The 72,089-nt window shown below is 47.5% G+C and overlaps 1 pseudogene; it reads right to left on the reverse strand.

Moving 5' to 3' along the window:
* Positions 1 to 41,023: 41,023 nt before the first annotated feature.
* On the reverse strand, positions 41,024 to 41,142 carry LOC134897348 (5S ribosomal RNA; annotated as a pseudogene).
* Between the last annotated feature and the right edge of the window lie 30,947 nt (positions 41,143 to 72,089).

Genomic DNA, 72,089 nt, shown 5'->3' on the forward strand with positions numbered 1-72,089 from the left:
TTCATCCGGAAGTGTTTCAACTCCTAGTGGACATGTGGGGCCCACCAGATGTAGACCTGATGGCGTCACGACACAATCACAAAGTTCCGGTCTTTGGATCAAGGACCAGGGATCCTCAAGCAGCGTTCGTGGACGCACTAGCCATTCCATGGAACTTTCAGCTGCCCACTCCTGCCCAGGGTCCTGCGGAAGTTCAAGCAAGAAGGAGGAATACTACTTCTAGTCGCTCCAGCGTGGCCCAGGCGGCATTGGTTCTCAGACCTGCAGGGTCTATTGACAGAGCTTCCTCTTCTACTTCCTCAACACCCAGACCTCCTCGTACATGGCCCGTGTCTCTATCCAGACCTGGCCAGACTGGCTTTGACGGTGTAGCTCTTGAAGCATCACTCCTGAGGACTAAAGGCGGTCATCCAAACTATGTTGAAAGCCCATAAGCCGGCATCTGCCCGGATTTATTACAGGGTCTGGAATTCTTACTTCACCTGGTGTGCTGATAAGAATTATGATGCCTATAGATTAAAAACTTCCAGAATCTTGGCTTTGCTACAACAAGGCCTGGATTTAAGCCTTTGGCTAGCCTCCCTCAAGGTTCATATATCTGCCTTGTCGGTATGGTTTCAGAGAAAGATTGCGTCTATACCTGACATTCATACATTCACTCAGGGTGTCTGATTCAGCCTCCCTATGTCCCTCCTGTGGCTCCATGGGAGATGTCTGTCTGTTCTGAATGCCCTGCAAGAGTCTCCATTTGAACTTCCTGAGACGGTGGACCTAAAATGGCTCACGGCCAAGGTCCTGTTTCTATTGGCTATTGCCTCTGCTAGAAGAGTGTCGGACTTAGGCGCATTGTCCGGTCATCCGCCCTTTTTGATATTTCACTCTGACCGGGCAGTTCTTAAAACTTGCCCTGGTTATTTACCTAAGGTGGTGTCATCCTTTCACCTTAATCAAGAGATTGTGGTCCCGGCCTTTATCTCTTCTGAGTTATCTCCCAAAGTGCGGTCTTTGGATGTGGTAAGGGCTCTCCGTACATATGGCTCTATCAGGAAGTCAGATACACTTTTTGTACTATATGGTTTCACAAACGTGGCTGGCCTGTGAATAAGCAAACCTTGGCCAGATGGATTAGAATGGTGATTGCGCAAGCCTATGTACAGGCTGAACTCCCAGCTCCTGTTAACATTAAAGCCCATTCTACTCGGTCTGTAGGACTTTCGTGGGCGACTCACCACAGAACAATTGTGCAAGGCGGCTACATGGTCCTCAGTGAAATTGTACATTAGGTTTTATGCCTTTGATTCTTCCGCCTCCCAAGATGCTTCCTTTGGATGCCGGGTTCTCATACCCGCTAAGGCGCGTCCCCTCCCTTGAGGAACTGCTTTAGGACATCACCTGTTTTCTCTGTGGAACACAGTGTACCCTGCTGCAGAAAAGGAGAGTTATAGTAGACTTACCATGGTTAAATCTCTTTCTGTGAGGTACACTGGGTTCCACAGGGCGCCCACCCTAACGCACCTAGCTTCTATGAGTTTGTATGGTATTAGCCGCTAGTCCATTCTCCTGTCGTGAGAATGTGGTTCTATGTGACTAATATCTGCCTTCTCTCTTATCTGCTCCTACATTGGACTGGTTAACGAAACTGAGCTCACAGTGCCTAAGGGTTATAGAGGAGGCCCCAATGCATCTTGAGACAGCCTAAAGCTTTAGCCTGTTGGTGCCTCTCTGGATCAAGATTCACTCTACACCCAATGTTTTCCCTGTGGAACCCAGTATACATCGCAGAAAGAGAGTTAACCATGGTAAGTCTACCATAACTCTTCTTTTTTTTGGACCTTCTGGGGTATTTACTCCAAGACAAATTCATGGAAATTAACCAAAGGTAACTGAACACTGCTTGTAAAATTGCCAGCCGGCACTAAGAAGACTGTATTGTCTCAATGGATCTCTCCTGATCCTATCTCTGTAACCTTATACCCCAGAATTTATTCCTTGTTTCTTATGGACTGGACTGATGTATCCTTGCCAAAACAAAAATGGTGGCAAAATTCTTCTATATATGGCTTCCTTATGTTCACACTTTGTAGTGTTCAGAGAAGCGCTGAGAAAATGTTTCCAATCTACGTCATAGTATAACCTAGAGCAGGCATATCCAAACTGCGGCCCTCCAGCTGTTGTGAAACTACATATCCCAGCATGCCCTGACACAGTTTTTCTGTCAGAATGCTAAAGCTGTGTCAGGACATGCTGAGATGTGTAGTTTCTCAACAGCTGGAGGGCCGCAGTTTGGACATGCCTGACCTAGAGGTACTTAGCTCTGGCGTACCATTATAATGTATGTATGAGTTATATTCCATGCTTCTTTCCCTTGTACTTATTACTGTTTTATATGTAATTACAAGACCAGAATTGTTACATCTTTTTGAATTGCCCAATGTTATGGTACTGGGGATACTGTAAATGTCTGTATCTTCCTTTCTTATACATAACTTTTCTTCTGTGTTATTGTCAAGATTGTTGCTATATTCTTGTTACTCAGATGTCTATTTTTTGTTTCTCTGACGTCCTAGTGGATGCTGGGAACTCCGAAAGGACCATGGGGAATAGCGGCTCCGCAGGAGACTGGGCACAACTAAAGAGCTTTTAGGTCACCTGGTGTGCACTGGCTCCTCCCACTATGACCCTCTTCCAAGCCTCAGTTAGATTTTGTGCCCGGCCGAGGTTGGATGCACACTAGGGGCTCTCCTGAGCTTCTAGAAAGAAAGTATATAATTAGGTTTTTTATTTTACAGTGAGACCTGCTGGCAACAGGCTCACTGCAGCGAGGGACTAAGGGGAGAAGAAGCGAACCTACCTGCTTGCAGCTAGCTTGGGCTTCTTAGGCTACTGGACACCATTAGCTCCAGAGGGATCGACCGCATGGAACTGGCCTTGGTGTTCGGTCCCGGAGCCGCGCCGCCGTCCCCCTTACAGAGCCAGAAGCAAGAAGAGGTCCGGAAAATCGGCGGCAGAAGACATCAGTCTTCACCAAGGTAGCGCACAGCACTGCAGCTTTGCGCCATTGCTCCTCATACACACTTCACACTCCGGTCACTGAGGGTGCAGGGCGCTGGGGGGGGGGGCGCCCTGAGCAGCAATAAAAACGCCTTGGCTGGCAAAAATACCACAATATATAGCCCTAGAGGCTATATATGTGATAATTACCCCTGCCAGAATCCATAAAAAAGCGGGAGAATAGTCCGCAAAAAAGGGGCGGAGCTATCTCCTTCAGCACACTGGCGCCATTTCTCCCTCACAGCTCCGCTGGAAGGAAGCTCCCTGGCTCTCCCCTGCAGTCTACACTACAGAAAAGGGTAAAAAAGAGGGGGGGGCACTAAATGTAGGCGCAGTATATATAACAGCAGCTATAGGGGACATAATTCAGTTAGTCCCTGCATTATATAGCGCTCTGGTGTGTGCTGGCATACTCTCACTCTGTCTCCCCAAAGGGCTTTGGTGGGTCCTGTCCTCTGTTAGAGCATTCCCTGTGTGTGTGCAGTGTGTCGGTACGGCTGTGTCGACATGTTTGATGAGGATAATGATGTGGAGCCGGAGCAGATGCCTATAGAAGGGATGTCACCCCCTGCGGGGCAGACACCTGAGTGGATGGACTTATGGAAGGAATTGCGTGCACGTGTCGACTCCTTACACAAAAAATTTGACGACATGCCAAATGCGGGACAGCCGGCTTCTCAGCTCGTGCCTGTCCAGGCGTCTCAAAGACCATCGGGGGCTCTAAAACGCCCGCTACCTCAGATGGCAGACGCAGATGTCGACACGGATACTGACACCAGTGTCGACGACGATGAGTCTAGTCTAATGTCCACTAAGGCCATTTGTTGCATGATTGAAGCAATGAAAGAGGTGTTACAAATTTCTGATATAAACCCAGGTACCACTAAAAAGGGTATTATGTTTGGGGAGAAAAAACTACCCGTAGTTTTTCCCCCATCAGAAGAATTAAATGAAGTGTGTGAAGAACCGTGGGCTTTCCCTGATAAAAGATTGGTAATCTCTAAGAAGTTACTAATGGCGTTCCCTTTCCCGCCAGAGGATAGGTCACGTTGGGAGACACCCCCTAGGGTGGATAAAGCGATCACACGTTTGTCTAAAACGGTGGCACTACCGTCTCCGGATACGGCCCTCAAGGAACCTGCTGATAGAAAGCAGGAGGCGATCCTGAAGTCTGTATATACACACTCAGGCATTATACTTAGACCAGCTATTGCGTCAGCATGGATGTGCAGTGCTGCCGCTGCGTGGTCAGATTCCCTGTCAGAAAATATTGACACCCTAGACAGGGACGCTATTCTGCTAACCATAGAGCATATAAAAGACTCAGTCTTATACATGAGAGATGCACAGAGGGAGATCTGCCGGCTGGCATCTAAAATAAGTGCATTGTCCATTTCTGCTAGGAGAGGCTTATGGACTCGCCAGTGGACAGGGGATGCAGATTCAAAAAGGCACATGGAAGTTTTGCCTTATAAGGGTGAGGAGTTATTCGGGGATGGTCTCTCGGACCTAGTTTCCACAGCAACTGCTGGGAAGTCAGCATTTTTACCCCATGTTCCCTCACAGCCTAAAAAGGCGCCGTTTTATCAGGTACAGTCCTTTCGGACTCAGAAAAACAGGCGTGGAAAAGGCGGGTCCTTTCTGTCCAGAGGCAGAGGTAGGGGAAAAAGGCTGCAACAAACAGCAGGTTCCTAGGAGCAAAAATAGGATTTTGGTACTTACCAGGTAAATCCTTTTCTTTGAATCCATAGGGGGCACTGGAGTACTCTTGGGATATGGACGGCTTCCACAGGAAGTAGGCACTGAATAAATTAATTTTGAAACTACACCTCCCCTCCATATCCCTGAGTACCTCAGTGTTTTTTACTGAGCCGAACAGGAGCGATAGAGAGGTTGACAGTGTAGAATTACATATAACATAACGGACAACAATAAAGTTGACACAACATTACTGACAATGCTAAATTCCTTTGTCGTATAAACAACCCTTTATGAAGCTAAGAACACTGTACGCTGTTTACTTAAGAAGTACCGTAATGGTACGCTAGTTGCGTAACGATCGCTCAGCCGTAGGCGAGACGCTCAAGCGTCACGTTCGCTCACGGCCCAGGGATCACAGGACACGTTATTGGCTATGACTAGAGTAATGATTCGCTATGGCGTAGCTTACGCTCGAGACCACGAGGAGGTCACCAGCGGCGCAGACGCTCACAACGCTATACCTTAATGTTTAAACCTTATACCAAAGAAATACAAAGAATACCTTAATGTGAGTACAGGGTGTAAGTGCAACCTTGTGTAACCTGACTAACTACAAAGCTGCTTGAGCGTCACCGACGCTCAAGTGAACACAACACTATAGGAAATACACAGATGCTGGTTTAGGTTCCAAAGCCTATTAACTGTATTATATCTAATATACTTGTAAAAGGGGATAACAGTACAAATGATACACTACAATATAACAGAGACTTCCTAACCACAGAACTAAACAATAAATACAAAAAGACAATACTACACTGACCTAAATGCAATACAATACAATACTATCTAATACAATACAATACTAGCCTAGTCTAGGGGAGATATGAGAGAACAGAACAGAGAGAGAGAGAGAGAGATGAGATGAGAGAAATTGGCTCACAGAAAGACAATGATTACGGAGAGAAACTTACGCACAAAGGGTATGATCGCCTGCGCCTCGATATCCAGCTCCCGGCTATCAGCAGATAACCGTTGATGAGAGAGTGAGAGCTGGATGTGGTCGGCCTGCCTATTTATGCCCCACACACAATGCAATCTCCTGGTCCTACAATCCCATTGTCCATTGGCCGAAGGAATTCGGCCCTGCATCATAACAAAAGGTCATAGGGTGATTCATACAGGTGGGCTGTGACGATTTCCAACAGCTCAGGTGGGTGGGAAACTGGGTTTCCCGCCGCATACCTGAGTATGTGTAAATAATAGAAATGGACATAAACTTCTTATGTCCATAACTATTCGCACGAGCGATTAATACGCTCCAAACCAACACCGGAATATTGCTAATTAAATACTCTTCCGATGGGTACCAAACACTGCTGTATGATTCCTGTTAGACCCTTCGTACGATATAAAGAGGGATTCCTCAGCTCTGGGACATTGTATTTTAACCAAACTTTCAGAATCTATCAAAGGGACCATGATCTATAAACTACATTAATTGTGAAAATATGTAACGAATGAGTCGCACGCTACGACTATATAAACTCTACCGTAAATACGCATACCGCGCCTGCGAGTGCACGCTATTGCGGGTATGCGCCTCCACGGGAGAGCGTACGCACGCGCAGCGCGGACCAGTGTGCGGTGCAAATATGGCAACGTGCATTGAGACATTTTTCTGACTTTGACAGTCCACCCTTTGGCAGTCAATAATAACTGCCACAAAACATTTAAGGAGAAAAATGCAAGTCAGGGGTTAATTGATTTCCATGGTTGGGTAAGGGAGGAGAGAGGAGAAGGTGTGAAGAGGGTATGACCTAGTGAGATAGCAGAAGCATGTGTGTATGAATCCATGTTTGGGGGGTCATGTATCATCGTGCCGTACGTGTTGTAAATCAAGCTTCGAGGTATTGCGAAGTATACATTTGAATTCCTTCTTATCCTGTGGTACAGGTCTGTGGATGGGCTGTCAAACTTTACCGAGCTCTTTTCGGATTTTGAACAAAATGGGGAGCACATTTTAGTTGATGATACATGAATGGGGGAGGTATGTGGTTGCTGATATCTGTGCCTGTATTCCCTATCGTCTATGTGTGTCATTACCTGAGGGTTGTAGAGATGAAGATAAAGAACACTTATGGAAAATGCGATGATATTCTATGTCAGGGAAATGTACATCTGTCGTCGAAGTTGTGTTCGGTATCTGTTGAGAGTCGTCTTCTTTGCGCTGTATTGCTCCTTGGGCATGAGCAAATAGCTTTGTCTGAGCCATCAGATTTACAAAAAATGTTGGGCTAGCGTGAGTTTAAAAGTACTAGGGAAACTGGGGATCCATGGCAAAGTTCATCAAGTGTCCATATTTAAAGTTGTCAAATCTTCTTCTTTGGTCAATCCGTTGTCTGTATACATCTCGTCTCGTCAGCTTCCTCGTCCAAGGGGGTCTTTGTATCTTGGAGAAAAGCAGAAAAACAGGTGAAAGAAACGGACCGTATAATCGCATTTTCATCACATCCTGGTTTCTATCATTGGGTCATAAATCAAATCCAGGTTAATTACGGTTTCCTCACTCCTCAAGCTCATCACTTTTGTACTTTGTTTGCACCTCATTAAAGCCTGCCCGCATCTAAATATCAATCCAATCGATATAATGACACCCAAGATACATAGTAGAAACTTTCCAACATCCATTATGACTCCTTGAGCCCAGTCTCCCAAACCGGAGAACCAATTTCGCGGGTTCAACCATGACACCCAACCAGTCAGCTCATTACCTACAGCAGCAAGGGTGAGATTGTGTTTTCGACGAAATTCCCACTTTAATTGCAGAATATCGTCCATCTTTTGGTCTATGACCTCTACCGGATCCTCGGTGCTATTTGTGATATACGTGCAACACTTTATGCCGTACTGTGTTGCCAATGTAACACAATATCCGCCTGTTACTGCTGTAAGATAATTAAGAACCATCCTATGCTGAACTAGTTCTGTTTTGTAAGCTTGAAGTTCTCTTCCAGTGTATCTAAACGTGTCATCATACATTTCAGTGATATTATCTAACAAATTGGCGAGTGCGGAAATGTATCTATAATTCATCACTCCTCGAGCGGTACGAGTGAAATCTAACGCTACCAGAACCTGAATCCCGGTGGATTCATGGATAAGATCAGAGGCCGGATGCTCTAACCTTTCTGACAGTTGTCTTTTAACTCGGTGCTCGTAATGAGTGTGAGTATAAGGAGCTTGGGCACCACGGTGTATGTCCTTCATTTTGTCATGTGTAACAGTCATCACTTCAGGCAATACTTTTCCAATATAACACAATCCTTCAGAGTTTGGGGCAAGCCACTTGTACGCCTTTCTCCCGCATATGAAATATGCATCATCTGGGAGAACATAAGGGACGGAGAAGGACATGACCATGTTACAAACCTTCCAGGTGAAATCTCCTGACCCTAATTCTTCCATCTGCCTAATGCACGTATCGGTTTGTACGATATGTGCACAGTATCCTGGTGATACCTCTCCAACTCTAGTAATCCTATTTCCTAAGGTATACCTATACCGGAAAGATTTTCCTCTACTGGCTATGTGGCGTACGAGCTCTGTATCTGTAGGCATTCTATCTGCTCTATGCGAAAAGGTCATGACACTTCCCAATTTCCCGGTTTTCTGGGATTGGAGATGTTAAAACATAAGAGGGACCTATCCACATGGTATTGGTGGAGCTTCAAACTAGGAGGGCTGGAGATGTTAAACCTCCGGTCCACCGGTCTCCCACCACTTAGCTCAAGTACCTCCCCTAACGTTAAAGGAAATGGTACTAGCCCTGATTTACTGTGACCCTGAGGTACTTGAGAGCATACCCAACAATCTGTTTGGTTTAACACGTTACCCACTAAGGAGTGATAGTCACTCAATGGATGCCGGTCCATATGGATATTAAAACTAGATTGGCATTTCTTTATGCATCCATCTTCAACCAGATTATCACAGAGCCTACAGATACAATTTTCTTCAGCTAACAATCCATCACAATTTCTTCTATCGGATCGTTTTCTGATACTCGCCTTTGCTTGTTGGTTTGGTTGATCTTGGAAAACTACGCCTCCATCATAATCGGAACCCATTCCAGAACCTCTCTCGACCTCTATGGTACTCTCGCCGGAACAGACTGCTCTGGTCAACATCATGGTTAACATCAAAATCCGGATCACAGTCTCTTGGGGCAAGTCCATCTTTGAGGAAAAAAAAATAGAGAAGAATGAGAAGGGGGAAAAAGAAATCTTAAGGGAGAGGGGCTGGGAAGTGGAGAAAAACAATAAAAGGGAGAAGGGAGTCGACAACTGCTTTCGGTCTTCAAGGCTCAGGTGCCGCCTCAGTCCTCCTGGAACAGACACTCCAGTGATACAACCTCTACCGTCTGTTCCTTATCACGGGACTTCTCTGGATCGGCAACCTTTTTGCAGTGGGCTGAATGGACCCAAGTCTCTCTCTCAGCAACCTTCAATGCTGTGGTGCTAGTCAATAAGACCTGGTATGGTCCTTCCCATCTATCAATAAGACAACCTGAGCGTAGAAAATTTCGTATCATTACATAATCCCCAGGTTCAATGTCATGACAATTACTATCTGGTAAATCAGGAATCACCAACTTCAGATTATCATTTTGATTCCTCAACTGTTTACTCATGTTAATCAAGTATTTTACAGTTACTTCATTGTTACATTTCAAATCATCCTGAGGGTTAATCATGACATGCGGTTGTCGACCAAACAGAATTTCAAAAGGGGACAGGTTAAGAGGGGACCTGGGAGTGGTTCTGATGCTATACAAAACAATGGGTAAAGCTTCTGGCCACGTCAATCCTGTCTCTGCCATTACTTTACTCAATTTATTTTTAATAGTGCTGTTCACTCTTTCGACCTTCGCACTCGCCTGTGGACGGTACGGAGTGTGCAGCTTGCTATCAATTCCCATCAATTTACACATTCCTTGAAAGACATCACCGGTAAAATGGGTACCCCTATCACTTTCAATGATTCTAGGGATACCATATCTACATACAAATTCCTGCACAATTTTCTTAGCTGTAAACATAGCGGTATTTGTAGCTGCTGGAAAAGCTTCGACCCAATTCGAGAAAACATCTATACAGACAAGTACATATTTCAAATTTCTACATGGGGGTAATTGAATGAAGTCAATTTGTATTACCTGGAAAGGGCCGCCGGCAGGTGGGATATGGGATGGTTCTGTAGGTATTGCTTTTCCAATATTCTTTCTCAGACAGGTAAGGCATGACATTGCTCTTTTACCCGCATGAGAGGAGAATCCTGGGGCGCACCAGTATGCTCTTACCAATTTGCACATCCCCTCCTTGCCTAGATGAGTCAGCCCGTGAGCTGCTTCAGCCAGACATGGAAGGTATGCCCTGGGGGCCACCGGTTTACCATGTCCATCCGTCCAGAGCCCTGAGGACTCCTGGCCATATCCCTTTGCCTTCCAAACTGCTCTTTCCTGTGTGGAACACAAATTCTGCATCTCACACAACTTCTGTGTGTTGATGGTATTAAATACCATCAGTTGTGTGGTGTCTGTCTGTATGGGGGTAGCAGCTGCAAGCTTTGCGGCTTCGTCTGCTCGGCTGTTACCAAGGGATACTGGGTCTTGGCTATATGTATGTGCTTTACATTTGATAACAGCCACTCTATCGGGTTCCTGTATCGCTGTTAGAAGCCTTTTTATGTGAGCTGCATGCGCTATCGGTGTACCAGCTGCCGTCATGAAATTTCTGAGACGCCATAGCGCTCCGAAATCATGTACTACCCCGAACGCGTATCTAGAATCGGTGTAGATATTGGCAGACTTACCCTTAGCCAATTCACATGCTCTGGTTAGGGCGACCAGTTCAGCAACCTGGGCTGAGTGAGGTGGGCCTAGCGGTTCCGCTTCTATGGTGTCTTGGTCATCTACGACTGCGTATCCAGTACACAAGTCTCCCGAGTCTGACTGTCTGTGACAACTACCGTCCGTGTAGAACGTGAGTTCTGCATCTTCCAGTGGATTGTCACTGATGTCAGGCCTTGCGGTAAAATTTTGGGTCAAATATTCCATACAATCATGTGTATCTTCCTTTGCATTAAATCCTCCTTCCCCATCACTCTCACCTTCCACCCTTTGTGTCTGACCAGGCACACCTGGGAGAAATGTTGCAGGGTTTAATGCACTGCATCTCCTTATGGTGATGTTTACTGGGGCCATTAATGCCAATTCCCATCTCGTAAACCTTGCTGATGAGACGTGTCTGGTTTGGGCAGAATTCAATAAGGCAGATACCGCATGCGGTGTATGGATTGTGAGGTTGTGGCCTAGCACGACATCTTCGCTTTTTGTCACTAGCAATGCTATCGCCGCAACGCTACGCAAGCATGTGGGGAGGGATCGCGCTACCGTATCTAGCTGAGCGCTGTAGTATGCAATTGGCCTGCTGGCATCACCGTGTTTTTTGTGTTAGTACACCTGCTGCGCACCCAGCACTTTCTGTTCCGTATAGTTCAAAGGGTTTCCCATAGTCTGGCATACCTAGTGCTGGTGCCTGCGTTAGGCACTGTTTGAGTCTCTCAAATGCTGTTTCGGATTCGTCTGTATGCGAAATCCGATCAGGTTTGTTTGAAGAGACCATTTCCTGCAAAGGTAGCGCCAATATGGAAAACCCTGGGATCCAATTACGGCAATACCCACACATTCCTAAAAACGTCCTGATCTGTTGCTGGGTTTGTGGCAGTGTCATGTCTCTAATGGCTTGGATTCTATCAGCGGTCAGGTGTCTCAGTCCTTGTGTTAGACAGTGTCCCAAATATTTTACCTTAGCTTGGCATAATTGCAACTTGTCTTTGGAAACCTTGTGACCTGTGTCTGAAAGATGAAACAGGAGCTGTTTCGTATCCTTCAGGGATGCCTCCAATGAATCAGAACACAGTAGTAGATCATCCACGTACTGTATCAACACTGATCCACTCTCCGGTTGGAAAGACTGTAAACAATCATGCAAAGCCTGAGAAAATATACTTGGACTGTCTATGAAACCTTGGGGTAACCGAGTCCACGTGTATTGGACTCCTCTGTATGTGAATGCAAACAAATATTGGCTGTCAGGGTGCAGAGGTACCGAAAAGAAAGCGGAGCAGAGGTCAATAACAGTGAAAAATTTGGCAGTGGGAGGAATTTGCATTAGGATGACAGCTGGATTAGGCACTACGGGGAACTGACTCTCAACTATTTTGTTAATCCCCCTTAGATCCTGCACTAGCCTGTAACCCCTCCCCCCACTCTTTTTAACAGGGAAGATGGGACTATTTGCGGTGCTGGACGTTCTTACTAGAATGCCCTGTTGTAGCAAGCGCTCTATTACTGGGAAAACTCCTAACTCCACCTCTGGCTTCAGAGGATACTGTGGGATTTTTGGAGCTATCCTACCATCTTTTACTTGTACAACTACTGGAGCTACGTTTGCCATTAATCCAGTGTCCTGTCCATCTTTTGTCCAAAGCGACTCTGGTATCTGAGATGTCATCTCTTCTACTTGGGATGGATTCCTATTTGTCATAATGGAATGTGACATTAATTTTGATGGGGAGTCTAGCATGTCTCGTACTTCCTGAGCGTGATTCTCAGGAATGTCCAAGAATACACCTTCAGGAGTACAATAAATGACGCAACCCATTTTACATAGTAAGTCTCTTCCCAGGAGATTAGTTGGTGCAGATGCAGCCAGCAAAAAGGAATGCTTGGTATGCAAAGGCCCTATTGTAATCTCGGCTGGTTTGCTAACAAGGTAGTGCTGGACTACTCCTGTTACTCCCATGGCTGGAATTGTCCTACCAGTGGTTCTCATGCCCACTGTCGAATTTATCACTGACTTGGCCGCCCCTGTGTCTACAAGAAAGTTTAAAGTTTTACCAGCTACATTGATTGCAATTTCTGGTTCGCTTCCAAGACTAGCAATCAATTTAACTGGCTGCAGATTACAGGTGTGGCCACACCCCTATTGGGTATGCTGACCTCCCTGAATCCCATTGGCAGCAACTACTTGTGGGGGAGTTAGCTGGGAACTACCAGAGGCATGCCAATCTCTGTTCGGGGGATATCTTTTTGTTTCCCCTGTATGTGGCTCAAAACTCCGCCTCTGTGGACCCTGCTCCCAATGTCGTGTGTTGTGTTGTTGTCTAGGGGGTTGAAAAGATCTTTGTACATTCTTTGTTCTACATTCTCGTGCATAGTGTCCCGGTCTGTTACAAGAAAAACATGTTATTACACTTGCCTTACCCACAGGATTCGGTGGTACATACGCAGGCTGCCTTGTGGTCAGCGCCTGTATACTTACGGACATCAACTTATCACTTTGCGACTCCCTGTGCCTAGTGATGTTTCTGTCGTGATCAATAGCAGCCTCTCTCAAGCCGGACACTGACAGACCTCGCCAGCATGGTTGCGTGGTCTGAACCCTAGTCTTTAATGTTTCCTTTAAACCATCCATCAGTACAGATACTGCTACTTCCCGATGGTTTGGGTTGGTCTTTATGTCTTCTATACCCGTGTACTTTGCCATTTCTAATAGTGCCCGGTGAAAATATTCTATTGCCGTTTCGGACTCCTTTTGCTTAATGGAAAATATTTTATTCCATTTAACAACGGCTGGGAAATACTCTTTTAGCTGTAAATTTATCCTTTTTACATTATCCTTGTTGTACACGTCTGTAAGCGGTACATCTTTATCCAATGCACAATCAGCTAAAAATTGAGTTGCGTCAACATTGGAAGGTAAACAAGCTCTTAGCAGTATCTGCCAATCCTTGTTGTTGGGTTCTACAGTGTTACCTAGATCCCTGATGTATTTTTGGCTAGCAACTAAATCCTTCCTGGGGTCAGGAAATTCGGACACTATTGTTCTTAATTCCATTCGGGAAAATGGAGTGTACATGGCAATGTTCCTTATGGGAGTGGCTCCAGACACATCTGTTTTTCCATTGGGAACTGCTATTACCCTTACAGGAGCAATTCTAACAGCCTCTTCCTGTGTAGATTCTACTGCTTGTTGTGGTACAATTGTTTCAGTGTAGTGCATGGTGCCGTACTTACCCGTTGACACGACCTCACCTATCCCTCCGCTAGGGGCTTTCACTAATCTCGTGGGTGTCGCTGTGCCTACTGTGGTCTCTGCTATGGTGGCTGCAAGAGAGAGAGCTGAAATTGTTGCTGAATCGTCTTCTTGATCACACTCCTGAGGAAGGTTCAAAACAGGGTACATCTTGCACGGGTTAATACTTGCATGAGTTATTTGGTTAACGTCATTAACATTTACAGGGTTACTAAGAGTTTGTGTTTTACAACCCAGTGCGTTTCTCTCCGCAATCAACTTCTCTCCTGCAATGTATGGTGGAGGAGGAGCTGTGGCAATCAACTTCCTGACTGCCCCAGATCCTGCCGCCAGAGCCAAACCTCTCTGTATCTCACCTTCCTGGTGCCATAACTGTAAATAATCATGATGCTGAATTCGTCTCTTTGCTGATTTTACGAGACATATCCTCCTCCTTAAATTTTGTAACACTTCTGGACTGAAGCTACCTATTCTTGGGAATTTGTCCCTGTCTTGTACAGTCATTCTCTCCCATTCATCACATAAAACCTCTGTGTGACTACCGTATTTTTCACACATTACATATCGTGCCGACCCAACTGGTCGGTTCTCTGAATCAACCCGAACCGAGGTTGATCGCCCCCTACCTGAACAAATGGCCCCCATAATCTGCAGGCGTTGCTTATTCCTCCTTGGATCTTTATCTCAAGGTTTTCAGCGAACCCTTACAAACAAACCAAGATGTCCTTGGGCAGGCCGGCGGTGGTGGTTTATCAAGTACCCCACTTACTTCTCGCCCACGTTGGCCAGTACTGCAATCACTGTAACCAGAGCTGCTGTACCCAACCTAGGGCCCCTGTGAACCTTTATTTACTGGGGCGAGTTCCCCAGCAAGTATCGGTTGTTGGATAGTTCCTGAGTGACCAGCGAACTTCCCTTCCAAAAATAAAAAATTACACAAATCACGTCAGAATGTACAAATAGCGTTTGTGACCACTTTACTCTAATGGTATTAGGTCAGATTACTAACTACTGCACACAATTACGTGCGGTCCAATCGTTCAGTACACGAGCACTACTTGTCATGTACTGAAAGATCAATGGAATCGATGTTTCTGGCCGCGATTCCTTCAGCAAGAGCTTGTATGGCCTATATGGGTTCTGCACCAACACCCCAGGCGTTGTGCCACTGGACTTTTATAGCGGACCTTTTACCTTACGACCTCCTGGTCTTGTTACCTTATGACCTCCTGGTCTTGTTACCTTATGACCTCCTGGTCTTGTTACCTTATGGTCCGCTATACTCTAATGCTCAAATATTATTTAACCAGGGATGCCTCCCTAGCCACCGTATATGTCACTTACACGTATGTCCCTTGACGAGTACCCGGCTTTCCTTTTGGTTCCACCTTAAAGTTATATAAACTTTTGTATACAAAACACACTCACTCAACACATGTACACTTTTGTTTCTATATCTATTTCTGCGCAGAAATTGTCTTTAGGCCAAAAGTGTTACCAATTAGGAGCAGGATCTGTTAAACTAAATTTCAGATTTTTCCAAAAATAGATTTGCGTTATTTACCGCGTCGCGTTATCTACCGCTGTGCGTTAATTATCGCCTTTGCGTTACTTCACTTTATCACAGCTTGAGCTACGTGGGCGTAACCGGACGCTACGTTGCGTAATGAACGCTGCGTGCGTCTGCCTTTGGATTGCGTACGCTAGTCTTTGTTAGCGACACGTGTACGCAATATAAAGATCCACCGTAACACAATTTCTATTTTTATCAATGTAAATGATCCCTGATCATCTACCGCAATCCACACTGACTGCCTTGTATCTCAGACAAACCGTGTGTTTGTTCTATACTTTAACTATCACCTCTACTATGAAATAACAGCAAATCTCTTTTTAGCACTTTCTATCAACTATAAAATTTGGCAAACAGGAATAGTGATATACGAAAATGAAACAGAAAATGCAGATATATGTATGCGTGCGTGTATACGCAAGACAGAAGAGAAATAAACAGTTTTAAAAGACACAAGCGTTTTGTTCTTACTTCCGGTTCCCGGATTCCTTCAGCACTCTTTATCTAAGCGAAGCAGACGCTTATCCCGTCAGCACTGTGAGACAACCTCCCACCCTTTGCTGGAGGGATAATGTCTGCTGATCTACCTAGTGCAGATATGAGAAGGATAGGACGAGTCCCCAATTGACAATGCTAAATTCCTTTGTCGTATAAACAACCCTTTATGAAGCTAAGAACACTGTACGCTGTTTACTTAAGAAGTACCGTAATGGTACGCTAGTTGCGTAACGATCGCTCAGCCGTAGGCGAGACGCTCAAGCGTCACGTTCGCTCACGGCCCAGGGATCACAGGACACGTTATTGGCTATGACTAGAGTAATGATTCGCTATGGCGTAGCTTACGCTCGAGACCACGAGGAGGTCACCAGCGGCGCAGACGCTCACAACGCTATACCTTAATGTTTAAACCTTATACCAAAGAAATACAAAGAATACCTTAATGTGAGTACAGGGTGTAAGTGCAACCTTGTGTAACCTGACTAACTACAAAGCTGCTTGAGCGTCACCGACGCTCAAGTGAACACTTAACACTATAGGAAATACACAGATGCTGGTTTAGGTTCCAAAGCCTATTAACTGTATTATATCTAATATACTTGTAAAAGGGGATAACAGTACAAATGATACACTACAATATAACAGAGACTTCCTAACCACAGAACTAAACAATAAATACAAAAAGACAATACTACACTGACCTAAATGCAATACAATACAATACTATCTAATACAATACAATACTAGCCTAGTCTAGGGGAGATATGAGAGAACAGAACAGAGAGAGAGAGAGAGAGAGAGAGAGAGAGAGAGAGAGAGATGAGATGAGAGAAATTGGCTCACAGAAAGACAATGATTACGGAGAGAAACTTACGCACAAAGGGTATGATCGCCTGCGCCTCGATATCCAGCTCCCGGCTATCAGCAGATAACCGTTGATGAGAGAGTGAGAGCTGGATGTGGTCGGCCTGCCTATTTATGCCCCACACACAATGCAATCTCCTGGTCCTACAATCCCATTGTCCATTGGCCGAAGGAATTCGGCCCTGCATCATAACAAAAGGTCATAGGGTGATTCATACAGGTGGGCTGTGACGATTTCCAACAGCTCAGGTGGGTGGGAAACTGGGTTTCCCGCCGCATACCTGAGTATGTGTAAATAATAGAAATGGACATAAACTTCTTATGTCCATAACTATTCGCACGAGCGATTAATACGCTCCAAACCAACACCGGAATATTGCTAATTAAATACTCTTCCGATGGGTACCAAACACTGCTGTATGATTCCTGTTAGACCCTTCGTACGATATAAAGAGGGATTCCTCAGCTCTGGGACATTGTATTTTAACCAAACTTTCAGAATCTATCAAAGGGACCATGATCTATAAACTACATTAATTGTGAAAATATGTAACGAATGAGTCGCACGCTACGACTATATAAACTCTACCGTAAATACGCATACCGCGCCTGCGAGTGCACGCTATTGCGGGTATGCGCCTCCACGGGAGAGCGTACGCACGCGCAGCGCGGACCAGTGTGCGGTGCAAATATGGCAACGTGCATTGAGACATTTTTCTGACTTTGACATTACTGACAACTAAACAGTTGACACCATAACGGATTAGAACTTGTTAATCTGAACCAGTCGGTGAAAATGTGTTACCATAAGATCTACTGAACCTACCCCAAACCAGGTAAACTGCTCTGGGTGGGCGTCCAGTGCCCCCTATGGATTCAAAGAAAAGGATTTACCTGGTAAGTACCAAAATCCTATTTTCTTTTTCATCCACTAGGGGTCACTGGAGTACTCTTGGGACGTACCAAAGTTTCCCCCCGTGGGCGGGAGAGCTGTTTGGCACCTGTAACACTAGGCGGCCAAAGCTAGATGCTGATGCCGCCAACGTATCAAACTTGTAGAGGCGCACAAACATGTGGACCGAAGACCATGTGGCCGCCCGGCAAAGCTGTGTCGTAGAAGCTCCACGACTCGCTGCCCATGATGTTCCCACAGCCCGTGTGGAATGAGCTGTTACTGATGTAGGCGGCTGTAACCTAGCATGAAGGTAAGCCTGACGTATGGTCAGTTTAATCCAACTGGATAAGGTCTGCCTAGAAGCTGGCCAACTCATCTTGGCAGCATCAGAGAGAGCAAACAACGTATCCGTCTTACGAACGGTCGACGTTCGGGATACATAAATGCGTAATGCGCGTACCACATCCAACCTACCAGAGTCTCCTGTAACACAGGAACTACTATTGGTTGATTGATGTGAAAAGCGGAATTCGTCCGGAGTTCCGCTCTGTCATCATGAAACACTAAATACGGTGGCTTGCACGACAAAGCACCCAAATCTGAAACACGCCTTGCTGACGCTAAGGCTAAAAGAAAAATTGTTTTCCCAATTGAGAAATTTAATATCCACTTGTTGTAAGGGTTCATAATAAAAAGACTAAGAAATCTAAAAACCAGATTCAAGTCTTATGGCGCAGTAGGTGGAGTGAATGGAGGCTGAACTCTGAGGACACCCTGCATAAAGGTGTGAACCGACGGCAATAGGGCCAATCTACTATGAAAATAAATGGACAACGCCGATACCTGCACTTTAAGTGTGGATAAACTCAGACCTCTATCTAACCCCATCTGTAGAAATAACAAAAGACGGGATAACTTAAAAGATGATTGTCGGAAACTTCCGAGCTTCACACCAACCTACATAGGCACGCCAAATTCTGTAATAATGAGCTGCCGTAACCGGCTTCCTAGCTCGTAACATGGTTGGTATAACCGATTCTGGAATGCCCTCTCTTCTTAAGAGGGCTGTCTCAACAGCCACCCCGTCAAACGCGGCCGCGCTAAATCGGGGTAAAGGAACGGACCCTGCTGAAACAGGTCAGAACGTAGTGGGAGCGGCCAAAGACCGACTGCGAGTAGACCGCGAGATCCGAGAGCCAAGCTCTCCGAGGCCAAAGAAGCGCCACTAGTATAACTGTGACGGACTCTCCTTTGATCTGTTTTAGCCACAGAGGGAGCAGTGGAAATGGTGGAAACAGATACACAAGACTGTATGGCCACGTGATTGTGAGAGCATCCACTGCCACTACCTTTGGATCTCTCATTCTGGACACGACCTGGGGCGTTTGATGATTGTGGCGAGAAGCCATCAGGTCCACCTGCGGGTAACTCCATTTCTGGACCAGCATGTGAAATACTTCTGGATTTAATGCCCATTCTCCTTAAAAATTCAGACGGCTGAGATAATCCGCCTCCCAGTTGTCCACTCCCGGAATGACTACTGCCGACAATATCATTTGGTAATACTCGGCCCAATAGAGGATTTAAGCTACTTCCCGCATTGCCATACGGCTTTTCGTTCCTTCTTGTTTGTTGATGTATGCGACCGCCGTCGCATTGTCTGACTGCACCTGAACAGCCTGAGCCTGCAGCCTGTGCACTGCTTGTCGTAGCGCATTGTAAATTGCCCGGAGTTCCAGGACATTTATAGACCGCAATCTTTCGTGAACCGCCCAGAGACCCTGGAGCTGATAATTTTGAACTACAGCTCCCTAACCTCTGAGACTCGCGTCCGCCGTGAGAATTATCCAATTCCAGGCGCCGAAACGTTTCCCTGCGGTTAGATTCTGTACTTTGAGCCACCAGAGTAGAGACACTCTGGCCCTTGGAGACAACCTCACCCTGCGGTAAATCTGCAGATGCGAGCCCGACCACTGTGCGAGCACATCCAATTGAAAAGGACGTGAGTGAAGTCCTCCGAACTGAAGCGCTTCGAAAGCCGCCACTATTGTGTCTAATAGGCGAACGCACAAATGAACCGAGACTGTGCGTGGCTTGAGCACTAATTGTACCAGATGACGAATGACCTGTACTTTCTGTTCGGGTAGGTAAATTCTTTGATTTACCGTATCGAGAATCATACCTAGGAATTGAAGTCGTTGAGACGGAATCGTTCAGGAATTCGCGTAGACAATGGTAGGAAATCAGATTCCCCCCCCCCCACTTGGTCTGCGATCTATCTCGTTTGGAATCCGACTCCGCCTGTTAGGAACGTAGCCAAAGTGGACGTTATGCGCCACTAGCAAAGCTGAAAACGCAAGAACCAACTGCCAACGTCCAAAGAAGCTGTAGGTAGCAAGAAGTGTAAGGTGGTCTTTATTTAGGACAAACCTGAACTGGAGTGCCCTGCCACTACAGCCTTGTTACCTCAAACCCTTACCAAAGCAGGGCGAAGCAACAGCCCTACTGCTGTGTAGGGTACACTCCGATAGGTAGTAAAACACCCAATAATTGTAATTGTCTCTCATTGGAAATCGTTCAACCTTCGCTGAGAACCTGACGCACTGGCCTGGTGCTATGAGGGCTGGCGGTAAATCGACCGAAACAATCTAACTGAAACAGTAAAAAAAAAAATTATTATTTTTTTTATTCAATTTTTTCCTTTCGGGCAGTACATGCCCCCGTATTCCCCCAAAAGAGGACCGGTAATGGTCTGTCTGTGCAGTTTTTACGCAGAGCACTAACCACTATACGATCACGACAACTTAAACGAGCCAGGTAGGAGACGAACCTACAATCTTGTTATCTATAGTCAGATGCGTTATACATTGCGCCTCTGGCCCAGATTCGTATTTGTCCGACACACTGTGTGACCGACTTTGCAGCGAAGCTGCTTGTTTGACTATGCATTAGACTTAGTGATCATGTACTCCAACCAGTAAGTACACCACGGAAGTAACGTGTGTATTAAACTGCATTACCGTGCATGTGGTTACCAGCAATAGTGAATCTTCCTGTAGAGTCATGCTGTACAAAAAACAATTAATAAATTAAACTCCTAACACACCGCTCCTCCAGATGCTAAGTGTTGTAGGGCAGCAACCTCCGGGAAAGAACCAGGAAGTAACGTTAAAATAAAATGGTGTCCTACCATGTTTTTTTTTTTTTTTTACACCTGTTAAACCAGGATCTGAACCAGTGTCCATGCAATCACAATGTTCACTGTGGCCTGAAAGCCTAACCACTTAGCTACAGAGCCACCTGTAAAAACAATAAGCAAAGCTGCTGCAGATGAGGCCTGAACTCACCATGTTTGCCGTGCTCAACAGATACTGTTTAATAAGCACTGTGTGCTGACCAATTAGTCTTGCTTACTGCAAAATAGATTTTTAATGTCAGCATATTATATATATATATATATATATATATATCTACACATACATACAACAATGTATATTCACACATACTCAGACCTTAATAAATATATATATATTCCATATATGTATACATACACATATATATTATATACCCTTATACAAATATCCAGATATATCCTGATACAGAGGTATAATAAATTTTTTAGAAGTCTTAGTTAATGGGCCCTATCTAGTGGCCGGCGCCGGGAGCGCGCTCTTGGGAGCAGCCTCTGGAGAGCTATCCTGACTGTTAAACCTATGGTAGGTTTATATTGATAGTGTAAGCCCCAACTGAGCTATTTTTAACAGTTTGAACTAGCATGTATTAGTATGCAATCTAGTTGGATCACCAGTTTCCCCCAGATGGCAAAACACTATGCACATTGCTTAGCTTCCAAGCTCAGATGAGTTTGGGCATATCCAGAGTGGTGTGACTGTAGATTAAAAATACCTACAGCACCTTGTACTCTCAGGTGGCTAATCAGGCCCAACACTGCTTAGCTTCCAAAATCAGATGAGATTGGGCGTATCCAGTGTGGTGTGGCCAAGTGAATTAAGCCAAAGCTGCTGCAGGCTTTGCAGTGCTCTACAGATACTGTTTTATAAGCACCATGTGCTGACCAATTGATATAACATATCTTACTTTACAACAGTGAACAAAGCCAGTATTTGGCTGCAACAGCCATGATTCAGATTTGCAGTCTTTAGGATCATTATAAACAGTTTATGAAATAAATAATTAGTAAGTGTATACCCATGTTCTAGACATGGCAGGGAAACTGCTTATTAGTAATTGCTGGTGTCTTACCATTGCAGACAGACAATACAAAAAAAAACAAAAGACAGACAACTTGCACGACTCAGTAAATAGCACTAAGGTGTCTCTATAAATATATATCTGGCCAAGTGCAGTGCACGCCAGCAATATGCCTGATCCCAAATTCCCCTTAACACCCCTGCGCCTTCAATGGAGGAGAGATGTAACACAGGAAATTTCTGGAAATACAACAGGAAAACAACAGGAAGCATGGTTAATATGTCCCCATGCTCACAGTATAACACAAAGTGCCGACTTATAATTATGTAGGCAGATTTAATAAACATCTTATGTTGCACTCAAACCTGCACATGTAACTTGTATCATGTTTTAACAAAGACTTCATAGCCTATTGTAATACATATGCAGCGCTGCTGTATTCCCTTTATCAATAAGAGTTGAATCATGATCTTTTATCCAGTGACCCTGACATTTCTGTGTGCAGGGAACATCACTGTGGCAGCAAAGTTACTCATGGAGCGGCCTATGCATAAAACCATGTGGTTGACGCAGCTCAGAGCGGCGGGGGACCACACACACACACACACACACAGTATCCCACACAGTGGGGCGGCAGCGTGAGCTGATCGCCCCGTTCAACATACCTGGACCCTGTGGTGAGGGCTATGACGGGCCTTCTCTGTAAGTTCCGTCCAGCCTTTACTGCAGGTTTTAGTCCTGCACATGGTAGTGAGGGAGCTCTTTTTAGAGAGGTCCGACACCCACAGCTGCTAAAGCAGCCTTCACTATCCCGGACCCACGCCTATTGGAAGGGGGGAAGGGATGTGGTAAATCGTTGAAAAAAGAAAAAACTTAGAAAAAAATTCCAATGAAATGTGGACCTCTGTGGCAGCAAAGCCACAAGCCTACTAACTGTGTCGAGCACAGAAAAAACACTGAGGTACTCAGGGATATGGAGGGGAGGTGTAGTTTCAAAATTAATTTATTCAGTGCCTACTTCCTGTGGAAGCCGTCCATATCCCAAGAGTACTCCAGTGACCCCTAGTGGATGAAAAAGAAAGTCCTCCCCCGCTTCTTCCAAGTCCACCGCATGACGGTGGGGCTCCACAGGCGGAGCCAGGTACGGTGGGGGGCCGCCTCAAAAATTTCAGCGATCAGTGGGCTCGCTCACAGGCGGATCCCTGGATCCTGCAAATAGTATCTCAAGGACGGGGTTACTATTCCACACTGTTTGTGGTACCGAAACCGGACGGTTCGGTGAGACCCATTTTAAATTTGAAATCCTTGAACACATACATAAAAAAATTCAAGTTCAAGATGGAATCGCTCAGGGCGGTTATTGCAAGCCTGGACGAGGGGGATTACATGGTATCCCTGGACATCAAGGATGCTTACCTGCATGTCCCCATTTACTATCCTCACCAGGAGTACCTCAGATTTGTGGTACAGGATTGCCATTACCAATTCCAGACGCTGCCATTTGCACTCTCCACGGCACCGAGGGTGTTTACCAAGGTAATGGCGGAAATGATGATACTCCTTCGAAGAAAGGGAGTTTTAATTATCCCGTACTTGGACGATATCCTAATAAAGGCGAGGTCCAAGGAGCAGTTGTTGGTGGGAGTAGCACTATCTCAGGAGGTGCTACACCAGCACGGTTGGATTCTGAATATTCCAAAATCACAGCTGGTTCCGACGACACGTCTACTGTTCCTGGGTATGATTCTGGATACAGTCCAGAAAAAAGTGTTTCTCCCGGAGGAGAAAGCCAAGGAGCTGTCATCTCTAGTCAGAGACCTCCTGAAACCGAAACAGGTATCGGTGCATCACTGCACGCGGGTCCTGGGAAAGATTGTGGCTTCTTACGAAGCAATTCCTTTCGGCAGGTTCCATGCCAGAATCTTTCAGTGGGACCTGTTGGACCAATGGTCCGGATCGCATCTTCAGATGCATCGCCTAATAACCCTGTCTCCAAGAACCAGGGTGTCTCTGCTGTGGTGGCTGCAGAGTGCTCATCTTCTAGAGGGCCGCAGATTCGGCATACAGGACTGGGTCCTGGTGACCACGGATGCCAGCCTTCGAGGCTGGGGGGCAGTCACACAGGGAAGAAACTTCCAAGGACTATGGTCGAGTCAGGAAACTTCCCTACACATAAATATTCTGGAACTAAGGGCCATTTACAATGCCCTAAGTCAGGCAAAATCCCTGCTTCTACACCAGCCGGTACTGATCCAGTCAGACAACATCACGGCAGTCGCCCATGTAAATCGACAGGGCGGCACAAGAAGCAGGATGGCAATGGCAGAAGCCACAAGGATTCTCCGAGGGGCGGAAAATCACGTACTAGCACTGTCAGCAGTGTTCATTCCGGGAGAGGACAACTGGGAAGTAGATTTTCTCAGCAGGCACGACCTCCACCCGGGACAGTGGGGACTTCATCCAGAAGTCTTGACGCTGATTGTAAATCGATGGGAACGACCACAGGTGGACATGATGGCGTCCCGCCTAAACAAAAAACTAGAGCGATATTGCGCCAGGTCAAGGGACCCTCAGGCGATAGCTGTGGACGCTCTAGTGACACCGTGGGTGTACCAGTCAGTTTATGTGTTCCCTCCTCTGCCTCTCATACCAAGGGTACTGAGAATAATAAGAAAACGAGGAGTAAGAACAATACTCGTGGTTCCGGATTGGCCAAGACGAGCGTGGTACCCGAAACTTCAAGAGATGATCTCAGGGGACCCATGGCCTCTGCCTCTCAGACAGGACCTGCTGCAGCAGGGGCCCTGTCTGTTCCAAGACTTACCGCGGCTGCGTTTGACGGCATGGCGGTTGAACGCCGGATCCTGAAGGAAAAGGGCATTCCGGAGGAAGTCATTCCTATGCTGATTAAAGCCAGGAAAGATGTAACTGTAAAGCATTATCACCGCATATGGCGGAAATATGTTGCTTGGTGTGAGGCCAAAAAGGCCCCAACAGAGGAATTTCAACTAGGTCGATTTCTGCATTTCCTACAAGCAGGAGTGACTATGGGCCTGAAATTATGCTCCATTAAGGTACAGATCTCGGCTCTGTCGATTTTCTTCCAGAAAGAACTAGCTTCACTACCTGAAGTTCAGACGTTTGTGAAAGGAGTGCTGCATATTCAGCCCCCGTTTGTGCCTCCAGTGGCACCTTGGGATCTCAACGTGGTGTTGAGTTTCTTAAAATCACATTGGTTTGAGCCACTTAAAACCGTGGATCTAAAATATCTCACGTGGAAAGTGGTCATGTTATTGGCCTTGGCTATCGGCCAGGCGTGTGTCAGAATTGGCGGCTTTGTCATGTAAAAGCCCTTATCTGATTTTCCATATGGATAGGGCGGAATTGAGGACTCGTCCCCAGTTTCACCCTAAGGTGGTATCAGCTTTTCACTTGAACCAACCTATTGTGGTGCCTGCGGCTACTAGGGACTTGGAGGATTCCAAGTTGCTGGACGTAGTCAGGGCCTTGAAAATGTATGTTTCCAGGACGGCTAGAGTCAGGAAAACTGACTCGCTATTTATCCTGTATGCACCCAACAAGCTGGGTGCTCCTGCTTCTAAGCAGACTATTGCTCGCTGGATTTGTAGCACAATTCAGCTGGCGCATTCTGCGGCTGGACTGCCGCATCCTAAATAAGTAAAAGCCCATTCCACAAGGAAGGTGGGCTCATCTTGGGCGGCTGCCCGAGGGGTCTCGGCTTTACAACTTTGCCGAGCTGCTACTTGGTCAGGGGCAAACACGTTTGCAAAATTCTACAATTTGATACCCTGGCTGAGGAGGACCTTGAGTTCTCTCATTCGGTGCTGCAGAGTCATCCGCACTCTCCCGCCCGTTTGGGAGCTTTGGTATAATCCCCATGGTCCTTTCGGAGTTCCCAGCATCCACTAGGACGTCAGAGAAAATAAGATTTTACTCACCGGTAAATCTATTTCTCGTAGTCTGTAGTGGATGCTGGGTGCCCGTCCCAAGTGCGGATTGTCTGCAATACTTGTACATAGTTATTGTTAACTAAAGGGTTATTGTTGAGCCATCTGTTGAGAGGCTCAGTTGTTTTCATACTGTTAAACTGGGTATGGTATCACGAGTTATACGGTGTGATTGGTGTGGCTGGTAAGAGTCTTACCCGGGATTCAAAATCCTTCCTTATTATGTCAGCTCGTCCGGGCACAGTGTCCTAACTGAGGCTTGGAGGAGGGTCATAGTGGGAGGAGCCAGTGCACACCAGGTGACCTAAAAGCTTTCTTTAGTTGTGCCCAGTCTCCTGCGGAGCCGCTATTCCCCATGGTCCTTTCGGAGTTCCCAGCATCCACTACGGACTACGAGAAATAGATTTACCGGTGAGTAAAATCTTATTTTTTATTGTATGATCTTGTCAAAAAGAAAAAACATAAAACTATTTGCTTTCTTTACCATTTCTTGCAATTTAATGGAAAATATATATTTTTTTTCTTGGGGAGATTGTCTTTTCTTTTTAATATAAATATGGAACTAATGGAATTTTCTTGAGAAAAAAAAGGTATTGTCTGGACACTGCATAAATAATACAAAACAAAGACATTTTTTGTCGGCACTTGTTCCCACCACTGCCAGTCAGTATGTATCTAGCAAATGACAGCATGTTCATATTTGTTCAAAACATTTATATCTTGGAGGCCAGAATCCAGGGTTCTTTATCTGCAAGTTCCTACAATATGAAATTTGCTTCACATCTGTTCCCGGTGGAACTAGGATCTTAGACATCAAGGTGTTAATATTTGAACATGAAAGAGTCATCACACCAAAAACCCAATACAACACAGTTTTATTAACAAAGGTTCAGTATAAACTCAGGTTTGATAATGGTTTTAGCATTCAATTAATGAGTACATGCCAGGGAGCCCCATCATCTCAGGTGCTGCATGTATAGTTTTGGAGTGAGCTGGACTGGACACCATGAAATCAGTTGGTTCCTGTCATAGTTACAGAATTCTGTTGATCCGTATCTGGACCCTTGGGTATAACTGAAATAAATATGAAATGAGATGTCAGATAGTTCTAGCTCATAGAGCAGGCATGTCCGAACTGCGGCCCTCCAGCTGTTGTGAAACTACATATCCCACCATGCCTTGACACAGTTTTGCTGTCAAAGAATGCTAAAGTTTGTCAGGGCATGCTGGGATGTGTAGTTTCTCAACAGCTGGAGGGCAGCAGTTTGGACATGCCTGTCATAGAGGGAACACAGGTATGGACTATAGCTGATAAGCTCAGATGACTGGGGCAATCACAACAACACAGTGTCACTCTGGACTGGAGTCTGTACAAAGATACAGAACTGAAACCCCAGCCATGAGAGCCTGGAATTGGTTGTACAGAACTCAACCCAGGCCCCTGATACAGCACCTGCATGACATCACATTTCTGGGAGAGAGTAGTGCTTTCAGCCCCAGCTCCTCCAGTGTTGTTCCTACAGCCCCATCTGAGACAGAGAAGCCTGCATCATATCCACTTGCTGGAAGAGAGCGGTGCCTTCTGCTGCCACAGCTCCTCTAGAGTGTTGTTCCTGCAGCCCTCTCTATGAGACAGAGAAACCTGTCTCACATCCCCTTGCTGCGAGAGAGCGGTGCCTTAGCTAATCCAGTGTTGCTCCTACAGCCCCGTCTATGAGACAGAGAAGCCTGCATCACATCTTGTTGCTGGGAGAGTGGTGTCTTCTGCTGCCACAGCTCCTCCAGAATGTTGCTCCTACAGCCCCTTCTATGAGACAGAGAAGCCTGCATCACATACCATTTGTGGTGTTACCAAGGGTTATGGCAATTCTTCAGTCTCTATACCTAAGATTTTGAATGTGACTTGTTATGTACTGGAATGACTGCTATGCTGTGTCCTGACTGTGACCTGTGGGGGGGATAGTTTATGCTTCTTTGGAGTTAGGGAACAGGTAACAATCATGTACCAGTCATAAAATATTGTTTTAGTGTCATGCCTCGCTCCCCAAAATACCAGAGCTTTCAACCAGGTCCCCTACGCAAGAGGGGCTCAGAGTAGTGGTCCCAGAGGACACCTAATTTACCTCTAAGCAAGCCTTGTGGAAACAAAGGAATTCCTTGTAGTCTGGGGGGTGGGGGCTATTGTGGGAGGAGGCTTGTGGGACTATATGGCCCAGCAGCACACACTGCTCAAGCTAGGAGTATTCCAGCTGTCTGCTTTTCAGTAGTCTCCCTCCACTTGGAAGACCTGACCTCAGCATAAGATTATTAGGTTTTTCTGACTCTCTCTAATATCCTAGGGGATACTGGGATGGTATTAGTACCACGGGGTATAGATTGGGTCCATTGGAGCCTGGCACTTTAAGAAATCTTCAGCGTGTGCTGGCTCTTCCCCTCTATCCCCCACCTGCAGTCTAGGAAAACTGTGCCCGAGGAGACTGACATACTTTGAGAGAAGGAAAATAGACAAGAATAGTGGTGAGGCAATGAACCAACACACAACAGTAACACAGGATAGCAACGCTAACCAGAACAGGGACAGCAACAGCAGACCCAACCAAGAAAACTTACAACAAGGTAAGCAGGAAACGCGAAGCACTGAGGCCGGCGCCCAGTGTCCCCTACGGACTAGGAGTAAAGGAATTACCGGTAGGTACCAAATTCCTATTTTCTATAACATCCTAGGGGATACTGGGATGGTAATAGTTACCATGGGGAAGTACCAAAGCTTCCGGAACGGGTGAGAGAGTACTGAGACCCCTGCAAAACTGACTGACCAAACTGAAGGTCCTCATCGTCCAAGGTATCAAACTTCTAGAACTTCACAAATGTGTTCGAACAAGACCAAGTAGCAGCCCGGCACAACTGTAAGGCCGAGACACCACGGGCAGCTGCCTAGGAAGAACCCACCGACATAGTGGAGTGGGCCTGAATAGAACTCGGCAGTGGCAACGCTGTCGAAGAATAAGCCTGTTGGATAGTCATCCTGATCTAACGAACAATGGACTGCTTGGAAGCAGGACATCCAATCTTGGTAGCGTCGTAAAGGACAAAGAGTGAACCAGTCTTCCTGTGACGAAATGTCCTTTTGACGTATATTCTCAAAGTCCGAACTACGTCCAGGGACTTTGGAGCAAGCGACATGCCAGACATCACCGGAACCACTATTGGTTAATTAATGTGAAAAGCCGACACCAATTTCGGCAAAAAGTGTGGGCGAGTCCTGAGGTCCGACCCTATCCTCGTAGAATATCAAATAAGGGCTCTTACAGGACAAGGCCCTCAATTCCGACACACTCTTCACAGAGGCCAATGCCAGCAACATGGCAGTCTTCCAAGTAAGATATTTCAAGTCCACCCTGTGTAAGGTTCAAACCAGTCCGATTGGAGAAAGGTTAGGACCACAGTGAGATCCCACGGAGCTGGGGGTGTGACAAAGGTTGAATGCGAAGGACACCCTTCAAGAACATCTGTACCTCTGGAATCACAGCCAACTGCCACTGGAAGAATATGGACAAAGCTGAAATCTGAACTTTGATGGAGCCTAACCATAGGCCCATATCCACGCCCGCTTGCAGGAAGAGCAGGAAACGGCCAAGTTGAAATTCCACAGTAGAATATTTTCTACTCTCATACCAAGAAACATATTTCTTCCAGATACGGTGGTAATGCTTTGATGTGACCAACTTTCGGACTTGGACCCTAGTCGAGGCAACCCTGGAGGGAAGACTTTTTCTTGCTAGAATCTCCCTCTCAACTTCCATGCCGCCAAACGCAGCCGCAGTAAGTCTGGATAGACGAATGGCCCTATCTAAAATAATTTTTTGCACCCGGCTCCTTGGGCACATTTTTCTAAACCGAGTCTGCAGGAGGGGTATAGAGGGGAGGAGCCAGCATACACTGAAGATTTCTTCAAGTGCCAGGCTCCGGTGGACCCAATCTATACCCCATGGCACTAATACCAGCCCAGTATCCCCTACGGACTATGAGAAAAGGAATTACCGGTAGGTATCAAATAATTTATTTTTTTCTTTTATTTACTTGAAGTTGACTATGTATATTTTATAATTGTGTGTCTTGCTTACACCTATTTTTTTTATATACTTTAACTCTTGAGATATTTCTTAATCCTAAAAATTTATCAGCGTACGTCTGTGTTCTTACGCATTCATGTGCCCAGAATGGCCCATGCTACATGTAGGTAATACTGTATAGGAACAAAAATGCTGGTGCACCATACCCATTAGAATTCTAATAAGTTTAATTGTACATAATACTCAAGGTTCTTGGAATACGTTGGCCAATATACGAGCCTGCCCACCAATCGTCAAGGTGACCTCATCAGACAGGTCCGTAGCATTATAGGGGTTTGCCTCTGGGGTGCAGGGGACCCCAAAACTACCCCAGCTAAACCACCCCATGGCATCACACAAATAAAGGATAGAGATGAAAAATCAAAGTGTTAGACAAATGATAATAGCTGCTGAGTGTTAGAGAGAGGACAGCAGTAAAGTGTCAGAGTGTTAGAGAGAGGACAGCAGCAAAATGTTAGAGAGAGGACAGCAGTAAGGGGTCAGAGTGTTGGAGAGAGGACAGCAGTAAGGGGTCAGAGTGTTAGAGAGAGGACAGCAGTAAGGGGTCAGAGTGTTAGAGAGAGGACAGCAGTAAAGTGTCAGAGTGTTAGAGAGGACAGCAGCAAAATGTTAGAGAGAGGACAGCAGCAAAATGTTAGAGAGAGGACAGCAGTAAGGTGTCAGAGTGTTAGAGAGAGGACAGCAGCAAAATGTTAGAGAGAGGACAGCAGTAAGGGGTCAGAGTGTTAGACAGAGGACAGCAGTAAGGGGTCAGAGTGTTAGAGAGAGGACAGCAGCAAAATGTTAGAGAGAGGACAGCAGTAAGGGGTCAGAGTGTTAGAGAGAGGACAGCAGTAAGGGGTCAGAGTGTTAGAGAGAGGACAGCAGTAAGGGGTCAGAGTGTTAGAGAGAGGACAGCAGTAAAGTGTCAGAGTGTTAGAGAGGACAGCAGCAAAATGTTAGAGAGAGGACAGCAGCAAAATGTTAGAGAGAGGACAGCAGTAAGGTGTCAGAGTGTTAGAGAGAGGACAGCAGCAAAATGTTAGAGAGAGGACAGCAGTAAGGGGTCAGAGTGTTAGACAGAGGACAGCAGCAAGGGGTCAGAGTGTTAGAGAGAGGACAGCAGCAAAATGTTAGAGAGAGGACAGCAGTAAGGGGTCAGAGTGTTAGACAGAGGACAGCAGTAAGGGGTCAGAGTGTTAGAGAGAGGACAGCAGTAAGGGGTCAGAGTGTTAGAGAGAGGACAGCAGTAAGGGGTCAGAGTGTTAGAGAGAGGACAGCAGTAAGGTGTCAGAGTGTTAGAGAGAGGACAGCAGTAAAGTGTCAGTGTTAGAAGATGAGGTTAGCTGATCAGTGTTACAAGTGTAAAAGAAGTGTGAAAATGCTACATAAATAAACAAACACAGGGTAATGTAAGTGTTGAAAAATAAAATGTGTAAGATGGTGATGCCTCAAAGTGGCCCAGCCAGAGCAATCCTAGGAGCCCTACGCCCCAAAAGTATAATTCAGAAATCATTATAGGAGGGATGGTTTTCCACCCAAGATAATACATTGGCGGTGACGCTCATCCTTTTTCTTAGTGAAGAAGAATCCAGCATTAAGAGGACAATAGCAGCGCTCGTAGGGAGTAGCAATATTTAATTGTTTCTATACCTATGAGACCAACAGCACTGGGGTTATTTGAATGATATTCCGCACAGTGTCTGGAGACACTGTGGGAAATAAAACCTTTTTGGATATTCCTCCTACGCAGTGGCGGATTTAGGGGGGGGGCACCAAGGCACGTGCCCCCCCCTGTCATTTTTAGTGCAGACTGACATGCGGACTAGCGTCCGCATGTCAGTCTGCGGTCTCGTTTCGTCCCCTGCTGTTAGGAGGGACACGGAGGGCACAGTGCGCGCCTCTCCTGTGTCCCTCCTGTGTCTCCGGCGGCCGCTGGTCTCATAAAGGAAGTGCCGTTCGTGAGCACTTCCTTTATTACAGTGACCCGCGGCCGCCGGAGACACAGGAGGGACACAGGAGAGGCGCGCACTGTGCCCTCCGTGTCCCTCCTAACAGCAGGGGAGCGGGGGGAGCATCGGCGGCGGCGACGGCGGAGGAAGGGACGCACTGGGGGGTTATATCTGGTACTGGGGGCATATTTGGCAGGGAGGGGGAGGGGGGGGGGAGAACATCTGGCACTGGGGACATATATGGCACTGGGGGGAATATCTGGCACTGGGGGCATATCTGGCACTGGGGGGGGGGATATCTGGCACTGGGGGCATATTTGGCAGGGAGGGGGGGGAGAATATCTGGCACTGGGGACATATATGGCACTGGGGGGAATATCTGGCACTGGGGGCATATCTGGCACGGGGGGGGGGATATCTGGCACTGGGGGCATATGTGGCACTGGGGGGGGGATATGTGGCACTGGGGGGAATAACTGGCAGGGGAGGGATATCTGGCACTGGGGGCATATGTGGCACTGGGGGGGGGATATCTGGCACTGGGGCATATGTGGCACTGGGGCATATGTGGCACTGGGGGCATATAAAGCACTGGGGGGGGGGAGATATCTGGCACTGGGGGCATATGTGGCACTGTCTGGGAATATCTGGCACTGGGGGTATATGTGTACCTGGCACATGGGGGGGGGGGCTATATTTGGCACTGAGGGCATGTGAGTACCTGGCACCGTGGGGGAATATCTGGCACTGGGGACATATGTGGCACTGGGAGCACAGCCCTAGCAACAAGGACTACCTCCTAGCAACGAGCATGACACCCAGTGCATGAAACCCCTGGCAACGAGCATGACACCCAGTGCATGAAACCCCTGGCAACGAGCATGACACCCAGTGCATGAAACCCCTGGCAACGAGCATGACACCCTGAGCATGAAAACCCCTGGCACCGTGCATGGAACCAAGAGCATGAAACCCCTGGCAACGAGCATGACACCCAGTGCATGAAACCCCTGACAACGAGCAGGTATTTGAAAAGTAATTAGAAGCCTTACTGTAGGACTTAATGTGTAATGGGCATTACGGTGTGTGGCATAATGTATCACGGACATTGCGGTGTGTGTCATAATGTGTCACAGGCATTACGGTGTATGGTATACTATATCGCTGGCATTGTGATATGTGGTATAATGTCTCAGGGTCATTGCAGTGTGTGGCATAATGTATCACGGACATTGCGGTGTGTGTCATAATGTGTCAGGCATTACGGTGTGTGGTATACTATATCACGGGCATTGTGGTATGTGGTATAATGTCTCAGGGTCATTGCAGTGTGGCATAATATATAACGGGCATTACGGTGTGTGGCATAGGGTATAACGGGCATTGCGGTATGTGTCACAGGCATTACGGTGTATGGTATACTATATCACGGGCATTGTGGTATAATGTCTCAAGGTCATTGCAGTGTGTGGCATAATGTGTCACAGACATTGTATGTGCTATAATGTATCAGGGGCAGTGCAGTGTGTAGCATAATGTATAACGGGCATTGCGATTCCTGTCATAATGTGTCACAGGCATTACGGTGTGTGGCATAATGTGTCTGGGGCATTACAGTGTGTGCATATTGTGTCATGTGCATTATTGTGTGTGGAATAATGTCTAAGGGCCATTGCAGTATGTGGAATAATGTATACTGGGCATTACTATAAGGAGGAAAAATGACAAATAATGTAAGGGGCATGAATCAGGATTATTTTTCTTTCCTGTGGTGGCCAACGTCTGGGCGTGCAGGTTGCAAAACTGGGGTATAAGGTAGTCTTTTCCTGCAATACCACGCCCATTCCAACGAAGCCACGCCCATTCCAACGAAGCCACGTCCCTAATGGTGCCCCCCCTGTAATTTTTTTCTGGATCCGCCCCTGCTCCTACGTTCAAGGAATCTGGTTCTTAACTTACGAGTAGTCCTCCCCACATAAATCAAATTGCAACTACATACCAAAATGTATATAACAAAAGTACTACTGCAATTGATAAAGGATTTTATTAATAGCCACGCTCCAGGTTTACTAAAGTTACTATTGTACACCAAGTAGCTCAGCTAGTTACAATTTGAAACATTTCAAAGTGGACAGTCGGCAATACATGCCACAGTGTTTCAACATTGCCATACCAGCTTGTCTATTGCAGACTGATGAACTCAGCAGCCTTACTGATCTGCTAAAGTCTATCCATTTTCTTTTTCCAGATCGCATATGGTGTGTCTTTCCAGTAAATAAGGGACGCTCCATAATGTCTATATATGATCTATTTATTAGGTAAAAGTTTTTTGATTTTATGTTATAAATTACATAATTCTTAAATATTTATTATTATATTATATCTCCGGCTCTCCATTTTTATTTTTGGATAAATATTACTACTCCCTACGAGCGCTACTATTGTCCTTTTAAGTTAGCATTTTTCAATTAAAGGTATACACACTACCTTTTATAGCAGCGAACGAGTGGTTAGTAGCATTATTTATCTTACACATTGGCCCTCAAAAGCAATAAGGATTTGTTTTGTTGTAAGAAGAATCCAGCGCCGGGTGGAGAGGTGGAAGGTGGATGAAACCCTTTCCAGGTTTTCTTTAATGTAGGAAAAAAGAGAAAAATAGGGAGCGCAAAATAGTTACAAATGTAAATGTAGATAAATAGAATACAATAAGATACATGTACAATATAGATCAGAATATGACCACATTGTCTCCAATAATGATATAAAATCAGCACTGGGGGGTGACGGAAATATCCACTGACAGGTTCCAGACAATGTATCACTCTCCACACTGACTACTTTATGTCAGAGCAGGGTGTTTCTGTGGATCCATTGGACTTTCACCAACCAAAGGAGCAGATGCCCCTGAGTACTGGAAACAAGGAGGACAAAGATAATTCCTTCTCATATATTTATTTAGTATAACAGATCAGAAAGAGACTGTAGGAAGACTGAGACTAATTAGTTCTGGATTGGAAAACTGAAGGAAAGGAAGTCACTGAATGATGCAAGGCCGAGACTGAAGAACAGTGAAGAATATGCTTTAGTTGGTACAAAGACGTGGCTGAAAAACCGTGAGGTTGAGTTGTTGAGTGATGCGAAGGCAAGGCTGTGAAGACTGGTTTCTGGATGGTGCGAGGACGTGAATGAAGAACTGTGAAGACTGGTTTCTGGACAGTGCGAGGACGTGAATGAAGAACTGTGAAGACTGGTTGCTGGATGATACGAAGACGTGAATGAAGAACTGTGAAGACTGGTTGTAGAATGACATGAAGATGTAAATGAAGAACTGTGAAGACTGGTTGTTGGATGATGTGAAGACGTGAGTGAAGAGCACAGGCTGAAGCGGGCAAACCACCGTGGGAATCCTACGGAATCTTAAGGCACCGGTGGGAGAGAGGTTGACCATGACCGCGCACTGGAGGACTGGCAAGATCCTTGCAGCGGGAGACGGCGGGCAACCACTGAGAGCAGAGATAGGACCCAAACAACTGGAAACGCACAGATACGATCTGCAGGAGCACAGAGCTAGGGTACAGAGTATCTACAACAAAGCACTGGCAGAGAATGTAACGGCCCCAGCCTATTTATAAGCAGCAAGGGAACAGGATTGACTGACACTCACCCTAGATGCTCATTGGTGCACACTTGGTCTCCAACATGGCCGCCCCCTATGCTGCAGACACACAGGAGCGCTGCAGGCCACTAGGTCTCCACACTCCCGGAAGCCGCGTCATCCCCACCGCCGATCGCGCCGCATCCCCACGCGGGCGCACAGCACCCCAAGCAGCCACATTGGCAATGGACGGACCACAGGACCCACAGTGGTAAGCGTCCGCTTTGTGGCACTTTACAAGAACCAATTTGTATCAGGATAATAGCGGATGTTACAATGTATCAGTCCAGCTGCTGCCAGTAATCAGGATTCCCCTTTACCAGCACTGTAGCAGACACATGTGACAGTATAGGATGTGTCAGAGCCTATTTATATCATTACTGGAGACAGGATTGTCGGGTGTGGATCATAGGGTCAACTGTAACCGGGTTGACAGTCATTATGTCGACCACTATTGGTCGACAGTGACTAGGTTGACACCTGAAATAGGTCAACATGGTCATTATGTCGTCGTGAACAAGGGCGACATGAGTTTTTTTTGTTTTTTTGGTGTCGTATTCTTCGTAAAGTGACCGGGGACCCAATTAGTGCACCGTGTCCCCTCGCTACTAGGTTACTATTCCCAATCGTAGTGCACGTGGATCGTAAAGTATGAAAATGTTTTTTTAAAAATGGAAAAAATTGTGAAAAAAACTCATGTCGACCCTTTTCCATGACGACCAATAGTGGTCAACCTAATGATTGCCGACCTAAAGACCGGATACCATATTGTCATAGCTGGATATTACAGCCTGTATTACAGTAACGGGGATTGCGCCGCCTGTATTAAAGTAATGGTGTAGTCTGCGCTGCCTGTATTCCGGTAACAGCAAGGTCTGCGCCACCTGTATTACGGCAACGGTGGGGACCTGTGCCACCTGCATTACAGTAACGGTGGGTTCTGCGCCACCTGTATTACAGTAACGGCGTGGTATTACGGTAATGACGCGGTCTGCGCCACCTGTATTATGGTAACGGCAGGGTCTGCATCACCTATATTACAGTAACGGCGTGGTCTGTGCCCCCTATATTATAGTAAAAGGCGGGATCTGTGCCGCCTGTATTACGGTAACGGCGGATCCGCACCACCTATACTGTGGTAACAGCGGGGTGTGCACCATCTGTATTACGGTAACGGTGGGGTCTGCACTACTTGTATTACGGTAAATAAGGCGTCTGTGCCATCTGTATTACGGTAACGGCGGGGTCTGCACCACCTGTATTACAGTAACAACGCGGTCTGTGGTGCCCCCTACATTATAGTAAAAGGTGGGGTACGGTAACGGCGGGGTCTACGCCACCTGTATTACGGTAACGGCGGGGTCTACGCCACCTGTATTACGGTAACGGCGGGGTCTACGCCACCTGTATTACGGTAACGGCGGGGTCTACGCCACCTGTATTACGGTAACGGCGGGGTCTGCGCCACCTGTGTTACAGTAATAGGACACTAGAGTGTCAGCCACCTGCACAGGGATAACATCACGTCTAAATAATAGCATCGCATCACACAAATAAAGGATAGAGATGAAAAATCAAATTGTTAGTCAAGTGAAAATAGCTGCTGAGTGTTAGAGAGAGGACATCAGTAAAGTATCTCAGTGTTAGAGAGGACAGCAGTGAAGGTGTTAGAGAGGACAGCAGTAAGGTGTTAGAGAGAGGACAGCAATAAGGTGTCAGAGTGTTAGAGAGAGGACAGCAATAAGGTGTCAGAGTGTTAGAGAGAGGACAGCAATAAGGTGTCAGAGTGTTAGAGAGAGGACAGCAGTGAGCTGTCAGAGTGTTAGAGAGAGGACAACAGTAAAGTGTTATAAGTTTAAAAGAAGTGTGAAAAATATACGTTATGGTAGGAACTTATCGTTGATAACGGTATTTCTCCTAAGTCCACAGGTTCCACAGGATAACAATGGGATATGATGGAGCGACAGCGGATTTGCACCAATCGGTCAAAGCCTTCCGGTCACCCACCATGCAACAGGCCCGTCCATATATCCCCGCCCCCTGGCTCAGGCAAATCAGTTGTATCCCAAATCTCAAGGCAGGAGCATCAGATAGAACCCTAATCAGGCGAGAACACACATGCACACCCTTCCGTACAAGAAGGAAGAGGTTAGTGCAGAGGTTCCCAAATTCGGTCCTCAAGGCACCCCAATGGTCCTGGTTTTAAATGTATCCATGCCTGGTCACAGGTGACTTAATTAACACCCTAGTCAATTTGATTTAACCATCTGTGCTGAGCCATAGATATACCTAAAATCTGGACTGTTGTGGTGCCTTGAGAACGCGTTTGGGAACCTCTGGGTAAGTGAGTAAAAGGATTCTCAAATCAGGTGCGTCAGGGTGGGATCCCTGTTGAACCTGTGGACTTAGGAGAAATACTGTTATCAACGGTAAGTTCTTACCATAACGTATATTTCTCCTGCAGGGTCCACAGGTTATCCACAGGATAACAATGGGATTTCCCAAAGCAGTTTAGTGGTGGGGACGCTCCCGATGCACAGGAGAATCCTTCACCCGAATTCAGCATTGTGAGAGGCAAAGATATCCAAAGCATAACGTCTAATAAATGTGTAAACGTAAGACCATATGTCTGCCTTACATACCTGTTCTGCTTAAGCACCACATTGTGCTGCCAAAAAAGGACCTACCTTACGAGTAGAGTGAACAGAGACACTAGCTGGAATAGGGAGATCAGCTAGAGAATATGCTTCTGAAATCGTCATCTGAAGCTATCTTGCCAGCATCTGCTTACCAGCAGGCCATCCTCTCTAGTGAAATCCATAGAGAATGAAGAGAGAATCTGCTTTTCTGATGGCACTGGTACAATCCACATAGATCCCTAATGCACGGATCACGTCCAGCGATGCATCTCCCGCAGAAAGGCCCGGAACCTGAAAAACTGGGACAACAATTCCTTCGTTAAGGTGGAACTTAGTCATCACCTTGGGAAGATACCCAGATCTAGTTCTGAGAACTGGTTTATCTGGATAAAAAAAAAATCTGAAAATTGGGAACAACATAACAATGTCCCTAAGTCTGATATTCTTCTAGCTGACACCATAGTCAGTAGAAAAATACTTTATCTGCCAACTCTTTATGATCCATTTTATTAGGTGGTTCAAATGAGCAACTTGAAGGACTTTCAGGACTAACATAAGTCCCACGACCTGTAAGAGGAACAACCAAAGGTTGAATGTGCAGCATATCCTGGAATAAAGTACGCACATCCTGTACATTGGTCATTTACTTTTGGACCCCTACAGTCAATGCCAACCCTTGCTCTTTCAAGGAAGCCATCTTCAAACCTTTATCCATTCCTGCATGAAGGAATGCTAAGACCCTGGAAATTCTGAAAGATGTAGGGTCTATTTTTCCTTCACTGTACCAATGAATATAGGCTTGCCATATTTGGTGAGAAATGTGAGCTAAGGAATGTTTCCTTGCTCTGAACACTGTTTGAATTAACTGTTGAAAAGATCCTCTTGACATCAAGATAGAGGTTTCAAAGGCCACGCAGTCACAGACAGTCGATCCAGATGTTTGTGATAACCAGGACCCTGCGTTAGTAGGTCTGGACGTTGAGGGAGCAGAAGGATCCATTGCCATTCTCCGCTGGTTTTCTTCTTTTAACTTTCTCACCACCCTGGGTAATAGGGTGAATGGACGACACCTAAGCCAGATGAAAGTCCCATCACACCGATAAGGCATCCACAAAGATTGCTCTGGGATCCTTTGTTTTTGACCCGTATGTGAGCACTTTGTTGTTAAGACAAGACGCCATGAGATATATCTCTGGCAAGCACCTCTAGTTTTACTAGAGTTTTTACTAGAGCCCATTCGCTTCTCTGAATGGCGTGTCGACTTGAGAAAGTCTGCTTCCCTGTTTAGGATTCCCGGAATGAAAACAACGGATAAGGTTGGATGATGAAGTTCTGCCCACTTTAGTATGGGACTTACCACCTTCATCACTTTTCGGCTGCGAGTTCCTCCCTGATGTTGAGGTACGCTACTGCCGTCGCATTGCCCGAGTGGAACTGGACTGGTTTTCCCTGAAGACTGTCCCATGCCTATGCCGGTGCCCTGTATATGGCCCGAGGTTCCACCCTTTAACAGCAGACAACTTTCTTCTTTGGGAACTCAACCTTCCTGACACTGCTCCCCAGTGTCAGAATTTTCCCAATCTGATATCAAAAGGATTTCCCTTTGTCCAGCTGGGATGTCTGTAGCCACCAGGCTAACGACCTTCTTACTTTTATCGTAAGTACCATAGTCCGTTTTTATTATCTGATGCAATCCATTAATATCTACAGCACCTTGTATTCCCAGGTGAACCCTCCAACCACCAACCAGGCCAACACTGCCAAGCCTTCACGATCCAATGAGATTTGGGCATATCCAGTGTGGTGTGACTGTAGATTCTATTCGGTAATAATCAGACGCTGCAGAGACCTCGAGTGGAATTGTGCATACTCCACCCTGTCAATGTAGATACCATTAAACCAATCACCCGCATTGCTGCGTGAATGGATACAGTTTGACTGTGTAGCAAGTCCTGAATCCTAGACTGAACCCTGGATATCTTGTTGCGAGGTAAAAATTACTCTCTGCAGACCTGATCCAGTACAGCCCCCAAGTGAGTCATCCGGTGTGACGGAACTGGAGACGATTTTGTCCAATTAATGAGTCACTCGTGCCTCTGCAAACATGTAATTGTCTGTTGCAGATGACGTAAGAACAATCCCTGTGACTGTGCCAGGATTAAAAGATCATCTAGGTATGGGAAAACTGGCGGAGATAAGGTGTTATCACCCCTATATTCTTGGTAAATACTCTGGAGACTGTGGCTAACCCAAAGGGTAAGGCCTAGAACTGAAAATGCTGTTGGAGGATACCAAACCTTAAATAACACTGATGGACAGTGGTATAGGAACATGTACGTAAGCATCCTGTATCTCCAGGGATACCATATAATCCCCTGGCTCCATGCCAACATAAGGAACGTAATGATTCCAAGTGCCACCGAGGTTCCAAATTTATTTGTTCAGCATTTTAAGATTGAGCATGGGGAGCGAAATGACTCATTTGGCTTCCGAACTAAAACCAGGTTGGAGTAAAACCTTGTCCTCATTTGCAGGAGGAACTGGAATGACTATTCCCGACTGAAGCAATTTCTGAATTGCTTCTTGCAAAGCCTTGTCCTTCATCTCTACCCAAGATGGGCTGTCTTGAAGGCGGAAGCATAATCTAGAGATACCATGCCAGATCTGCGACCTGAAGAAGTCGGCTCCCCCAGCCTTGGGTCCCCCGGGCAGAGGCCCACACCATCAGACTGATGGTTTATTTTTCTACAGCACCTGGTATTTTCAGATGGTCTCCCATCCAAGTACTAACCATGCCCAACACTGCTTAGCTTCCAAACTCAGATGAGATTGGTCCTCTCCAGTGTGGTGTAGCTGTAGATCCCAACCGGACTTCTGGTAGCCCAATGCTTTCCTAGTCTTCCCAGACTTCTTGTATTGTTTTTTTTCCTTTCGCTCTTCCTAGAAACCAAAAGGGGTGGAACTTTAGGTTTGAAACTGTATGTGGAAAGAACTTGACCTTGGAATCTGCTTCCAATGATTCCACAACCTTCCTAGATTCTGAATCAGCCTCCACTTATCCAGCTCAACTGCTCTGCGAGCAGGTATAGTTGGGGCTGATGCCCTGGAGGAAATAATGCCCATACCCAATGCTGCTTCTCCAGGAACATTGTAGTCTGTTTTTTATATGAGCTATATGAGATTTTTGCTCTATAAAAAAAATCTTGGCTTGGCTTTATGACTGCCATAGACAGGGAAAAAATGTTTGTTTGAAACCCATCTCTCCAGCCCGTGAAGTTGAAAGCAAAGATAATGTAGAATTTTGCACTATTCAAATCACTTGCGTATCTACCTTAGGAGCCACCTCCACTTTTTAAACAATCCCCAGCTGGAAGAGGATAATTGGAATTCCATTTCTTAGGAATTCTAAACTTATTGGGCGTAGCCGAAGCCTCTTCCATGATTTCCGTCAGCTGATCTGACCCTGGAAACTCAGGTTTTGGGATGTTTAACCACAGGTTTTTAACACAGGCTCTGCTTAATCCTCGAAGGATAGAATGGCTTCATTACTTTAATTAACTCAGCTATATTCCAGAGCTGAGACCTACCTCTTTTTTGTATGATGAAGTAGAATAAATTGGACTTTCATCTTCCAATGAATCTGAACAATGGGGGTGATTCCGAGTTGTTTGCTCGCTAGTTGCTTTTAGCAGCATTGCACACGCTAAACCGCCGCCCTCTGGGAGTGTATCTTAGCTTAGCAGAATTGCGAACAAAAGATTAGCAGAATTGCGAACAAAAGATTAGCAGAATTGCGAATAGAAATTTCTTAGCAGTTTCTGAGTAGCTCCAGACTTACTCAGCCATTGCGACCAGCTCAGTCCTTTTCGTTCCTGGTTTGACCTCACAAACACACCCAGCGTTTGCCAAACCATTCCCCCGTTTCTCCAGCCACTCCTGCGTTTTGCAACTCGAACGCCTGCGTTTTTCCGCACATTCCTATAAAACGTCCAGTTTCCGCCCAGAAACACCCACTTCCTGTCAATCACACTACGATCAGCACAGCGATGAAAAAGCTTCATTATGCCGTGGGTAAAATACCTAACTTTTGTGTAAAATAACTAAGCGCATGCGCTCTGCGAACCTTGCGCATGCGCAGTAAGCGACTAATCGCAGTATAGCGAAAATCGGCAATGAGCGAACAACTCGGAATGACCCCCAATGTGTATCCTGTTGAGAGTGAAGATTTACTTACCACCGGCTCTCAGAAGCTGCTGCTGGGAGTGATACACCATAGGTGGATCTGCATGTAAAGGCTAATAGTGTAATCCTATCCCTGGTACATGATTTTGGAGGAATTATCCATTCAGCTTATTGGATAAAGTCTGTGCAAAGAGAGCCCAAGGTGGATACATTTTATACCTGAATCTGCCTTGTATTTTTGCTGAAGCTAAAACATTATGCACACAAACCATCCTGAACCAGATCATGAGAGGATAATACAGCTTTGCAAACATGGTATGAGTGTCCTCGCCTTTGCCGCTCTTATACATGATAAATAGTCAGCACTTCCCCAGTGTACTACACAATTTTGTGACTGTAATCACTTTTTTTAAATGATATCCATCCGACCATCCTATGCACCAGCATTGAGGCTCTGCAAAACAAACTGACAGACATATAGTAAAGTCAGCATCATACTAGCAGTCAGTCACATGTTATACATTTGTATAATAAGCAATATGAGCACATCAACTACAATAACATTTTAAGTATGTAGGAGAACACATTTACTGAATCATGTATTAAACAGATCTAACGTATTCAGACGCAATGCGAAAGAAACAGCAATGGTATACAGACTCATATGCATCAGGCACTTATCTAACTATTCGTACTCCAAAAGTAGATAGAGATTTAGTGCTGTATTACCCGTACTCAGTAGAGTGGGATACAGGGAGACTCACCCCGCTTCCAGGATCGATCAATATGTTAGCGAACGCTGAGTGGATCCAGACGCTACTAGTGTACACTGCCGCTCCACGAACCTATAGTGAACACAGATGCACCGGTCACACAGCTGCCTATGCTGCGACCGGGTCCCCTTCGTGTACAGCGTCTGGGACGGAAGCATGGAAACAGTTCATGGCGGGAGACTCGGCGGAAACTGGTCATAAACCGGGGGGAGGGGCGACCAGGAGAGTGTCCGACTCCCCACTGCTGACATCAACCCTAGAGATCATGGCCTCATACTATTCCTGGTGCCTTATGATCCCTAAGGCCTAGCGCTGGAGCACCCGTGGTAGCGGCGTATCAGCTACTGTTTGGTAGTCTCCTCCCAAAACAGTGCGGCTGTGTCCGTATTCCATCTACTAAGCGGAACTGATGCCTTACAAAAACGAGAAGAAATCTTTTGCTGCGCTTGTGTTTATCAATAATTAACCAATCAAAAGTTGAACCTGGAACTGATAGTGTAGGAGCACGTTCGCCACTATAAGGAGTTGTGCGATACTCCTATGAACATAACCAGCTAAAGAAATTAATAGAAGCGCTCATGAAATCCACACACCATAATTTCACAGGTTCTCTAACAACCAAAGAGTCAAATGAATATGTAACAAGTATATGTATTTAATATTCACAATAGTCTAATAAAAATACCATTTAATAAAGACAATTCATAGGTGATATTGATCGTAGCTTTCTAGTTTGCCACATACATGAATTTAAAAACACATGAGTTATCTAAGCTATTGCAATTGTTGTTTGTGACGTTAGAACTTCACTGAACTGGCTGATTGAAAGTTCAAATGTCCCAATATGTTGCAATCCTTGGGAAATACTGTTGCCACAGCTGCTAAATGTGAATCCTAAGTAAGACACAGTTACTGCACGTTTGAGAAATGAACTTCAATGCAGATCAACGGCATGTGTTGGTTGTATATGAAAGAAATTACCTCTCCATATGGGCTGGCGGACCCGAGCGTCCCCGGGTGAGTCCAGAACTTGCCCAGTGGATTGTAAAGCTGGAGGCGTATCTGGATGTGTAAACCAACCGCTGAATTGAGCTCAATTGACCTGCTGATGTTCACCCGGTATATGCAGTGCGGAAGGCAGGCGTGAGGCTGCTGGACAAGACACCGCCACAGAGATCCGGCTGCACTGGAAAGCCTCCTCCCAGACTACTTGGACGTGCACCGTCCGCCGGTGGTCAGCGGAATGGAGGATGCTGAGGCCGGTCGCAGCTGCCGCACAGGGCCCACGGCTCGATTCCGTGCCGGAAGGTAGCCGCCCGTCACTGCCGCGGATAAATTTCAGGTGGAGTAGCTGTATCCTGGAAGATGCAGGTGTTCAGTGAAAGAAAAATGGAGGACTCCTCCCTCTTTCTTTCACTGAACACCTGCACCTTCCAGGAACAAAAGATGTAGTTACCCCTTGCCGGGGATCGCTGGGGGAGTGGGGACCCCTTAAAGCAAGGGGTCCCCCCTCCAGGCACCCAAGGGCCAGGGGTGAAGCCCGAGGCTGCCCCCAGCACCCCTGGGCAGTGGATGCCAGGCTGATAGCCATAAGAGTGTTAAAAAAAAGAATATTGTTTTTTGTTGTGGAACTACAAAGCCCAGCAAGCCTCCCCCGCTTGCTGGTACTTGGAGAACCTCAAGTGCCAGCATGCGGGGAAATAACAGGCCCGCTGGTACCTGTAGTTCTACAACAACAAAAAAATACCCAAATAAAAACACAACACACACACACCTTGAAAGTAAAAGTTTATTAGAACACACTCACACATACTTACCTACATCCCACGCCGATCACGTCCACTTGTCCAGTAGAATCCAATAGGTGGCTCCTGTAAAAATGAGAGAGAGATTACTTACCTACATCCCACGCCGATCACGTCCACTTGTCCAGTAGAATCCAATAAGGGCATCCGGCACCTGTTAAAATTAATGAAAATAAATATTTACGGGGGGGGGGGGGGGGATAGGAGAGAGAGAGAAGGAACACGCTCGCTCACTCACAGACAGCGGAGCTCCCGCCTGTTGCTTAGTAACGGGACGCCTGGTAACAGTCTGAGTGCTGCAGCCAGGAAGGAGGCGGCAGCGGAGGGTGCAGATCCGGGATTTGGAGGCGGAGGGCCAGGTGGAGAGGTGAGCACTGCGGGGACTTAGCTGCGTGACATTTTTAGACAACACAAAGAGAAAACTCACCCCTCCTGCTTCAGGCCCGTCGCTCCAACGCCAGTCACAGCTGCTGGGTCCCGCGGTCTCTTCTGCCTCCAGCGCCGTGTGGGTGATTGGACAGCGGATCCAGCACTGTATCCGCTGCCCAATCACAGGTGCCTCGCTGACATGGGGTGGTGCCCCCGTCAGCGAGGCACTTTTTGCAGTGCCACTTTCCCTGTCTTTTTTTATGGGCTTTTACAGCCCAGTGCTAGGCTCCGCCCCCCGCTCTGCCCACATTTCCATTATCTATGGGAGGCACTGTTATCAGCAGGGCCGTCTTAACAGCAGTGTAGGCCCCTGGGCACAGCAATGCACTGGGCCACCTACACATCATCCAGCAGTAGGGGTGGGGGGTGCTATCAGTGGCAGCTTTGATGTCCCGTGGGCCGTAGTGGGTATTCTATCTTCCGCTCAGCATGTAGGACCTGAAACAGTAATTTCTGCTAATTACTCCTTTACCGCACAGATGGGGCTAAACTGTAAAAGGGTGCATTGGGCTGAATGAAGGGGCCCTGGTACATGACTTCCAGGGCAGTAGGGGGTGTTTAATACGTAGGGGAGGGGTGGATAGTGGAGTGGGCTTAATATTTATAATTTTCTGGTGGCAGGGCAGCTTGCTTGGCTGCAGATATCTCAAGTTCCTGAAAATGTATTTCTTAGCTTTGAATGGGTTTAAAAAACTAGAGAGTCCCACCTTTCAGAAGGTTCTGAGGACTTGGGGATCAGAGGTCAGGAACCAGAGCAATCCACCAATGAAAATCTAAAACTGCATATTCGGCGTCTGGAGCTGGTGCAGGGGCCAGCTGCTTGAAGGCTGATATCTCTGGTTCTGGCCATAATAGAGACAAGCTGCCAGTGTCCACAGAAAGTGGAGAGTCTCAACTTTTGGAGTATACCCTCAGAAAAACTCTAAGTCAGACAGAACCCGAGATATGTGGCTGGGAGGAGCAATTAACAGGTTTGGATGGGGACCACTGCTGTCAAGTCGGATATCTCCAGTTCCCCAGGTCCGATTTTAAAAAATCTGGTACCCCTGGAAAGAGGGGACCCTCAGCTATCAGCCTAGGGCCCTTATACTCCTGGGGCCCTTGGGCAAGAGCCCATTGAGCCTATACGAAAAGATGGCCCTGGTTATCAGTGCCTCCCAAACTAATTTAAATGCATCAAATTACTACAATTAAAGAAGATACTTATGACACAGACCATGTGTCATAAGTATCTCTGTATGATTTTAATAATCACAGGGGAGGCACCTGCTGGGAAGTGATGGAAATATCTACTGGCAGGTTCAAGACAAGACAGACGTGACAGTATAGGATGTATCAGGCTTTATGGTCAGAGCCTATTTATATCATTACTGGAGACAGTATTGTCATAGCGGCATATAACACCTGTATTACTGTGAGAGAGCAACGCCGGGGCGTGTAGTGCCTGCTGCCGTGCAGGTGTAGGCGTACCACTTACCGGACGCCGCACGCTCTCACTCTCAGATGCCGGAACCCTCGACAGTCCTGGAAACTCTTCTGGACGACCCGGACGCAAAACTTAAGAGGGAGAGGACTGGTGAATACCGTCCCCCAAACCGTGGACCGGAACACCCTACGTGGCTGAGGAAAATAGCTCCTTCGGGCTAGGTGGGGGTCATCACAGGCGTCCGCCTCAGAGCCCGAATTTCACCTATAGGCACTTTCACACCAGGTGGAAATTCCGCCTTGCACCGCCGTGCAAGGCTCACCGTTGCCCTGAAGGAAGGGAGATAGAAAGAAACACACAGACAAAACGCTCAGACCGTTGTTACTCACCGTCCTACGTCTTGTACCCCGATCTTCTCCAGTTACAGGTCCCTGTAAGGAGGCAAGGAGAAAAACAGCCGTGCAGGGCCTAACTCTAATCTAGTGTGCGTCCGCTACACTAACTTCATAACAAGGCCCTCAAACTGGCCTAAGTGTAAGTGGTGCAACACAACTATGCACAAACTCTATAACTACAATTTGCCCTGCACGGTAACAACACACATCGGAATACAACATAACACGGTGCTGTCCCTTGAAATCCCTACCCGCAGGAGGAAGGGGGTGGGCACCGCACGGCCTACCCACCTCCTGTGCCTTCCCTTATACGGGCCTCAGGGCTAACTATCTAAATACCTCAGGGTGGCCTGGGCCTAGCGCCCAGTGCCACCTTTATTTACCTCGGGGACTTATTCTCTGGGCCTAGAGCCCCCTAGCTGCACACATGCCGGAGGCCTGACTTCACCCACGGACCTAGTACCCGCCTAACTTACCAGTTGGGTGACCTGGGCCTAATACCCAGGGTCACCTTGATGTACCTCTGGCGGCCGAAATACACTAGGGCCTAATGCCCTCTAATATTCCCACAGGCCTATTGCCTGAACGTACCCCCCGGGCCTTGTGCCCGCCTACCATGTGGCAGAGGGTAGCTCGGGCAGAGTGGTCGGGTCTGGGCCTTCACGCCACGGGCCGAGTGGAACCCCGACTGCGCGTGGCCTCGGACCCAGACGAGCCGACTCACTGGTGCCCACGGGCCGGAAGGGCCCGACTAAATGCCCACAGGCCGGGAGGGCCTGAATGTGCCCACGGGCCTAGTGCCCGAACACCTGGTGGTCTAGAGAGGAGGGCCTACAGGAGGGTGGTGCAGGCCCAAGGCTTCTTACCCGGACCGGTAGGAGAGGCTGTGGAGGGGAGCTTCGTCAGCTCTTTTGCTTCCCTCTCTCCACAGCACTCTCCGCCGATGTTCCGCTGCTGGGCCGCCGCTTCCGCCTCTTCCGGCACCGTCCCGTCTTCTGTGGCTCTCTCCCGTCCTGGCTTCGGCCTTCTCCGGCGCCGCTTCCTCCGCTGCCGCTCCTCTCTTCCCGGCGTCTTCTGGAGCTCTTCTCCGCTCCGTCTCCGACTCGCGACTGACTCCCGCCGCCGCCCAGCGCCTGATATAAGACGCTGGGAGGAGGCGGGGCCATGACGCGGCAGGCTCCCATTGGTCCGCCGCGGCGGACTCCTATTGGTCCGCCGCGGCGACTCCTCATTGGGCGCCAGGCCGCGAGCAGCGATTGGCACGCGTCCGGCGCCCTTTTCAAATCTGGAGCCGCTGATTGGAGGAACTTGGATCCTCTCGAAACCTCGTTCCTCCGTACTCCGGCGCGCTCGGCGCGCTGCCGCCCGCCGCCTCACATTTCCCCCCCGTTTGTCCTTTGTAGTCCTGACAAAGGAAGACTGAGACCAGATATACTCCGGGTCAGCATACCGAGGACCAGGCCCCCCCGCGGTTGGAACGCTGCGATCGCCGAGGCAAAGGAGATAACTCAGGCCTGGGGGCCCCAGCATCCAGGAGGCTATTGTCATGGGACGGAACCACTGGGATCCACCAATCTTCGTCCAGGCCAGTCACTCTGGGTAAAGATGCCAATACGGTGTCATCCCCAGGCAATGGAGCAGTGTTCATACCGGGGGCACCTTCAACCCCCACGTCTTCGGGGAACCAACAAGGATGCAGCATATCCCGGTGAAGGGTTCTCAACCGACCAGACCCATCTGTTGCTTCCACCTGATAAACCGGGCCCCCCTCGGTGAGGCGCCTCCGGACAATATAAGGTCGCACCTCCCACTTCTCCGCTAGCTTACCGCCCAGCCGCGTCATGCGGTCCAGCACCCTCTGTCCCACGTCGAAAGGCTCTGCTCCTCTAGTCCTATGGGGTACATGAGTGTGGTCGGCTATCCTCTTCCGAGTCACTTCGTGAGCCACTTTTAACCACTGCTGATGTTCCGCGACCCAATCTGCTGGCAGCAATCCCCCTTCCTCCCGAAACTCGGTCAAGTGCAAGTCCTGGGCTTCTCGCCCTGGACGGCCAAACATCAAAAAGAAGGGGGAGTATCCAGTGGTGCTGTGAACCCGGTTGTTATAGGCCCATACCAGCTCGGCTACGTGCTCGGGCCACCTCCGCCTCTTGGTGTCCTCCAAGACCCCCAACATTTGGAGCAAAGTCCGATTGAAACGTTCGCAGGCGCCATTTCCCTGAGGATGATACGGCGTAGTACGGGACTTCTGCATCCCGTAAAGTCGACAAAGCTGTTCCATCAACTTCCCCTGAAAACAAGCCCCTTGATCGGAATGAATCCTCTCAGGGCACCCAAACTGCCGGACAAAATGCTCAACAATGGCTTTGGTAGCGGACTCCGCCGTCTGATCCCTGGTGGGGACCACTACCGTGAACTTGGTGAAGTGATCAGTCATGACCAGGGCATATTGATGGCCACTAACGGACTCCCCAATCAGAACGTAATCAATCATCAACAACTCCAGGGGACGACTCGTCTGAACGGTATGTACTGGCGCATGCTGTTCGTTCGGCTTGACCACCCCGCACCTCCGACATTCCCTGCACACTTTCTCCACCAATGTCCATAACTGAGGGGCAAAAAACTGGCGCTGTATCCACTGAAAGGTCTTTGCTACCCCTAAATGGGCTCCGCCATCGTGCGCTTCCGTCACCAGCGCCTGGAGAGATACTTCCGGCACCACAATCTGTTCCACCATCCTGAGTTTGTGGCGGAGATACACCTGTCGACGCAGTGTTCTGCCGCGGATGAATAATCGGTCCCAACTCCGCAGTACCTTCCGGCAGTAGGGGGTCAGCCGACTCCTCTCCCACTGGCTAGGCCAGTGTTCCTTCTGTTTCCATCGCCGAATGACGTTCAGCCCTGGGTCACTCTGCTGTAGAGAAGCCCACTCCAGTTCAGTATTCCGGAGCAGGGCAGCACATTCAAGCACTCGTGACCCTTCCAGTGTACCTGGTGACAATGCTAAATTCCTTTGTCGTATAAACAACCCTTTATGAAGTCTAAGAACACTGTACGCTGCTTACTTAAGAAGTACCGTAAGGGTACGCTATTTGCGTAACGATCGCTCAGCCGTAGGCGAGACGCTCAAGCGTCACGTTCGCTCACGGCCCAGTGATCACAGGACAACACGTTATTGGTTATGACTAGAGTAATGATTCGCTATGGCGTAGCGGACGCTCGAGACCACGAGGAGATCACCAGCGGCGCAGACGCTCACAACGCTATACCTTTATGTCTAAACCTTATACCAATGAAATGCACAGAATACCTTAATGTGAGTACAGGGTGTAAGTGCAACCTTGTGTAACCTGACTAACTACAAAGCTGCTTGAGCGTCACCGACGCTCAAGTGAACACTTAACACTATAGAAAATACACAGATACTGGTTTAGGGTCCAAAGCCTATTAACTGTATTATATCTAATATACTTGTAAAAGGGGATAACAGTACAAATGATACACTACAATATAACAGAGACTTCCTAACCAAAATACAATACTATCTAATACAATACAATACTAGTCTAGGGGAGATGTGAGAGAAAAGAGAAAGGAGAGAGAGAGAGAGAGAAATGGAGAGAGATGAGAGAAATTGGCTCACAGTAAGACAATGATTACGGAGAGAAACTTACGCACAAGGGGAAACGATCGCATGCGCCTGGACATCCAGCACCCGATTTTCAGCAATGAGAACCGTTGAAGAGTGAGAGCTGGATGTGGTCGGCCTGCCTATTTATGCCCCACACACAATGCAATCTCATAGTCCCTACAATCCCATTGTCCATTGGACGTCGGAATTCGGCCCTGTATCATAACAAAAGGTCATAGGTTGATTCATACAGGTGGGCTGTGACGATTTCAAACAGCTCAGGTGGGTGGGAAACTAGGTTTCCCGCCGCATACCTGAGTATGAGTAAATAATAGAAATGGACATAAACTTCTTATGTCCATAACTATTCGCACGAGCGATTAATACGCTCCAAACCAACACCGGAATATTGCTAATTAAATACTCTTCCGATGGGTACCAAACACTGCTGCATGACTCTTGTTAGACCTTTCCCACAATACAAAGAGGGATTCCTCAGCTCAGGGACATTCTATATTAACTAAACTTTCAGAAACTATCAAAGGGACCATGATCTACAAACTACATTAATTGTGAAAATATGTAACGATTGGGTCGCACGCTACGACTACATACTCTTTACCGTAAATACGCATACCGATGCGAGCGGGTGCACGCATCAGCGGGTATGCGCTATCACGGGAAAGCGCACGCATGCGCAGCACGGACCAGCATGAGGTGCAAATATGGCAGCGTGTATAGGGATATTTTTCTGACTTTGACAGTCCACCCTTTGGCAGTCAATAATAACTGCCACCTTCTAAAACATTTCAAAAGGAGAAAAATATATGTCAGGGGTTAATTCATTTCCATGGTTGGGTGAGGGAGGAGAGAGGAGTAGGTGTGAAGAGGGTATGACCTAGTGTGATAGCAGAAGCATGTGTGTATGAGTCCATGTTTGGAGGGTCATGTATCATCGTGCCGTACGTGTTGTAAATCAAGCTTCGAGGTATTGCGAAGTATACATTTGAATTCCTTCTTATCCCGTGGTACGGGTCTGTGGATGGGCTGTCAAACTTTACCGAGCTCATTTCGGCTTTCAGTTGTAACAAAATGGGGATGCACATTTTAGTTGATGATACATGAATGGGGGAGGTATGTGGTTGCTGATATCTGTGCCTGTATTCCCTATCGTCTATGTGTGTCATTTACCTGAGGGTTGTAGAGATGAAGATAAAGAACACTTATGGAAAATGCAATGATATTCTATGTCAGGGAAATGTACATCTGTCGTTGAAGTTGTGTTCGGTATCTGTTGAGAGTCGTCTTCTTTGCGCTGTATTGCTCCTTGGGCATGAGCAAATAGCTTTGTCAGAGCCATCGGATTTACAAAAAATGTTGGGCTAGCGTGAGTTTAAAAATACTAGGGAAACTGGGGATCCATGGCAAAGTTCATCAAGTGTCCATATCATAGGTTGTCAAAACTTCATCTTTGGTGCTTGTCTGTTGTCTGTATAGCGTCTCGTCAACTTCCTCGTCCAAGGGGGTCTTTGTATCTTGGAGAAAAGCAGAAAAACAGGTGAAAGAAACGGACCGTATAATCGCATTTTCATCACATTCTGGTTTCTATCATTGGGTCATAAATCAAATCCAGGTTAATTACGGTTTCCTCACTCCTCAAGCTCATCACTTTTGTACTTTGTTTGCACCTCATTAAAGCCTGCCCGCATCTAAATATCAATCCAATCGATATAACGACACCCAAGATACATAGTAGAAACTTTCCAACATCCATTATGACTCCTTGAGCCCAGTCTCCCAAACCGGAGAACCAATTTCGCGGGTTCAACCATGACACCCAACCAGTCAGCTCATTACCTACAGCAGCAAGGGTGAGATTGTGTTTCCGACGAAATTCCCACTTCAATTGGAGAATATCGTCCATCTTTTGGTCTATGACCTCTACCGGATCCTCGGTGCTATTTGTGATATACGTGCAACACTTTATGCCGTACTGTGTTGCCAATGTAACACAATATCCGCCTGTTACTGCTGTAAGATAATTAAGAACCATCCTATGCTGAACTAGTTCTGTTTTGTAAGCTTGAAGTTCTCTTCCAGTGTATCTAAACGTGTCATCATACATTTCAGTGATATTATCTAACAAATTGGCGAGTGCGGAAATGTATCTATAATTCATCACTCCTCGAGCGGTACGAGTGAAATCTAACGCTACCAGAACCTGAATCCCGGTGGATTCATGGATAAGATCAGAGGCCGGATGCTCTAACCTTTCTGACAGTTGTCTTTTAACTCGGTGCTCGTAATGAGTGTGAGTATAAGGAGCTTGGGCACCACGGTGTATGTCCTTCATTTTGTCATGTGTAACAGTCATCACTTCAGGCAATACTTTTCCAATATAACACAATCCTTCAGAGTTTGGGGCAAGCCACTTGTACGCCTTTCTCCCGCATATGAAATATGCATCATCGGGGAGAACATAAGGGACGGAGAAGGACATGACCATGTTACAAACCTTCCAGGTGAAATCTCCTGACCCTAATTCTTCCATCTGCTTAATGCACGTATCAGTTTGTACGATATGTGCACAGTATCCTGGTGATACTTCTCCAACTCTAGTAATCCTATTTCCTAAGGTATATCGATACCGGAAAGATTTTCCTCTACTGGCTATGTGGCGTACAAGCTCTGTATCTGTAGGCATTCTATCTGCTCTGTGTGAAAAGGTCATGGTAAGGTTGCTCCATGACACTTCCCAATTTCCCGGCTTACGGGGATTGGAGATATTAAAACATAAGAGGGACCTATCCACATGGTATTGGTGGAGCTTCAAACTAGGAGGGCTGGAGATGTTAAATCTCCGGTCCACCGGTCTCCCACCACTTAGCTCAAGTACCTCCCCTAACGTTAAAGGAAATGGTACTAGCCCTGATTTGCTATGACCCTGAGGTACTTGAGAGCATACCCAACAATCTGTTTGGTTTAACACGTTACCCACTAAAGAGTGATAGTCACTCAATGGATGCCGGTCCATATGGATATTAAAACTGGATTGGCATTTCTTTATGCATCCATCTTCAACCAGATTATCACAGAGCCTACAGATACAGTTTTCTTCAGCTAACAATCCATCACAATTTCTTCTATCGGATCGTTTTCTGATACTCGCCTTTGCTTGTTGGCTTGGTTGATCTTGGAAAACTGCGCCTCCATTATCATAATCGGAACCCATTCCAGAACCTCTCTCGACCTCTATGGTACTCTCGCCGGAACAGACTGCTCTGGTCAACATCACGGTTAACATCAAAATCCGGATCACAGTCTCTTGGGGCAAGTCCATCTTTGAGGAGGAAATAGAGAAGAATGAGAAGGGGGAAAAAGAAATTTCAAGGAAGAGGGGATGGGAAGTGGAGAAAAACAATAAAAGGGAGAGGGGAGTCGACAACTGCTTTCGGTCTTCAAGGCTCAGGTGCCGCCTCAGTCCTCCTGGAACAGACACTCCAGTGATACAACCTCTACCGTCTGTTCCTTATCACGGGACTTCTCTGGATCAGCAACCTTTTTGCAGTGGGATGAATGGACCCAAGTCTCTCTCTCAGCAACCTTCAATGCTGTGGTGCTAGTCAATAAGACCTGGTATGGTCCTTCCCATCTATCAATAAGACAACCTGAGCGTAGAAAATTTCGTATCATTACATAATCCCCAGGTTCAATGTCATGACAATTACTATCTGGTAAATCAGGAATCACCAACTTCAGATTATCATTTTGATTCCTCAACTGCTTACTCATGTTAATCAAGTACTTTACAGTTACTTCATTGTTACATTTCAAATCATCCTGAGGGTTAATCATGACATGCGGTTGTCGACCAAACAAGATTTCAAAAGGAGACAGATTAAGAGGGGACCTGGGAGTGGTTCTGATGCTATACAAAACAATGGGTAAAGCTTCTGGCCACGTCAATCCTGTCTCTGCCATTACTTTACTCAATTTATTTTTAATAGTGCTGTTCACTCTTTCGACCTTCGCACTCGCCTGTGGACGGTACGGAGTGTGCAGCTTGCTATCAATACCCATTAATTTACACATTCCTTGAAAGACATCACCTGTAAAATGGGTACCCCTATCACTTTCAATGATTCTAGGGATACCATATCTACATACAAATTCCTGCACAATTTTCTTAGCTGTAAACATAGCGGTATTTGTAGCTGCTGGAAAAGCTTCGACCCAATTCGAGAAAACATCTATACAGACAAGTACATATTTCAAATTTCGACATGGGGGTAATTGAATGAAGTCAATTTGTATTACCTGGAAAGGGCCGCCGGTAGGTGGGATATGGGATGGTTCTGTAGGTATTGCTTTTCCAATATTCTTTCTCAGACAGGTAAGGCATGACATTGCTCTTTTACTCGCATGAGAGGAGAATCCTGGGGCGCACCAGTATGCTCTTACCAATTTGCACATCCCCTCCTTGCCTAGATGAGTCAGCCCATGAGCTGCTTCAGCCAGACATGGAAGGTATGCCCTGGGGGCCACTGGTTTACCATGTCCATCCGTCCAGAGCCCTGAGGACTCCTGGCCATATCCCTTTGCCTTCCAGACTGCTCTTTCCTGTGTGGAACACAAATTCTGCATCTCACACAACTTTTGTGTGTTGATGGTATTAAATACCATCAGTTGTGTGGTGTCTGTCTGTATGGGGGTAGCAGCTGCAAGCTTTGCGGCTTCGTCTGCTCGGCTGTTACCAAGGGATACTGGGTCTTGGCTATATGTATGTGCTTTACATTTGATAACAGCCACTCTGTCGGGTTCCTGTATCGCTGTTAGAAGCCTTTTTATATATGCTGCATGCGCTATCGGTGTACCAGCTGCCGTCATGAAATTTCTGAGGCGCCATAGGGCTCCGAAATCATGTACTACCCCGAAGGCGTATCTAGAGTCGGTGTAGATATTGGCTGACTTACCCTTAGCCAATTCACATGCTCTGGTTAGGGCGACCAGTTCAGCAACCTGGGCTGAGTGAGGTGGGCCTAACGGTTCCGCTTCTATGGTGTCTTGGTCATCTACGACTGCGTATCCAGTACACAAGTCTCCCGAGTCTGACTGTCTATGACAACTACCGTCAGTGTAGAACGTGAGTTCTGCATCTTCCAGTGGATTGTCACTGATGTCAGGCCTTGCGGTAAAATTTTGGGTCAAATATTCCATACAATCATGTGTATCTTCCTTTGCATTAAATCCTCCTTCCCCATCACTCTCACCTTCCACCCTTTGTGCCTGGCCAGGCACACCTGGGAGATACGTTGCAGGATTTAATGCGCTGCATCTCCTTATGGTGATGTTTACTGGGGCCATTAATGCCAATTCCCATCTTGTAAACCTTGCTGATGAGACGTGTCTGGTTTGGGCAGAATTCAATAAGGCAGATACCGCATGCGGTGTATGGATTGTGAGGTTGTGGCCTAGCACGACATCTTCGCTTTTTGTCACTAGCAATGCTATCGCCGCAACGCTACGCAAGCATGTGGGGAGGGATCGCGCTACCGTGTCTAGCTGGGCGCTGTAGTATGCGACTGGCCTGCTGGCGTCACCGTGTTTTTGGGTTAGTACACCTGCTGCGCACCCAGCACTTTCTGTTCCGTATAGTTCAAAGGGTTTCCCATAGTCTGGCATACCTAGTGCTGGTGCCTGCGTTAGGCATTGCTTAAGTCTCTCAAATGCTGCTTCGGATTCGTCTGTATGCGAAATCCGATCAGGTTTGTTTGAAGAGACCATTTCCTGCAAAGGTAGCGCCAATATGGAAAACCCTGGGATCCAATTACGGCAATACCCACACATTCCTAAAAACGTCCTGATCTGTTGCTGGGTTTGTGGCAGTGTCATGTCTCTAATGGCTTGGATTCTATCAGCGGTCAGGTGTCTCAGTCCTTGTGTTAGACAGTGTCCCAAATATTTTACCTTAGTCTGGCATAATTGTAACTTGTCTTTGGAAACCTTGTGACCTGTGTCTGAAAGATGAAACAGGAGCTGTTTCGTATCCTTCAGAGAGGCTTCCAGTGAATCTGAACACAGCAGTAAATCGTCCACGTACTGTATCAATACTGATCCACTCTCCGGTTGGAAAGACTGTAAACAATCATGCAAAGCCTGAGAAAATATACTTGGACTATCTATGAAACCTTGGGGTAACCGAGTCCACGTGTATTGGACTCCTCTGTATGTGAATGCAAACAAATATTGGCTGTCAGGGTGCAGAGGTACCGAAAAGAAAGCGGAGCAGAGGTCAATAACAGTGAAAAATTTGGCAGTGGGAGGAATTTGCATTAGGATGACAGCTGGATTAGGCACTACGGGGAACTGACTTTCAACTATTTTGTTAATCCCCCTTAGATCCTGCACTAGCCTGTAACCCCTCCCCCCACTCTTTTTAACAGGGAAGATGGGACTATTTGCTGTGCTGGACGTTCTTACTAGAATGCCCTGTTGTAGCAAGCGTTCTATTACTGGGAAAACTCCTAACTCCACCTCTGGCTTCAGAGGATACTGTGGGATTTTTGGAGCTATCCTACCATCTTTTACTTGTACAACTACTGGAGCTACATTTGCCATTAATCCAGTGTCCTGTCCATCTTTTGTCCAAAGTGACTCTGGTATCTGAGATGTCATCTCTTCTACTTGGGATGGATTCCTATTTGTCATAATGGAATGTGACATTAATTTTGATGGGGAGTCTAACATGTCTCGTACCTCCTGAGCGTGATTCTCAGGAATGTCCAAGAATACACCTTCAGGAGTACAATAAATGACGCAACCCATTTTACATAGTAAGTCTCTACCCAGGAGATTAGTTGGTGCCGATGCAGCCAGCAAAAAGGAATGCTTGGTATGCAACGGCCCTATTGTAATCTCGGCTGGTTTGCTAACAGGGTAGTGCTGGACTACTCCTGTTACTCCCATGGCTGGAATTGTCCTACCAGTGGTTCTCATGCCCACTGTCGAATTTATCACTGACTTGGCCGCCCCTGTGTCTACAAGAAAGTTTAAAGTTTTACCAGCTACATTGATTGCAATCTCTGGTTCACTTCCAAGACTGGCAATCAACTTAACTGGCTGCAGATTACAGGTATGGCCACACCCCTAGTGGGTATGCTGACCTCCCTGAATCCCGCTGGCAGCGACTACTTGTGAGGGGGTTAGCTGGGAACTACCAGAGGCATGCCAATCTCTGTTCGGGGGATATCTTTTTGTTTCCCCTGTATGTGGCTCGAAACTCCGCCTCTGTGGACCCTGCTCCCAATGTCGTGTGTCGTGTCGTTGTCTAGGGGGTTGAAAAGATCTTTGTACACTCTTTGTTCTACATTCTCGTGCATAGTGTCCCGGTCTGTTACAAGAAAAACATGTTATTACACTTGCCTTACCCACAGGATTCGGTGGTACATACGCAGGCTGCCTTGTGGTCAGCGCCTGTATACTTACTGACATCAACTTATCACTTTGCGACTCCCTGTGCCTAGTGATGTTTCTGTCATGATCAATAGCAGCCTCTCTCAATGTGGACACTGACAGACCTCGCCAGCATGGTTGCGTGGTCTGTACCCTAGCTTTTAATGTTTCTTTTAAACCATCCATCAGTACAGATACTGCTACTTCTCGGTGGTTTGGGTTGGTCTTAATGTCTTCTATACCAGTGTACTTTGCCATTTCTAATAGTGCCCGGTGAAAATATTCTGTTGCCGTTTCGGACTCCTTTTGCTTAATGGAGAATATCTTGTTCCATTTAACAACGGCTGGGAAATACTCTTTTAGCTGTAAATTTATCCTTTTTACATTATCCTTGTTGTACACGTCTGTAAGCGGTACATCTTTATCCAATGCACAGTCAGCTAAGAATTGAGTTGCGTCGACATTGGAAGGTAAACAAGCTCTTAGCAGTATCTGCCAATCCTTGTTGTTGGGTTCTACAGTGTTGCCTAGATCCCTGATGTATTTTTGGCTAGCAACTAAGTCCTTCCTGGGGTCAGGAAATTCGGACACTATTGTTCTTAATTCCATTCGGGAAAATGGAGTGTACATGGCAATGTTCCTTATGGGAGTGGCTCCAGACACATCTGTTTTTCCATTGGGAACTGCTATTACCCTTACAGGAGCAATTCTAACAGCCTCTTCCTGTGTAGATTCTACAGCTTGTTGTGGTACAATTGTTTCAGTGTAGTGCATGGTGCCGTACTTACCCGTTGACACGACCTCACCTATCCCTCCGCTAGGGGCTTTCGCTAATCTCGTGGGTGTCGCTGTGCCTACTGTGGTCTCTGCTATGGTGGCCGCAAGAGAGAGAGCTGAAATTGTTGCTGAATCGTCTTCTTGATCACACTCCTGAGGAAAGTTCAAAACAGGGTACAACTTGCACGGGTTAATAATTGCATGAGTTACTTGGTTAACATCATTTACATTTACAGGGTTACTAAGTGTTTGTGTTTTACAACCCAGTGCGTTTCTCTCCGCAATCAACTTCTCTCCTGCAATGTATGGTGGAGGAGGGGCTGTGGCTATCAGCTTACTGACTGCCCCAGATCCTGCCGCCAGAGCCAAACCTCTCTGTATCTCACCTTCCTGGTGCCATAACTGTAAATAATCATGATGCTGAATTCGTCTCTTTGTTGATTTTACGAGACATATCCTCCTCCTTAAATTTTGTAACACTTCTGGACTGAAGCTACCTATTCTTGGGAATTTGTCCCTGTCTTGTACAGTCATTCTCTCCCATTCATCACATAAAACCTCTGTGTGACTTCCGTATTTTTCACACATGATGTATCTTGCCGACCCGACTGGTCGGTTCTCTGAATCAACCCGAACCGAGGTTGATCGCCCCCTACCTGAACAACTGGCCCCCATAATCTGCAGGTGTTGCTTATTCCTCCTTGGATCTTTATATCAAGGTTTTCAGCGAACCCTTACAAACAAACCAAGATGTCCTGGGCAGGCCGGCGGTGGCGGTTTACCAAGTACCCCACTTACTTCTCGCCCACGTTGGCCAGTACTGCAATCACTGTAACCAGAGCTGCTGTACCCAACTCAGGGCCCCTGTGAACCTGTGTTTACTGGAACATATGAGGGTTACCCGCAGGACACTTACTCTTTCCAGTAAAGGTGGGGTTGTTAGATAGTTCCTGAGTGACCAGCGAACTTCCCTTCCAAAAATAAAAAATTACACAAATCACGTCAGAATGTACAAATAGCGTTTGTGACCACTTTACTCTAATGGTATTAGGTCAGATTACTAACTACTGCACACAATTACGTGCGGTCCAATCGTTCAGTACATAAGCACTACTTGTCATGTACTGAAAGATCAATGGAATCGATGTTTCCGGCCGCGATTCCTTCAGCAAGAGCTTGTATGGCCTATATGGGTTCTGAACCAACACCCCAGGCGTTGTGCCTCTTGTACCTTTATAGCGGACCTCTTTGTCTATTTTACCTGTTACCTTATGACCTCCTGGTCTGTTACCGTCTGTTAATGACCTCCTGGTCTGTTACCTTATGACCTCCTGGTCTGTTACCTTATGACCTCCTGGTCTGTTACCTTATGACCTCCTGGTCTGTTACCTTATGGTCCGCTATACTCTAATGCTCAAATATTATTTAACCAGGGATGCCTCCCTAGCCACCGTATATGTCACTTACACGTGTGTCCCTTGACGAGTACCCGACTTTCCTTTTGGTTCAACCTCTAAGTTATATAAACTTATGTGATAAAAACACACTCACTCAACACATGTACACTTTGTTTCTATATCTATTTCTGCGCAGAAATTTTTCTTCAGCCCAGCAGTGTTACCAATTTGGAGCAGGATCTGTTAAACTAAATTTCAGATTTTTCCAAAAATAGATTTGCGTTATTTACCGCATCGCGTTATTTACCGCTGTGCGTTACTTATCGCCTTTGCGCTAATTATCGCTTTGCGCTAATTCAACTTTTCGTGACTTGAGCTACGTGGGCGTAACCGGACGCTACGTTGCGTAACGTACGCTGCGTGCGTCTGCCTTTGGATTGCGTACGCAAGTCCTTTGTTAGGGACACGTGTACGCAAAACAAAGATCCACCGTAACACAATTTCTATTTTTATCAATGTAGATGATCCCTGATCATCTACCGCACACCACACTGACTGCCTTGTCTCCCAGACAAGCCGTGTGTTGGTCTATATTTTAACTATTACCTCTACTATGAAATAACAGCAAATCTCTTTTAGCACTTTCTATCAACTATAAAAATTGGCAAACAGGAATAGTGATATACGAAATTGAAAAAGAAATGCAGATATATATGTATGCGTGCGTGTATACGCAAGACAGAAGAGAAATAAAACAGTTTTAAAAGACACAAGCGTTTTGTTCTTACTTCCGGTTCCCGGATTCCTTCAGCACTCTTTATCTAAGCGAAGCAGACGCTTATCCCGTCAGCACTGCGAGACAACCTCCCACCCTTTGCTGGGGGGATAATGTCTGCTGATCTACCTAGTGCAGATATGAGAAGGATAGGACGAGTCCCCAATTGACAATGCTAAATTCCTTTGTCGTATAAACAACCCTTTATGAAGTCTAAGAACACTGTACGCTGCTTACTTAAGAAGTACCGTAAGGGTACGCTATTTGCGTAACGATCGCTCAGCCGTAGGCGAGACGCTCAAGCGTCACGTTCGCTCACGGCCCAGTGATCACAGGACAACACGTTATTGGTTATGACTAGAGTAATGATTCGCTATGGCGTAGCGGACGCTCGAGACCACGAGGAGATCACCAGCGGCGCAGACGCTCACAACGCTATACCTTTATGTCTAAACCTTATACCAATGAAATGCACAGAATACCTTAATGTGAGTACAGGGTGTAAGTGCAACCTTGTGTAACCTGACTAACTACAAAGCTGCTTGAGCGTCACCGACGCTCAAGTGAACACTTAACACTATAGAAAATACACAGATACTGGTTTAGGGTCCAAAGCCTATTAACTGTATTATATCTAATATACTTGTAAAAGGGGATAACAGTACAAATGATACACTACAATATAACAGAGACTTCCTAACCAAAATACAATACTATCTAATACAATACAATACTAGTCTAGGGGAGATGTGAGAGAAAAGAGAAAGGAGAGAGAGAGAGAGAGAAATGGAGAGAGATGAGAGAAATTGGCTCACAGTAAGACAATGATTACGGAGAGAAACTTACGCACAAGGGGAAACGATCGCATGCGCCTGGACATCCAGCACCCGATTTTCAGCAATGAGAACCGTTGAAGAGTGAGAGCTGGATGTGGTCGGCCTGCCTATTTATGCCCCACACACAATGCAATCTCATAGTCCCTACAATCCCATTGTCCATTGGACGTCGGAATTCGGCCCTGTATCATAACAAAAGGTCATAGGTTGATTCATACAGGTGGGCTGTGACGATTTCAAACAGCTCAGGTGGGTGGGAAACTAGGTTTCCCGCCGCATACCTGAGTATGAGTAAATAATAGAAATGGACATAAACTTCTTATGTCCATAACTATTCGCACGAGCGATTAATACGCTCCAAACCAACACCGGAATATTGCTAATTAAATACTCTTCCGATGGGTACCAAACACTGCTGCATGACTCTTGTTAGACCTTTCCCACAATACAAAGAGGGATTCCTCAGCTCAGGGACATTCTATATTAACTAAACTTTCAGAAACTATCAAAGGGACCATGATCTACAAACTACATTAATTGTGAAAATATGTAACGATTGGGTCGCACGCTACGACTACATACTCTTTACCGTAAATACGCATACCGATGCGAGCGGGTGCACGCATCAGCGGGTATGCGCTATCACGGGAAAGCGCACGCATGCGCAGCACGGACCAGCATGAGGTGCAAATATGGCAGCGTGTATAGGGATATTTTTCTGACTTTGACACTGGGCATTCAATCCTGGTCAAGTCTGGGACCTCAGTATCCTCGTCCTCGCGGTACCTCGGGGTCGGGGGCATGGGCACAGGGTATTGCGACAGCGCATCCGCGTTCCCGTTACTCTTCCCTGGCCGATAGTGTATTTTATAGCTGAATTTTGCCAACCGGGCTACCCAACGCTGCTCCAGGGCGCCCAGTTTTGCAGTTTCCAGATAGGCCAGGGGGTTGTTATCCGTGTATATTTCCACATGGGTAGCGGTCACGTACTCGGCGAACTTCTCAGTCACGGCCCAGACTACAGCCAGCAGCTCCAACTTGAAGGAACTGTAGTTGTCCGGGTTCCGCTCGGTTTCCCTCAAACTTCGACTCCCATATGCGATCACTCGTTCTCGGCCATCTTGTATTTGGGAGAGAACTGCTCCCAATCCCTGTAGTCTGCCATCAGTATAGAGCAGGAATGGCTTCTCAAAATCCGCATATCCCAGAACCGGAGCCTCCGTGAGCATCTCTTTCAGTCGCCAAAATGCCTTCTCCTGTGCCTCACCCCAGGCCACTACCTGCGATTTCTTAGTAGTGGGTACCCCTCGCAGCAGGGCATGCAAGGGTTCCGCGATTTTTGCAAAGTCCTTGATAAACCGCCGATAGTATCCAACCAACCCCAGAAACGCGCGCAGTTCGGTGGTAGTGGTGGGTGTCTCCCAGTCCTGGACTGCTGAAATCTTGCCCGGCGTCGGGCAGACGCCTTCTCTGGACACTACATGTCCCAGGTATTCCAAGCTTGGTTGCAAAAGATGACACTTGCGGGGCTTGAGCTTGAGCCCATATTTCTCCAGGCGCTGCAACACCACATCCAGGCGCGCCACATGTTCCTCTAGAGTGGGGGCAAATACTATGATATCGTTCAGGTATATCAGCAGGGCTTCGAAGTTCAAGTCTCCCAAACATCTCTCCATCATCCGTTGGAATGTAGCCGGGGCATTGGTGAGCCCGAAAGGCATGCACAGGAATTCAAACAGTCCCATAGCAGTTGTGAAGGCGGTCTTCTCTTGATCCGAAGGGCTAACCGCCACTTGCCAGTACCCGCTGGCCAAGTCCAGCGTGGAGAAATACAGAGCATTCCCCAGGGCCGCCAAAGACTCCACTATTCTAGGCAACGGGTAAGCATCTCTCACGGTACTGCTATTCAACCGCCGATAATCCACGCAGAACCGAATGGAACCATCCTTCTTCCGTACCAACACGATGGGCGCAGCCCATGGACTTTTGCTCTCACGAATGACCTGATTATCCAACATCTGCCGCAACATTTTCTTGACTTCCTGGTAGAGTTTAGGCGGGATGGGACGATATCTCTCACGGATTGGAGGGCTCTCTCCAGTGCGTATCTCATGTTTCAAATCTTCAGTATATCCAAAATCCTCTTCATATCGGGAGAACGCCTTCCGTCGTTCCCACAGCATATGCTCCAACTTCAGTACCATACTGGGGCTGCATTCGTCCAGACAGACATCCATCTGCTCCCTGATAACCCGACCGCACCAATACGTACTGGGTTCTTCCTCCTTATCCAGGCTCACCGCCATGGACCAGGATCCTGGTGCGTCCGTATGCAGCAAGACCTGCCGCTCCCCTGAAACTCCGTCCCTGGTGACGGCCGTTATGTTGGCAATAGTTGCTCCCGCCGGGATTTTTTTTGTTTCGTCCAGAAGATTGCACAGCCGAACCAACACCCTGCCGTCCCTCACTATTGCCAGGGTTCGGGCCAGGATGACCCCCGAGTCCATTCCGAAGTATCCATTGGGTTCCACCATGACTTCTAAACCCTCCAGATGTTGGTGAGTCCGCATCTCGAGGGGGAGGACCATCTCCTGGCGGGGAGGTAACTCGATCTGTTGCCGACCACCGGTCCGAATTGCTCCCAGGGACTCCTCTCGATGCTCAGCTTCACATATTCTCCCTACCTGCTGAAATGCCTGTTGTACCGGCTGCTGGACACCCATCTCCTTCCAGTATTGCGGACCCTTCTCCCGAAACAAAAGCTGATTGAGATCCTGGAGGACGTTCATACCCACAATCGCTGGCCCGTGACTCAAGCCCAAGCTCCCCACGACCAGTATTCCTTTCTTCCCCAACGCCTGTCCGCAGATCGAGATCTCCATCCACACCACTCCGACAACCAGAATAGGAAGGTTGTTGGCCGCCGTGAGGGTGACCCAGCTTTCCAACACGGAATCCTTCAAATGAGAATATTGTTCCAGGAAACAAGCCTCGGACATGGTGGTGACCTGCGAACCAGTATCCAACAGGCATTTCTGCTCCTTTCCCCCAAGACACCCAACCACAACGGGACACTCCCCCACTACGTCGGCGGAGTCCACTATAGTGGTTTCTCCCCCGGGCCATCTCCCCCGCGGGTGGTCCCGCTACCGCGAGGGACTCTAGTTTAAAGAAGGATCTTGCCTAGGCTCACTACACTCCCGGGCAATGTGTCCAAATCTATCGCAGCGGTAGCAACGGGGACCCCGACCTTCCCTGGAGCGGGCGCCTCCTACATTGGACCGTGATTCCCTGGGCAGCCGGTGTGGCGCCCGATCCTCGGACCCCTCCGAACCTCTCTGCCTGTGCACCTCATCCCGCAACAGGGAGATCCCTGCCTTCATTTCCAAAGTGACTTTGGTGAATGCCGCCTTCAGATCTTGGACACAGGCTTCCATGGGACTGGGTTCTCGGCTGGCCCCAGCGGACACCGGTGCCAACCATTGTGGGGCCATGGCGTAAGGTCCGAAATTAGCATTACGATCCCTAGCGACCGCCTCCACTTGGACCTGACGGAAGGTCATTTTCTTATCGCTGGCGATCTTATCCAATAAAATCTGTTGGATGGGAATACTCCGGAGGCCCAACGCAAACTGGTCCCTCAACATCAGGCTGGGGTTGACCAAGGACCCCAGACCTTCCGGATCACGCCGTGTAATTTCACTCAGCATGTCCTGCAGCGCGTTAGCAAATTGGGGTATGGATTCGTCCTCCCTCTGAAATCGATTGAACAGTTGCTGACGCAAGGTTCCCGCCGAAGCAGTGTTCCCATAGGTACCTTCGAGGATCGAGAGTACCTCGTCCAACGTCTTACGCTCCTCCTCCGGAACAAGGATCACCGATCGCCAGGCGTCTCCATCCAGCGTATTCAAGGCCAAGTGTAGCTGCATTTCTGGAGGCACCCCATACAGCTGGATGATTCCCTCCAATCTTTTCTTCCAGTCTGCCAACGGCATGTTCTGACCATCATACCGAGGGGTATGTGTCAAGGCCGGTCCAAAATTGAATTCCCTCTCTACTCCCGGAGGGGCATCGTTCCCCGCTCCCGGAGGAGCGACGTTCTCTGCGTTCGACATCCTGCCGACTACGCCAAAATGGGTCTAGGGAGGAGGGCCTACGGGAGGGTGGTGCAGGCCCAAGGCCTCTTACCCGGACCGGTGGGAGAGGCTGTGGAGGGAAGCTTCGTCAGCTCTTTTGCTTCCCTCTCTCCACAGCACTCTCCGCCGATGTTCCGCTGCTGGGCCGCCGCTTCCGCCTCTTCCGGCACCGTCCCGTCTTCTGTGGCTCTCTCCCGTCCTGGCTTCGGCCTTCTCCGGCGCCGCTTCCTCCGCTGCCGCTCCTCTCTTCCCGGCGTCTTCTGGAGCTCTTCTCCGCTCCGTCTCCGACTCGCGACTGACTCCCGCCGCCGCCCAGCGCCTGATATAAGACGCTGTGAGGAGGCGGGGCCATGACGCGGCGGGCTCCCATTGGTCCGCCGCGGCGGACTCCTATTGGTCCGCCGCGGCGACTCCTCATTGGGCGCCAGGCCGCGAGCAGCGATTGGATCGCGTCCGGCGCCCTTTTCAAATCTGGAGCCGCTGATTGGAGGAACTTGGATCCTCTCGGATCCTCGTTCCTCCGTACTCTGGCGCGCTCGTCGCGCTGCCGCCCGCCGCCTCACATTACGGTAACGGCGGGGTCTGCGCCACCTGTATTACGGTAACAGCGGGGTCTGCGCCACCTGTATTATGGTAGCGTCAGGGTCTGCGCCACATGTATTACGGTAACGGCGGGGTCTGCACCACCTGTATTACGGTAACGGCGAGGTCTGCGCCACCTGTATTACAGGAAGAGGACACTAGAGTGTCAGCCACCTGTACAGGGATAATGCAGCACCAGAGGCTGCTCCAGCTGCACTATAACAAGGCACCAGAGGCTGCTCCCACTGTAGTACAGCAACCTGACACCAGAGCTGCTCAGCCTATAGAATAATAATAATATCATTAAAGGCTGCAAGACACAGCAATGGCTGCTCTCTGCTCCTGCTGCCTTGTGTTCTGGGAATGATAGAAGTAAATCGGAGTACAGACGAGGGGAAAATGGCCGCCGCTCCTGACGTCACTACACGGCTAGGGAACCCATTGCTGCTGAAGCAGCTGCATAACTGGTCTACAAGAAAATGGCCGACGGCCTCCTTCACTGAGGACATGTATTGTAATATTCGTTGCAGAGGGCGGTGCTGTGGCCGGGGTGTAGGAGGGGAGGGGCCAGATGCAAGGTAGCAGCCTGTGCCGATTACAGTTTACTTCCGGCCTGTGCGTTGCATCTCATGCTGCATTCACACCGCAAATGCCGGGTCCTACCCGGTAAGACAAACGTGTACTTACCGGGTGGGATCCGGCATTTGCGCTCCGTTGCAGGCTTCCCGACCCGGCAATATACCGGGTCGGTTGCCATGACAACGGAGGCCGCAGCAGCAGCAGGGGCGGGGGTGGAGGCGGCGTCGGGAGATAAGCTCATCTCCTGCGCCGCCTCTCCCTATCTTGTGAATGGGAACCGTGTCGCATCGACACGGCTCCCATTCACACCGCACCTGACCCGGTAATCAACCCGGGTAAAACCCTTCTTTTTTACCGGGTTGATTTACCGGGTCAGGCGACCCGCTAAATCGCCGAGTGTGCTTTCACATCGCACACTGACCCGGTTCGACACGGCAATATGCCGTGTCGGTACCGGGTTATTTGTGCGATGTGAAAGGGGTATCAGTTCCACACACAGGAAGTGAGTTTCTATCGACTGCTGTAGCCTTCGAGTGTCCGTGGAGACCAGGTAATGGCGTTTTACTATACAGGGGGAGCAGCCTGTGGTATGCAGTTAATATTATTGTACAGAGCGAGCAGCCTGTGGTGTCCTGTATTTCTTATACAGGGGGAGCAGCCTGTATACAGGGGGAGCAGCCTGCGGTGTCCTGTTGTTACTATACAGGTGGAGCAGCCTGTGGTGTCCTGTTGTTACTATACAGGTGGAGCAGCCTGTGGTGTCCTGTTGTTACTATACAGATGGAGCGGCCTGTGGTGTCCTGTTAATATTCTTATACAGGTGGAGCATCCTGTGGTGTCCTGTTAATATTCTTATACAGGTGGAGCATCCTGTGGTATCCTGTTAATATTATTATACAGCGGGAACAGCCTGTCCTATTTTCTCATATGTCCTAGAGGATGCTGGGGACTCCATAAGGACCATGGGGTATAGACGGGCTCCGCAGGAGACATGGGCACTATAAAGAACTTTTAGTATGGGTGTGCACTGGCTCCTCCCTCTAAGCCCCTCCTCCAGACCTCAGTTAGATCTTGTGCCCAGAGGAGATAGGGTGCATTACAGAGGAGCTCTCTTGAGTTTCTCTGTTTAAAGAATTTTGTTAGGTTTTTTATTTTCAGGGAGCACTGCTGGCAACAGGCTCCCTGCGTCGTGGGACTGAGAGGAGAAAAGCAGACCTACTTAACTGATAGGCTCTGCTTCTTAGGCTACTGGACACCATTAGCTCACCCTGCCGTTCGTCCCAGAGCCGCCGTCCTCCTTGCAAAGCCGGAAGATAGAAGCCGGGTGAATATAAGAAGAAAGAAGACTTCAAAGGCGGCAGAAGACTTCAGACCTTCACGCCATTGCTCCCACACAACACACACAGAGCAGGCACAGATGGGTGCAGGGCGCAGGCTGCGGAGGCAGTAAATAGTAAAACCCCCGCCATTTTTTGCAATTTAGAGCGGGACCGAAGCTTGCCGCTGGAGGGGGCGGAGCTTGATCCCTCAGCACTAACCAGCGCCATTTTCCCCACAGAAGCTGCAGAGACGCTGGCTCCCCGGACTCTCCCCTGCTGAACACGAATCAGAGGGCTGAAAAAGAGGAGGGGGGCACAATTATTGGTGCAGTGAGTGGGGAAATCATTATTATAACATAAAAGCGCTGTCTGGGTTTATTCCAGTGTCAGTGAGCGCTGGGTGTGTGCTGGCACACTCTCTCTCTGTCTCTCCAAAGGGCCTGGTTGGGGCATTGTCCCCTTATAGTTATATACCTGTATGTGTGGGTGTTATGCACACCAGTGCCTGCAGGAAAGTACTGGTGTCAGAACTGTTATGCACTCCAGTGTCTGCAGGAATGTACTGGTGTTTGAACTGTTATGCAAAACAAATGGACTCACAGACAAACTGGGGAATATGACATAATGTACACAGAAGGTGATAGGTTAACAAAATACACACAAAGTGAACAGAGAAGCCAAGAGGCTAAGGAACTGGGTATCTCCCTTGTATTAGAACTGCTCAGATGGAAAAAGCAAGATGTTGTGTTTTAATACGTAGAGAACCCGAAATGCTGTTGCTAAGGGCAACAGCAAAACCCTAAAGGGTTACCAACGGGTGTGGCAGTAAACTCCTTGGTCAGAGATGGAATGATAGACACAAGGAGAGTCTCCACAATCCTAATTCTCACTTGCAGTGCACAGGTTTTAGCTTACTGCCACTAAACTGACCCCTGACACCTAGCACAGTGAGACAGGATTAGACAGGCAAGTCTTAGAATACAGCCGCAAACTTGCTAAATTCACAGAGTAGTAACAGAACCCCAGCAAGCTAAACGACTGACTCCAGTCTTACTGCTAGGTCTGGATTGGCAGAGTGTAATACCAAATCCCCAGGCCTATTTGCAGTAAGCAACAAACAAATACAAAGCTACACAGTACTGGCTAACTTTCATGAACTGACTAACCAACAAAGATTCAGCAGCATCTGCTTACCCTGAAAAGAGGCCTTATAAAGCAGGTGCTGTCCACGCCCCACTCAGACCTCACAGACTGTGAGCACAAAAACCAGCACCGGATCCCCTGCCGTGCACAGAGCCTATAACCACTGCACAGCAAAAGACCCGAACCGGAGTATCAGCTGCGCTCAGGTTACTCCACTAGCACTTGTCTCCCGGTTGCCATGACGACGTGGCAGCACAGGGCAGGAGACCCTAACAGTACCCCCCCTCTGACGAGGGGTCAAAGAACCCCTACCACCGGGTTTATCGGGGAACTGCGAGAAGAAAGAGCGTATCAGTCTGGGGGCATGAAGATCACAACTGCGCACCCACGACCGCTCCTCCGGGCCATACCCCTTCCAGTGCACCAAAAATGACAGCCGACCCCGAACCACCTTGGAGTCAAGAATCCTTTCAACAACAAACTCCCTCTGGCCACATATCAGAAGAGGGGAAGGTCTTCCACTGGAAGAAGGATTACTAATCGCCCGTTTTAAAAGGGAACAATGAAATGTTTTATTGATACCCAAAGAACGGGGCAGATCTAACTGAAATGCCACCGGATTGATAACCCTGGTGATCTTATAAGGGCCGATGAACCGGGGGCCTAACTTATGAGATGGCTGTCTCAACTTCAAATTCTTGGTAGACAACCAGACGAAGTCTCCTAATTTGAAGCTGCAGGGTCTTTTCCGCTTATCAAAAACCCTTTTGGTCACTAATGACACAGACACAAGGGCTTTCTTCACTTTCCGCCAAATACCTCTAAGGACCGAAACCACAGAGGAACCACCAGGCGTGGAGTCCAGGGGGTCAAAAGAATTGGCCTTAGGATGATGCCCATACACACAAAGGAAGGGAGAGATCCCTGTAGCAGAGTGAGCCGCGTTGTTATAGGCAAACTCCGCCATGGACAGATGAGCAACCCAGTCAGTCTGACACTTGGAGACATAACACCTGAGGAACTGCTCCAAGGACTGGTTCACCCTTTCAGTCTGCCCATTAGACTGCGGATGGTAGCCTGACGACAAGCTGACAGAAATCTGGAGATCGGAACAAAATGCCCTCCAGAATTTGGCCACAAACTGGGATCCGCGGTCAGAGACCACATCAAGTGGCAACCCGTGGAGACGCACAACATGCAGCATAAATAATTCAGACAGGCGTCTGGCTGATGGCAGCCCAACCAGTGGAACGAAGTGCGCCATCTTCGAAAACCTGTCAACGACAACCCAGATGGCTGTCATCCCCGAGGATTTGGGCAAGTCCACCACAAAATCCATTGAAATGTGGGTCCATGGCTTAGATGGGATAGAGAGTGGATGTAATGGGCCAACAGGAACCCCTCTAGGAGTCTTATTTCGGGCACAGATGTCACATGCCCGAACCCACTGATCCACATCCTTAGCCACCGAGGGCCACCACACCGCCCTAGATAGCAACTCCCGAGTTCTGGCAATACCCGGGTGACCTGCCGACTTCTTGGCATGGAATTCCAGGAACACTCGCTGTCTTAACCTAGGAGGCACAAACAAAAGACCTACCGGAAGGTCTGGAGGAGCCTGCTCCTGTGCTCTAAGGACTAATGATAAGAGGTCCTGGGTAATGCCCACTTTAATACATGATGGGGAAACAATGGGCAACGGCTCCTCAGTGGTCTCCTGGATTGGAGCAAAACTCCGCGAGAGCGCATCAGCCTTGATGTTTTTTGACCCAGGGCGATATGTTATAAAAAAATTAAAGCGAGCAAAAAACAAAGCCCATCGTGCCTGCCTGGCATTGAGACGCTTCGCTGACTCTAAATATGCCAGATTCTTATGGTCAGTGAGAATTGAGACCACAAACTTAGCCCCCTCAAGCCAGTGTCTCCACTCCTCGAGTGCATCCTTAATAGCCAACAATTCCCGGTTACCCACGTCATAATTCATCTCGGCAGGCGAAAATTTACGGGAAAAGTAAGCACAGGGATGAAGGCGATTATCAGACACTCCCATCTGAGAAAGCACTGCCCCAATACCCATCTCAGAGGCATCCACCTCCACCACAAAAGGACGCTCTGGATCTGGGTGTCGCAGCACCTTGGCCGAAACAAATGCCCTTTTGAGACGGGCA

Source organism: Pseudophryne corroboree, chromosome 3 (assembly GCF_028390025.1).
Source record: "Pseudophryne corroboree isolate aPseCor3 chromosome 3, aPseCor3.hap2, whole genome shotgun sequence".
In the NCBI taxonomy this organism is placed as follows: Eukaryota; Metazoa; Chordata; class Amphibia; order Anura; family Myobatrachidae; genus Pseudophryne; species Pseudophryne corroboree.